This window comes from Microtus pennsylvanicus, chromosome 1 (genome assembly GCF_037038515.1).
Source record: "Microtus pennsylvanicus isolate mMicPen1 chromosome 1, mMicPen1.hap1, whole genome shotgun sequence".
Lineage (NCBI taxonomy): Eukaryota > Metazoa > Chordata > Mammalia > Rodentia > Cricetidae > Microtus > Microtus pennsylvanicus.
Window position 1 is genome coordinate 152,772,558 of NC_134579.1, and position 70,960 is coordinate 152,843,517.

General features: G+C 42.5%; 4 protein-coding genes across 5 annotated transcripts; 1 reads left to right on the forward strand and 3 right to left on the reverse strand.

Moving 5' to 3' along the window:
- Nucleotides 1-7,983: 7,983 nt before the first annotated feature.
- LOC142832342 (paired immunoglobulin-like receptor B) lies at nt 7,984-15,256 on the forward strand. The gene is made up of 9 exons (XM_075942781.1): nt 7,984-8,017; nt 8,178-8,213; nt 8,393-8,677; nt 8,817-9,122; nt 10,084-10,368; nt 10,495-10,800; nt 11,010-11,306; nt 11,544-11,846; nt 15,120-15,256. Exons 1-9 carry the CDS (start codon nt 7,984-7,986, stop codon nt 15,254-15,256), a joined length of 1,989 nt encoding a protein of 662 aa, XP_075798896.1.
- A 15,668-nt stretch (nt 15,257-30,924) lies between these two features.
- On the reverse strand, nt 30,925-57,830 carry LOC142832318 (leukocyte immunoglobulin-like receptor subfamily B member 3-like). Of its 2 annotated transcripts, none has more exons than XM_075942730.1 (15): nt 57,704-57,830; nt 57,505-57,540; nt 57,043-57,327; nt 56,626-56,931; nt 55,396-55,680; nt 54,965-55,270; nt 54,088-54,138; nt 35,878-35,928; nt 34,319-34,369; nt 33,342-33,443; nt 32,953-33,028; nt 32,837-32,874; nt 32,565-32,617; nt 31,652-31,810; nt 30,925-31,218 (listed from the first exon to the last, which is right to left on the reverse strand). In XM_075942730.1, the coding sequence occupies exons 1-15, from the start codon at nt 57,735-57,737 to the stop codon at nt 31,039-31,041; spliced, it is 2,013 nt and encodes a 670-aa protein (XP_075798845.1). In that variant the 5' UTR covers nt 57,738-57,830; the 3' UTR covers nt 30,925-31,038. The 2 variants fall into 2 exon arrangements, with proteins under 2 accessions (XP_075798845.1, XP_075798837.1); XM_075942722.1 differs by having other exon boundaries at nt 57,043-57,302; nt 57,704-57,810.
- On the reverse strand, nt 34,376-49,590 carry LOC142832335 (paired immunoglobulin-like receptor B). Its single transcript, XM_075942768.1, has 9 exons — nt 49,557-49,590; nt 49,358-49,393; nt 48,896-49,180; nt 48,455-48,760; nt 47,223-47,507; nt 46,792-47,097; nt 46,273-46,566; nt 45,734-46,036; nt 34,376-35,173 (listed from the first exon to the last, which is right to left on the reverse strand). The coding sequence occupies exons 1-9, from the start codon at nt 49,588-49,590 to the stop codon at nt 35,043-35,045; spliced, it is 1,980 nt and encodes a 659-aa protein (XP_075798883.1). The 3' UTR covers nt 34,376-35,042.
- LOC142832362 (paired immunoglobulin-like receptor B) lies at nt 37,432-39,919 on the reverse strand. Its single transcript, XM_075942799.1, has 5 exons — nt 39,830-39,919; nt 39,630-39,665; nt 39,168-39,427; nt 38,751-39,056; nt 37,432-37,810 (listed from the first exon to the last, which is right to left on the reverse strand). The coding sequence occupies exons 1-5, from the start codon at nt 39,895-39,897 to the stop codon at nt 37,509-37,511; spliced, it is 972 nt and encodes a 323-aa protein (XP_075798914.1). The 5' UTR covers nt 39,898-39,919; the 3' UTR covers nt 37,432-37,508.
- Nucleotides 57,831-70,960: the final 13,130 nt, after the last annotated feature.

A 70,960-nucleotide genomic window follows, 5' to 3' on the forward strand; every position in this document is an offset into this window, starting at 1 on the left:
AGGAGACCAAGCATTTGGATGCAGTTTGTGAATAAAGAGTGATAGCTTGCTTGATGGCAACATGGACTCGCTGTGTGCCTGGAAGTGTGGCGGTATGCATGGCTCAGCATAGCTCCGCCATGCTGGACTGGGTAGGGCAAGCAGGCACAGACCTATTACCCAAGCAATGGCGCAGCTTAAGTTTTTAAGAAGCATTTAGCATTTTAAGAAGTGTTCTTGGACAGTAAAGAATTACAGATCCACAGTAGGAAAGATTCAGACATAAAAGACCCATAAATGGGTCATACTGTTGGATAAATGTATGTAGGCTTGGAAGAGAGAAGAAAAGAGTATAGAATCATAAAATACCATTAATGCTTTTTAAAAAGGGGATGAAGTCTTTAAGGAGACAGAGTAAAGTCAGTCATAGATTAAAGGAGTAAAAAAATAAAATATTAAAAAAATAATAGAGAAAAATAAGCCACATAAAAATGGAAAATTCACAGAGAGTCTGGATTCTGTATATTATTGTGTTTTCTTTGAATTTTTGACTGTGAAAGAGCTAACTACAGAGAGAGATTTCATTGTATGGGCTGCTAAGCTAAACAAGCATATATATCATAAAGGTATTTTGATTCCAAAATTTGAGACTAATGATATGTTGCTTTGGAAAAGAGGTTCTTCTTTCATTTTCACAGAAGATGAGAACCTGTGAATTCCTTCCAGACCAACATGATTTCATGGATCAAGGCCTCCTGAAATGTTGCCATGAAGAGCCTCAAAAAATTACTTTGGGCCCGGTGGTGGTGGCACACGCCTTTAATCCCAGCACTCAGGAGGCAGGGGCAGGCAGATCTCTGTGAGTTCAAGGCCAGCCTGGTCTACAAGAGCTAGTTCCAGGGCAGGAACTGAAAGCTATGGAGAAACCCTGTCTCAAAAATTCAAAAACAAAAACAAAAAAAATTACTTTGCCCAACTGCTGACTGAGATGAACCTGGCATAAAGAATACACAATTAAAGACCTGATTAACAGCGCCCCCAGTCAGCAGGAAGCCATATAGACAGAACTGTGCCCATATTCCCAAATATTGTCTATGAATGTTCTTTTATATTTAAAGGGGATATGATATAGATATGAATAATTTACATTGGTATGGATATTGGTTTATTGATACAAATTTAAGGTCAATTTGTTATATGTATGTTTCTGCTCTTGATTGATGTGTTGTGATTGTGTAGTTCATTTTAAAAATGTAATGTATAATTAAGAAATATACATTAATGGATAATCATCTATAATAGTCAAGATTATAGTCATGTTAGTTAAATTTTATAGATAAATAGAGATATATTTCAGTTAGGTATTCTTCAAATCTTTCAGAGACCTTCAGAATATGGCATTTAAAATTTTTAAGAACTTAAGACTTTTCATGACAGTGAGACACATCTGCTCCTGGCAGCACCAAGCTACTTCAAGAGGATGATGGTCATTGAAGAGACTCCTTATGGAGTTGGTTATCCATTTGTGCAAGAAACTGCTCTTGCCTGGACTGCTTCGTGGTATGCTGTAAAAATGGACATGCAGTATCCACAGAGAAATGTCTGTTGAACTTGCCCAAAGGTAAGATGATCCTTCAGGGTTTCTGCTTCATGAAAGAGTCTGTGAGACATTCTGCAGAATACAGAAGAAAATGACTGAACTGTCTTTGAAATTTCCTGCTTCAAGGAGAACTCTGCTGGATACTATGGACATGAGGGCTGAAGACCGGATGCCCCAGTAGTACAGAAGAACTTTGTGTTATTGTCCAGGCAGCAAGATATTTCTGTCAATTCTAGAGATTTAGAAGTTGTTTATAATGTACTTCTTGTTTACTTAGGTAATATTATATCCTTCTGGAGTCTTTGATTAAATTGAAGAATTTATGGTTATAGTTTTCCTTAGTTATGATAAAAGATAATGTAGATATAAATATTGTAACTGTAATTACAATAATAACTGTTTTGTTATATGTAATTTTATTATATTAAAACCTTCCTTTTGCTGGGTGGTGGTGGGGCATGCCTTTAATCCTAGCACTGAGTTCGAGACCAGCCTGGTCTACAAGAGCTAGTTCCAGGACAGACTCCAAAACCACATAGAAACCCTGCCTCAAAAAACCAAAAAAAAAAATCCTTTTTGTTTAAAAAGAAAAGGGGAAATGGTATAGAAAGTTCTTCTGTTCATGTGTTGCTTTTATTGGTTAATGAAAACCGTGGACTGATTCTCTTGGAGATCGAAGAGAAAAGTAGAACAGAAGAAAAGGATAGCAGAGCCAACACAAGAAACCATCGCCAGGAACAAAGTGAACGAGGTCATAGGATCTCCCAACTCAGCCTGCTGCAGGGCTGAGGGTCTGGGGACAAAGTGGTGAGGGCAACTGCTGCAGGAATTGGTGGGAATGCAAACTTGTGCAACCACTTTGGAAATCAGTGTGGCAGTTTCTCAGGAAACTGGGAGTCAACCTACCTCAGGATTCAGCAATTCCACTCTTGGAAATATACCCAAGAGAAGCCCAATCATACTACAAAAGCATTTGTTCAACTATGTTCATAGCAGCACTATTTGTAATAGCCAGAACCTGGAAACAACCTAGGTGTCCCTCAATAGAAGAATGGATAAAGGTATGGCACATATACACTTTAAGGTTCTACTCAGTGGTAAAAAACAATGACATCTTGAATTTTGCATGCAAATGGATGGAAATGGAAAACACTTTACTGAGTGAGATAACCCAGACCCAAAAAGAGGAATATGGTATGTACTCACTCATAAGTGGATTCTAGTCATAAACAAAGGACATTGAGCCTATAGTTCATGATCCTAGAGAAACTAAATAAGAAGGTGAACCCAAAGAAAAACATATATTTATTCTCCTGAATATTAGAGGTAGACAAGATCGCCAGACAAAAGTGGGGAGCATGGGGGTAAGGAGAAGGGGAAAGGAGGAGAAAGAAGGGAGAAGGGGAGGATTGAGGAGAGCTTGGGAGAATAGGAAGGTTGAGATGGAGGAATAGTGGATATGGGAGCAGGGAAGAAGATATCGTAATTAAGGGAGCCATTTTAGGGTTGGCAAGAGACTTGGCTCTAGAGCAGTTCCTAGGCATCCAAGGAGATGTTCCCAGCTAGGTCCTTGGGAAACATAGGAGAGGGTGCCTGAACTGGCCTTATCCCATAGCCACACTGATGAATATCTTGAATATCACCATAGAACCTTAATCTGGCGATGGATGGAGATAGAGACATTGGAGCACTGGACTGAGCTCCCAAGGCCCAGATGAAGAGCAGAAGGAGGGAGAACACGAGAAAGGAAGTCAGAGCAGTGAGGGGTGTGTCCACCCACTGAGACAGTGCGACTGATCTAATGGGAGCTCACCAAGGCCAGCTGGACTGGGAATGAATGAGCATGTGATCAGACCGGACTCTCTGAATGTGGCTGACAATGGGGGCTGACTGAGAAGACAATGATAATGGCACTGGGTTTTGATCTACTGCATGTACTGGCTTTTGGGAGCCTGGTCTATTTGGATGCACACCTTCCTAGACCTGGATGGAGGGGGGATGGCCTTGGACTTCCCACAGGGCAGGGCACCCTGACTTCTCTCAGGACTAGAGAGGGAGGGGGCGGGGGGAGAGTGAAAGGGAAATGGGAGGAGGGGAGAAGGTGGAAATTTTTAATAAATAAATAAATTTTTTTAAAAAGTCATGTAAAGATGAAAAATACATAGAGAATCTGGATATTATATGCTGTTGTGTTGTTTTTGAATTTTTTTGACTGTTGAGGAAGGAACAACAGCTGCTAAAAGACATTTGATTAAAAATGCTGCTGGATTAATCCAAAAAGAAATAAAAAAGAAATTCTAAAGACAGGTTCTCCTTTATTGGCAGTTTGTCTGTCACTTTCTTCTGCATCCTAAAGAATGTCTAGCAGACTCTTTCATGAAGCAGGAACCCCAAAGGATCATCTCACCTTTAGTCAATTTCAGCAGTCATTTCTCTGTAGATCCTGCATGTTCAGTTCACACAGCATAACGTCAAGCAGTTCAGGCAAGAGCAGTTTCTTGCCCAAAGGAGTTTCTAACAAACTCCATAAGAAGCCTCTTTGGTCCCCATCATCCTCTTGAAGTAGATTGGTGCTGCCAGGAGGAAATGTCATTCATGTCATAAAAAGTCCTAAGTTATTAAAATATTTTAAATACAATATTCTGAAGTTCTCTAAAAGATTTGAAGAATATCTAATTGAAATATATCTCTATATTCCTAAAAAACCTAACTAACTGTACTACAAGCCTGACTGTTACAGATGACTATCTATTAACCTATGTTTCTTAATTATACATCACATTTTTAAATGAGCTACACAAACACAATACCTTAATCAAGACCAGAAATATACATATAACAAAATTGTCCTAAAATTTGTATCCACAAACCTAGAGTCATACCTCTGCAAATCTCTATAGCATATGTCCCTTTAAATGTAAACAAACAATTATAAACAATATTTGGGGAATTTGGGCATAGTTCTCTCCAAACTGCTTCCTGCTTTTTGTTGGGCAAAATATTTTAGGGGGTGTTCATGGTGACCTTTTAGGGAATCTTAGTCCATCAAACCATATTAGTCTGGAAGAAATCCACAGGTTCTTATCCTCTGTGGAAAATAAACAGAACCTCTTTTCCAAAGCAATATGTCTTCAAACCCAAATTCTGAAGTCAAGATACCTTTATGTTGGTTTATCTTAGCAGCCTGTTCAATGAAATATCTCTCTGTACTTACATCATTTACAGTTAAAAATTCAAAGAAAAAATAATATACATAATCCAAACTCTCTATAGATTTTCTATCGTTGAACGGCTTATTTTTCTTTATTCCCTTAGCCTATGACTGTCTGTACTCTGTCTATTTAAAGACTTTGTTTTATTGTTTTATAAAAATGATTTGCTTCTTTTTATACCTCTCTATAATTTTTTTCTTTCTCCCAAGCCTGCAGACATTTATCCAACACTGTGACTCATTTAGAGGTCTTTTTTATCTGAATTCTTTTTATTGTGTATCTGTTATTATTCTCTGAATAGAAGCACCATATTTTTAGTGCTAAGTGGACATGGCTAGGGCCAATATGGCCCTGCCTTCTTGTTCCACCCAGTCCAGCATGGTGGAGGCATGCTCGCTGTCTCTGAGAGCCATGTACATTGGCCCATTTTTAGACACAAAGCAGGTCTATGTTGGCATTAAGCACCTTGTAACAGTCTGCTCACAGACCATGTTTAAATGCTCCATATCCAGAACTCCCAAAAGAGTCAGAGCCATTTGTGCGGGCAAACCAGGAAACCTTATTAAAGGAACTAAACAGTTTTTGCTGCTGCCACTGAGTCAGTAAGTTTTCTCTTAAAAGAATTGTGCATCTGTTTGCTTCTAGCAAACAGAGCCCACCTGAGAAAATGCTGCTAAACTTTGTGTCTTAGTGTCTAGTATTTCTCTCCAAGCCCTCTCAGGTTTCATGTGGATTTAGATAGCACAGTTAGAGTGCCAATTTGTATTTGGAGGTTGCTTGTTCATTTTCCGGCCACCCAGACTTCCAAAATAATCACACAGAAACTATACTATTTGCAATACTCTTTGGCCAATAGCTTAAGTGTATTGCTAGCTAGCTCTTACATCTAGAATTATCCAATTTCCATTATTTTATATTTTACCATGAGGCTCATGGCCTACCAGCAAGGTTCCAGCTGGCAAATCACGTCTTTCCTTCTGGTGGCTACATAGCATCTCCCTGATTCTGCCTTCTTTCTCCCAGATTTCACTTTCGTTTTCCATGCCTACCTCTGTTCTGCCCTTTTATAGGCCTAAAGCAGGTTCTTTATTGATCAATTGTAATCACAGCATACAGATGGGAACCCCACATGTCTCATTTAAGAGATATTTCCTGACTCAGCTTTAGCTGCAAAAACATTGCAACCCTTTTAAGAGGCCCCACTACAAAACACTTAAATGGTGTTTATGAATATACACCATTTGACAATAAACATGGTTCCAACCAATACTTCCACCATGAAGCTAGACTCTCAAAAAGCTAAGGAATGGGGTGGATCCGGCCTTCAAAATTACAACTTTAATCATAGCCATATTGCTTAGCAAATTAAAGACTCAGGTTGTCAGAAAAAAAAGATATATAGTAAAAATAGATTCAGATGAAAAAAAAACCTCTAAATGGATTACAGTGTGTTAAAAAAAATATATGTAGGTTTGAGAGAGGAAAAAAAAGGATAAAGTTCGAGAGAGAGAGAGAGAGAGAGAGAGAGAGAGAGAGAGAGAGAGAGAGAGAGAAGTTGGGTGTGGTAGTGTTTTGCCAAAATCTGTGGGTCCCCACAAAAGCCAACAAAGGAGACCGAATTCCTGATTGTTTTATCATAATAGCTGTTTCCAGATTTCCCTCAGATTGTGGTTTGTTTTTTTTTTTACTGCCTCTATTTCAATTTTCAAGTCTTAAATTATTTTTTAATCTATTTGATTGCTTTTTCTTTTTTTAAAGGGTTTGTTGATTTCTTCCAATTTTTGTCTTTTCCTTCCTTTCTTTGAGGGAATTTTTCATTCCCTCTTTAAGGCCCTCAAACATTCTCCTAAAGAGTTAGTTTTTAGGTCATTCAAGTCTTGCTATTGCAGAGTCACTAGTTTTTGCTGGTATCGTGTTGCCTTTTGTAGTGTTGAAGCTGTTCTTACCTGTCTATCCATCTTTTCCTCTGATTGATGTAGTTGGGGCTATGCCTCTGGTGATCAATCTTTCAGGGGCCAGTAGATCAAAGGCTCAGATTGGCTCCTCATGGTACAGTCAGGGTCATGGTTTGTCACGCCAGAGGTCATTGAGCATTCCCAGAGTTCACTTGGTGCTCCCGGGAGTAGCTCTGCAATACTGGGGGTCGATCAGGCCTGCTCCCAAAGATGTCACTTGTTTGGGGCTTCTCTCACTGAGGTTACTGGCTCGGGGCTGTTCCAGCAGAGGTTATTGGACCAAGCCTACTCCAGTGGAGGTTGCTGACTCAGGCCTGCTTATAGGGATGTCCCTGGCTCAGGCCTGCTCTGATGGAAGTCACTGGCTCAGGTCTGTTTTGGGGGAGATCCCTGGCTTGATCCTGGTTCTGCAGAGGTCTCTGACTCGGGCCTACTCCATTGGCAATTGTTCCCTTGTACCAGATCCTATGGGAGTCACTGCCTCAGGCCTGCTCCAGCAGAGGTTACTGGATCAGGCCTTTTCCAGCAGAGGTTACTGGATCAGGCCTTTTCCCACAGATGACTGTGGGTCGGGCCTGCTTTGGCAGAGGTCTCAGGTCTCTGGCTTGGACCCATTCCCACAGAAGTCTCTGGCTCGGGCCTGCTTCCCTGGGGGGGGGGGTCTCTCCCTCATACCTACTCCTATAGAGGTCACGTTCAAGGGCCTGTTTTGGCAGAGGTCCCTGGCTCAGGCCTGTTCCCTTTGCCATCACTCCTTTTTACGTGCTCCTGTGGAGGTCGCTGCCGCAGGGATTATAAATATTATGTCATGCAAATGTTCAGAGTGAGACCCTTCATACAAGCCTTCAAATATTTTTAATATGAAGAAGTAATTCACATAAAATGTGAAAAAGGAATAAAGAAAACTCACATGAAAATTTCTGTTTCTTATGTGTAATAATCATGCATGGCTGCTATCACCTGGCCCTGAAAAAGATGAGGACAAATGAGACAGACTCTGATGAGGTTATGGAAATGTTACCCATCTAATATTGACTGAAGAGTCTATAGCCTGACCCAGTCACAGCCTTGGGGAAGTCAGAGCCTGCTGCCTAAGGAGGACAGTTCCCCTTCTTGTGTGACTGCTGAAACACAACCATATCAGGAGGAGTGCTTGCCTTCAGAATCCACACCCTCTGTCTCCTGTTCCTCCAAGCTCTGCCCATGAACAAACTTGTAGCTTCCAGGAGGAGATGCCATGACCTTCACCTTCAAAGCCCTGTTCTGTATAGGTGAGATGTGGAGACGGGGAGGGGATATTATGGTCTGGGATTGATGCCCCACAGCCCAGCACTGGCCCATCAGGACACCCCAGGGTCTCAGGAGGTTCTTCAGTGGGAAGGAGCTGCCCAAGTTTCAGGGACAAACCTCTCACAGGGAACTCTTTTCCAGGGCTTACTCTGGGTCTCCGGGTCCCAGTGCTGGCAGGTGAGTGAGTGTCTGCAGATGTTGTGGTATTCACTTTTCATCATTCCTGGAACCATGCCTTGACAGTGAGGATGAAAAACAACACACATGTCCTGGTCCTGGTGATGGCTGAGGGTTAGGGATGGAGGCTGAAATCTGAGGGTGGATGTTCTGGATGTTACTTGTTCATTTCCTTGCAGGGGCCTTCCCTAAGCCTATTCTCAGAATACAGCCAGACTCCGTGGTCTACAAGCAGACTAAAGTAACCTTCTTGTGTGAGGGCACAACAGAAGTCAAAGAGTACTACCTATATAAAGATGGATATGAATATTTAAGGACCACAGGGATTCCACAGAATCCTAGGGGCAAGACAGAATTCTCAATCTCAAAAATAGGCCCTGAAGAGGCAGGGAGATACAGCTGTCGATACTGGACCCGTCATGGATGGTCAGAGTACAGTGATTCCTTGGAGCTGGTGGTGACAGGTGAGAGGAAACTCGGTACCTCCAGACTCAGGATTGACTGTCAAGAAGTGGTTGTGTGCACAGGGATGAACCCCCACTCACAGTCCTACGGGATAATGAAGTCCGAAAGACATTTAACTGATTCCTCCTTCTCTCGTAGGAATCTACGGGAAACCCAGTCTGTCAGTCCAGCCCAGCCCTGTGGTGAGTGAAGGAAGCCTACTCACCTTCCAGTGTATCTCAGGGAAGCAATATGACAGGTTTGTTCTGACTAAGGAAGGACCACAGAAGTTCTCCTGGATGCTGGATTCAAAGTATAACTACTCTACTCAGCAGTACCAGGCAATGTTCTCTGTGGGTCCTGTGACCTCCAGCCAAAGGTGGACATTCAGATGCTACAACTTTAACAAGAACAGCCCATTGCTGTGGTCAGAACCTAGTGAGCCCCTGGAGCTCCTGTTTTCAGGTGAGGAATCCCAGGTTCTCCCCTAGGATGATGTTGAAATTACATAGGTTCTCAGGGATGTGTTGGTGTGTGGTGAATTGAGGGGTCAGGGATCCTGAGCCCATTGGCACAGAGCATGGAAGGCAGCAGGACACAAGATACAGAATCCATGACAGACAAAACAGACAGTGGCAGCAAAGTCCAGGAGGTCCAGGACAGAGAAGAATCTTCATGGTGCCTGCTGTTACTCTGGATCAGTCCCTGTACTGTTTACAACAGGTCAGAGAAGCCCACAGAAGAGAGGAAGGAAGGGTTGTGGGAGCCAGAGCACTCATGACACTAAAAGAACGTGGCCCACACAATCAACTAAGCAGGGGTTATGAGGGCTCACAGACATTGAAACAGCCACCAAACATGACTCTGCTCTAGACCCTCTGCACACATGCTATAGCTGTTTGCCTTGGGTTCTCTTTTGCTTTGTTTTGTTTTCTAGAGAGTCACTGTGTAACCCTGTCTGTCTTGGACATCATTCTGTAGACTAGGCTGGCCTTAAACTCTCAGAGATCTACCTGTAACTGCCTCCTGAGTCCAGGGATTAAAGGTGTGCACCACCACTGCCTGACTAGTTTAGGGTATTTGCTAAACTCAAAACAATTGGTCTGGGGAAGTCTCTGACTCTTTTGCTTACACATGGGATCCTTTTCCTCCTACTGGGCTGCATTGTCCACCTTAATATGCAGTGTGTGACTAGTCTTATTGCTGTTATTCCTTGTTTTGTTAATATCACTGGGAAGTCTGCTCTTTTCTGAAGCAAAACAGAAGAGCAGTGGCTCTAGGAGAGAGGAGAGGTGGGGATGCTGCTGTCAGTGTGTACTGTATGACAGAAGAATAAATTTAAAAGGAAAAAGAGTCATTGGCAAGTGTGCCTTTCTCTGGGTCACTCTCAGACAGAACCACCTCCTTCTCTCCTACTTCCTTGCAGGAACCCTCCACAAACCCACCATCAAGGCTGAGCCAGGATCTGTGATCACATCAGGAAATTCCATGGACATCTGGTGTCAGGGGACCCTGGAGGCAGAAATCTATGTTCTGCATAAAGATGGAAGCCAAAAACCCTGGGGCACACAAATACCTCAGAAACCTGAGAATAAGGCCAAGTTTTCCATTTCTAATATCACATATCAATTTGCAGGACAGTATCACTGTTATTCTTACAATTTGGAAGGCTGGTCAGAGCGCAGTGACGCCCTGGAATTGGTGGTGACAGGTAAGGGGACAGGCAGGGTCTCAGCCCCAGGCTCTACTCTTAGCAGTATTCCCCTCCCACAGCCTAGCCTTGCAGAACATTGTGACTGTGTGAGTCCGTGTAACAGTCTGCCTCCTTCTGTCCTAGGAATCCACAACAGTAAATCCCGCCTGACAGCCCTGCCAGGCCCTGTGGTGACCTCAGGAGGGAACGTGACTCTCCAGTGTGTCTCAAGGGAGAGATATGACAAGTTCATTCTCACAAAGGAAGATCAGAAGTTCCTCAGTTCCTTGGACTCACAATATATACACAGTGTTAGGCAATACCAAGCTTTGTTCTCTATAGATCATGTAACACCAGACCACAGAGGGACATTCAGATGTTATGGTTTCTACAAGGATACTCTACAGTTATGGTCAGTTCCCAGTGACCCCCTGGAAATACACATCTCTGGTGAGTCGTCCCCATCTTGACCAATCATTTTTTTTGATACCCTAAGACCTTAGCCCTGGAAGTGTCCAAAGTGAAATAGGAAGAACCTGGTTGCTGAGCCAGAGCCCCACTCCTGGGTAGAAGTAGTGACATGTGCAGGGCAGGAGGGGAGAGGAAAGTGCTTGGTAAAAACCAGCTCCCCAATTACTAGCCTGTCACCTTCCCTCTAGGCCTGTCTAAGAAGCCCTCCCTACTGACTCACCAAGGCCACATCCTGGATCCTGGAAAGAGCCTCATCCTGCAGTGTTGCTCTGACATCAAATATGACAGATTTGCCCTGTACAAATTGGGGGGAGCTGACTTCGTCCAACGTGATGGCCAGTGGACCCAGGCTGGTTTCTCCTTGGCCAACTTCACATTGGGCCTTGTGAGTAACTCTACCAGAGGCCAATACAGATGCTATGGTAAACACAACCTCTCCTCTGAGTGGTCAGCCTCCAGTGACCCTCTGGACATCCTGATCACAGGTAAGGAACTAAACAGATTCCCTCGGGTACCTAACTCTACATAAATTCTCATGGGGGAGTTAAGGATGTGAGGGCTGGGGTGAAGGACAGGAATCTTATTCAGGAACAGATGCAGAGACAAGGGAGTAGGAGAGGGGTTCAGACAAAGAAGAGAGTCCAAGATGTTCATGGCAGACCCAGGTGAGGTATCAGCTCAGAACACTGAAGGCAGTCCCTCATCAACTCCCTTCTCTTTAGGACAGTTTCCTGTCAAGCCTTCCCTCTCGGCGAAGCCTAACTCCACAGTACACTCAGGAGACAATGTGACCCTGCTGTGCCAATCATCATACAAAGTAGACACTTTCATTCTGTCCAAGGAGGGAGCAGCCCACCAATACCAGCAACTAAAAGCAAAGTTCCAAATTTGGGATTTCCAGGCAGAATTCTCCATGAGCGCTGTGACCTCTGACCTGTCGGGCACCTACAGGTGCTATGCTTCTGAAGACTCTTCTCTCTACCTGTTGTCATATGCCAGTGCCCCTGTGGAGCTCACTGTCTCAGGTGAAGCGACCCTGAACTCTCAGGGTGATTTTCAAACCAAACTCTAGGAAGTCCCTTGTCCTGGGTGGGAGTAAGGGGACACCAGAAAGGGTCAGTCAGAAGGTGGATGCCAGCAGCAGTCCTTCAAATAATGTCCATTCCATTTTCTGTCGCAATCTGGGTTTGGAATAGACACCATAAAGATCTTGGGGAGGTTACAAGGGAGAAGTAGAAGAATGAGCATAGGCAGATCTCTGGGTTGGCATCTAAACCTCACCGTCCTCCTGTTCTTTTTCCTAGATCCCATTAGAGCCTTCAGTCTGCCACCTCTAAGGCCCACACAAACAGCTGGTGAGTATAAGGCACCTCAGCCCAGGGAGTATGCTCCATCCCCAGGTAATCTGTCAGCTCTTAGCTCAGAAAAGTCACTTCTCTGTCACTTCAGCTTGTGAGTTTGAGAGGCAAACAGAGACCCCAACAGAGCCACCAGAAGCCCAGGGTTTAGTTTGTGCTGCAGAAGGTGGCATTCAGAGAGATGGGTTAGGCTCATTGTAGCTCACAAAGATAAGTAGAACAGGAGACCCAGACACTCACCTCCTCTTCCAGCCACTAAGTCATGAGATCACCTTTTTCAGCTATGTGGAGTCAGGCCCCAGACAGGTATGTAAATACCCCATTGTAATGTGGGGTTTTAATACAAAATAGCTGGTTATGTGTTTGAAACAGCTGCTTTTAGAGATGTTGACTTAGACAAATTTTCCTGTTTCTGCTGCTGCTAACCACAATGCATGAGCTGGCTCTTTGGAAACTATTCCCAGTGGCGGGATGCCCTGTTCAGCCTTGAGGCTGGGGTAGGAGGAGTTTGGTCCTGCCTCAATGTGATATGTCAAGCTTTGTCAGTTTCCATGGGAGTCCTTACCCCATGTGAATGGAAATGAAGGAACAGGGGATGGGGGTGTGGGAGCAGAACAGAAGAGAGGTTGGGGAGGGAATAGGAAAAGAAGTAGGAGGAGAAACTGATTGATATGTAAAATAAAGTTCCAAAAGTGATGAGAATGAGGAGTGTGGCCCAGACCTTGACGTTTCTTTCAGTGCTGGCCATGGCTGTGACTTCTCCTGACAAAATACTCCTCCCTAACTTGGTTCTCTGTAGATCTGTCCCACAGTGCAAGTGGCATGTGCAAGCATGAGGCACAGGGCCATGGCAGAGCACTCAGCCTCATTCTTCCTAGCTCGTAGGGCATAGTTCTGGTATTCTCCGATGCATTCTGTGACCTCCAATCTCAGGGATTCCTATCAATGAATGGATACCTCAACTCATCTATGTACCTGCTGTTATGTGACAGTACCATTGTGAAACTCATGGTACCAGGTGAGATGATCCAGATCCTTAAGAGCTGAAGGGTGTCTAAGCATCCTCCATTTATAGCAATTATTGACTAGGATTGGGTAACAAAAGATGCAGAGAGGCAACCAGATGGTTAACTCTCAGGAAGGTAGAATCCAACATGGATATTTCCAGGAATGCTCACTACAGACCCTGCTAAAGGAACTGAGAAGGATTCAGGAAGTCTGAAAGAGCATCTCGGAGAAGTCACAGACAGATATAGGCTACTAAGCAGAAACCAGGCCTCAGTGACAACCTCTGCTCATCACCCGACACTTACCAGTATTTATAGACTCATACTTGATGAGCATCCATGGCCCACAGTGTCTCCAGGGGAGGAGGAAGCCTTGCTGTAATAAGTAAAAATCCTGCTATATTTTCCTTCTCCTCAAAACAGATCCAAATCCATAGTTCAATCCTACAAGACAGAATGCTTCAGGAGAGTCTGAAGATAACTATGATCACATTAAGCAAAAACAAAATCCAGCAGTCTCAGTCAAATTCTATTGTTTGTGAAGTCTGTGACATTTCACTTCAGAATGAAATAGAGAAAATGAGACTGGATGGGTTCACCTTATTTTGTGAGCTGGCAGCTAGGAATGTTTTCTGCCTGCCCTCAGTGTGCTATCTGAACAAGAGAAGCTTTGGGGATAGGACCTGCAGGAACTCTCCACCATGGACCTTTGGGTCTCCTAAAGTGGTGGGAGACCTGCACCACTCTCTCTTCACACTGTAGCCTGTCTCGTTTGTCTTGATAATGGCTATTTGAAACATGACAAAAGTAAGGATTGGATATGTCAGTCTTGGGACCTATGCTTAGCATCAGACAGCCATGCCATGGGAACACTGTTACGTTAAGACCTAGTGACTACAATGTACTCTTTCATGGTTCACACACACACTCACACACACAAACACACCACCACCACCACCACCACACCTTTTGAGAGCCAGGACTGCAAAACCCTCTTCATGACTCTTCTCTACATCTTGGTCCTCCATTACTCATATAATATGTGAAAAAACAGATGATGATGCATATGCATCAGAAAGATGTACTTCTAGATGAGCTGGGAATCGAGAAATTTCTTGGTCTGATGTGGGAAGGAACATGTGGGTAGGTTTAGTAACAAACGACAGGTTCTCAACCTTAGCAGAAACTGTATCTCATCTCTGAAATTATAAGGAAGTTTCACCTCACCCACCCCCTACTGGTTCCTGGGTACTCAGAAGAGATCAGGGTAATATTCAGATCAAAGGAGAAATGGGAGTATCTAAGTATGGCAATCAAACAAACATTAAGCAAAAACACACATTTGGGAAATTATCTCAGACTGATGATGTATGCGCAGACAGTCATTGCTGAATTCACCAGAGACACCATATTCAGAATGGTCCTGTGGCTGTTCAGAGCAGTGACTCAGAATCAATGTCAGTAATATCTTGACAATGTATTCTACTCTGAATTTCCTGTTTTCACTGGTGTTTCACAGTGACATTGAAGAAACTAATAAGAAAGAGAGTCCAGCTATACCAAATGAAATATTCATTCCAGAACTTCATCAGTTTATAGGATGAAAATGATGGGTATTTATATTAAATGAGAAAGTGGCACACAAAAGAAACCCTCAGGTCTCTTAAGCACACCCACATTATATGCTCCTATTCTCAGGATTAGCTGAAACTACCAATCCATCCTAACATGCCCAAACTCAAGACAATTGAATAAAGAGATTTCAAACTCAAAGCACTAAAAATATAGGGCCCAAGTTTTGTTCGGGGAATGTAGGGGCCCTGGGTGTACATTCAGTTATCTGGAAACATTTAGTTATCTTGGGGACCTTTAGTTATCTTGAAGGAATTTTGACCATCACTAACCTCTGTAACTTCTTTATCCACAACCACAGCCTCAGAGAAACAGTACCACACAGTGCAAAATCTCATCAGGATGGGGTTTGCTGTCATGATCTTCATAGTTCTTGGGATTCTGGTCTTTGAGGCTTGGTGCATCCAGAGACAGAGCCAGTGTGCAACTGGGAAGTAACCAGAAGAAAAAGAAGTATATATTTCAAGGTTCCAGAGTCTGGGAAATAAATCTAATAATCCAAGTTTTCTGGAGGAAAAAATCCATGTCTTACTTTGAGGAACTGTTGTGAGAGATTATCCAGGGAGCAAATGTGTTTTGAGTGCAGAAGAAGCTGAGTGTTTTGATGAGACCCTTCCTCATCAAATAAATGTATATTCCTCCATATACTGGAGGCATTTGCTGACTGAAATGACTTTTTTCTGAATAAATATAATGAGGGAATATGCTGTTCCATGTGTTTGGCTTGAATCTCATTTCTGTACATTTCTGTTCCCCTCCCTCTCATGTGTTATTTCCCATTTTTATACACTGCTAATTCTCCATGGCAGGAGGCTCTGTCTGTTGGACTAGAAACAAAAAAGGTACTTCAATAACAAAAATGATGAGTAAAGTCAGAGACCAGAATTCAAAGTTACTCTTCCTATGTTGCCCAAAACTCTTTCCATGACCCTCTAACCTTTCAGTCTTCAACACATGTTCTTCATGGAGTTCCTCTTGAAATATGAAGTCAAATTTAACAAACTGGTGGGAAAGGATAACATGGCAAATTAATGTGGGCAGGACTTTGAAGGCGTTTTCTAATACAAAGTCCTGATTTGTGATATTTCCTGACCACTGTAAATATTCCCATCAAAGACGCCTTTACAACAGCAATGTAACATCACAGGAATGAGGGTGTAGAATGATGCATTAAATAGATGTGCTTTTCATTTCATTTCCCACTGTTTCTTTCTCATATCTGCAAAAGGAATTAGCTAGCATATCCAATCATTCCAGATTATTCTCTTTGCTAGGATGGTTTATCATACAATGATAAAGAATTTCTACATAGACAACCATTTTATCTTCAAACAATGACAGTAGTCTCTCTCTCTCTCTCTCTCTCTCTCTCTCTCTCTCTCATTTTAGCTTTAATGAAACGCTCTTTTACTTTACTTTTGCTTATGTATTATCTAGGGCTTCAAGTACAAAGCTGAGAATATGTGAAGAGAGGAGATTCTGTTACCTTCTTCAGAATTTAATGTATGTCTCTGCTTTCTCATCATCCAATATGCTAACTTTAGTGTTTTGATACATGAAATAAGTCTTACTCTAGAGGTCTCTGCTGATAAGTCCCTATGAATGTCTATGACAAATGGTGGTGGTACACTGACAAATGCTAACTCTGCATCAAAAACCATCTCCATTTTGTATGTCTTTCATTTTCTCCTTGTTGCTATCATCAACACCATTTAGCTTTTAATGGGATTTACAAGACTGGAAAGTTATACCCTTTCATGAAGTGTTATTTACATTTGATAATACATTCTCTTGGGTAACATGGTATAGTCTGAAGTATTCACATTCAGTAAATTTTTTCACAGAAATATCATAGAATACTTAACAAAGTCTCATGAATATGATATCATAGAGTACTTGCTCTTAACAAAACAAAAGAATATTTGCTCTTCAGGACAGTCTTTAGATGGCCCATGAATTACATTTTTGTACATTTTGTATCTCTTTTCATGGGATATTTTAGCCTATAATTTGTTTCATCTAGTTCATTTGTCTTGGTTTACACTTAGGTAATGTTTCCCTTACAACATGACTTAGGTTATATGATCCATTCTCTAGACCTGAGTGTCCATTATTTGGATAGGCTGAACTTGATTTCTTCTTCTACTTGATTCTTTTCTTTTGTTTTCCTTTGCTTTAGGTTTTTGTTGTTGTTGCTGTTATTGTGGGGGGTTTTTTGATAAAAGGTCTCTATAGGGAGCCATGACTGTTCTAGAATTCACTATGCAGGCATGGTTGGTCTGGAACTCACAAATGTCCAGCTTCCCCAGGCACTGAAGGACTGGACTAAAAATGATGTGACACCACAGCTGGCAGATGAGCAGATCTTGGGGGACTACACTTCTCCACACCACCTTACTCTGTCCTCATGGAAAATATTTCCTGGACCTGTCATACTTTCATCTGACCCTGGAAGGCTCATGAAGGGAGGTATGTCCTGGTCCTAATTCATTATGTCTAGAGTGAACTATAGAAATTGTCACATCTCTATTTTTTTCCTCCCTGTGGTTAGAAAAACTTACATTGTAAGAAGACATGTGGAACATTGTCAAAATTATTGTGATGTGAGGGAACCGTCCACCAAAGAAAAAAGACGGGAAGGAAAGCACAGAGTCAAACAGCTCCACAGTTAACCATGCGATTGCAGTTTTTGATGACAGAAGACATCACTCACTGTCTCTTAATCTTCATCAAAAGTCACGAGGAATGTAGTTTCTGCTCTAATATTAAGATTGGAAAACTCTTTCCCTGCATTGATAGTATTTGCTTTCTGTACATTTGCACTCTGATTTCCCAGATGCTTGTCTACTTTCATTAGTCTGGTTTATCTAAATCGACAAGCCTTTTGCTTCCATTTTCCTTTGTTTCTTCTTACATAGATATTTTGAGCCTCTCTCAACAGTATTTTCAGATTCCTGTCCCTTTGTCACTCAAGGCTTTGAAATGTTTTTTGTATGTCTGGTCATTGTTAATTTGCAAAGAGTGATTTAAGCATCCCTTTACTAATGTCTAATCCCAAGTACTTTTTATACGATCCCTTAGCCTTTGTAGGAACATTGTAAACCCTTTTTTCTTCTTCTTCATTAGGTCTTCCCAGATTCAGATTCTTGTCTGCATTTTGATGAAGCCACATCTCTGACCATCATGCTGTCGTATCCCTCCAGGTAGAATTTTAACTATTGTGGGAGGAATCTGGTCAGTGTTACCTGGATCTTCCATAAAAATGAAATAAGCACTTTATTCATTACTTCCTGCATTGTTAGTGTTATGTCAACCTGACACAAGCTAGAGTCATTTGGGAAGAGGGAATATTAATTAAGGAAATGTCCACACCATGTTGGCATGTAGGAATGCCAGTCAGGTAATTGTTTGAATGATGATTGATGTGGGAGGACACAGCTCCCAGCTTTGGGTGGTGCCAACATTGGGCTGATGGTTCTGAGTTGTATAAGAAAGAAGACTGAACAAGTGAGGAAGAGAGAGTCAGTATGTAGCATTCCTTCATGGTCCCTGCTTCACTCTCTGCCTCCAGGTTACTGGCTTGAGTTCCTCTCCTGATATCTCTGACTGAGGCATGACAAGTTGTAAAATGCATGCCTACACGAAGAATTTGGGGAACTCTCACAATAATGACTTAACAGCACACCTGAAACCTCTGGAATAAAAGACATAAACTCACCCAGGAAGAGTCGATGGCAGCAAATAATCCAACTTGGATCTGGAATCAATAAAATATAAACAAAGAGTTGGTTATTTGGATGGATCAACAATATACACAAATCCTTATTCAAAATACCCAAAAGGCAGAGAGAGAATATCTAAATTGACAAAATCAGAAATGAAAAGGAAGACATAACAGCAGACACTGAGAAAATCCAGAAAATCATCAGGTCATACTTCAAAAACCTGTACTCTACAAAACTGGAAAATGTAAAAGGAATGAACAATTTTCTAGATAGACACCACACACCAAAATCAAGACCAGATAAACAACTTGAATAGCCCTATAACCACTAAGAAAATAGAAACAGCCAATAAAAGTCTTCCAACAAAAAAAGGCTACAACCAGATGTTTTCAGTACAAAATAATTCTACTAGAATTTCAAAGAATAACTAATATCAACAATCCTCAAATTGTTCCAAACAATAGAAACAGAAGAAGCAATGCCGAATTCCTTTTATGGGGCTACAGTTACCCTGATACACAAATCACACAAACACAAAACTAAGAAAGAGAATTACAGGGCCAATCCCCCTCATGAACATCGATGCAAAAATACTCAATTACATACTGGCAAACTAAACCCAAGAACATATCAAAAAAAAATCATACACCATGATCAAGTAGGTTTCATCCCAGAGATGCAGGGATAGTTCAAGATAAAAATCTGTCAAGGTAATATACCATATAAGCAAACTGAAAGAAAAATACCACATGATCATCTCATTAGATATTGAAAAACCCTTTGACAAAATCCAACACAACTTCATGATAAAGGTCTTGGAGAGATCAGAGATACAAGGAACATATATAAACATAATAAAAGCAATATAGTGCAAGCTGACAGCCAACATCAAATTAAATGGAGAGAATCTCAAAGTGATTCCACTAAAATCAGAAGCACAACAAGGCTGTCCACTATCCCCATATATAGTCCACATAGTTCTTGAAGTTCTTGCTAGAACAATAAGACAACAAAAGGAGACCAATCAGATTCAAATTGGAAAGGAAGAAGTCAAACTTTCGCTATTTGCAGATTATATAATAGTATACATAAATGAACCCAAAAACTCTACCAAGGAACTCCTACAGCTGATAAATATCTTCAGTAATATGGCAGGTTACAAGATAAACTAAAAAAAATCATATACAAATGATGAACAGGCTGAGAAAGAAAACATCACTCTTTACAATAGACACAGATAATATAAAATATTCTGGTGTAACTCTAACCAAACAAGTGAAAGACCTGAATGACAAGAAATTTAAGTGTTTCAAGGGAAAAATTGAAAAATATATCAGAAAAGGAAAATATCTCCCATTGTAGTAGAATTTCTATTGTATTTTAATAAATAAAGACAGCCTGAAGATCTGAGAGTTAAACAGTCCTACTGGTCAGCCTTACAGATCAGGTTGATAACACATACCTTTCATCCCAGTAACCACAATAGTACACACCATTAATCCAGTAACCACAATGATACACACCTTTAAATCTAGTGGTGTGTACCTTAAATCCCAGCCCCAGAGAGGAATATAAAATGGTGGAAGATAGCTCTTAGACACATAGTCTCATTCTGAGATTACTGGAGGCAGGATCACCATTTCGTACTGATGTCAAGATTAGAGCCAGTGGCTGGCTATTTTGCTTTTTGGATTCTGACCCTGAGTTTTTATTAATAGTGCTATACTTGGTGCCCAACTTTTGGGAGCACATATATATGAAAAAACCATTTGCCTGAGTCTTTCTAGCCACAGTCCCAAGACAGAGCTGGAGTTAGAATTCCAGCTTGAGGAACTGGAATCCAAACCTATCGACTTTGGTTCAGGAGAAAAACTAGCACTCCCCGCTTCCATCTGCCACAGGTTAGCTTCCATGTAAAGATGGAAAGTACACATCTGCTTTTATATGATACTGAATATTATTGTGTTGTCTTTGAATTATTTGACTGCAGAGAAAGAAGCAACAGCTGCTAAAAGACTTTTGATTATAACTGTTGCTGGATTAATCCAATTTATATATGTCTTGACTTCAAAATTAAGTCAGAAGAAGAGGTTTTGCTTTTCTTTCTGTGGGAAATAAGAGGCTGTGGATTCATTCCGGGTTAAGAAAAATAAGGTTTTTAATTGAGGGAGCCATTATGGAGTTAGCAAGAAACCTGGCTCTAGAAAAATGCCCAAGAACCCACAGAGATGAACCCAGCTGAGACACTAAGCAATAGAGGAGAGGGTGTCTGAACTGACCTTACCCTGTATTCAGACTGAAACAGTTTGCTTGAGCTAATGGGAACTCACCAACTCCAACTGGACTGGGAATGAACAAGCATGGGAACAACCAAGCCCCTCTGAAGGGGGTTGACAGCTGGGGCAGACAGAGGCACCACTTATAGTGACACTGGGATGTGTCTCTACTACATATACCAGCTTCATGGGGTCCTAGTCTCTTTGGATGTAAACCTTGCTCAACCTAGATGTAGTAGGGAGGGCCTTGGACTTTCCACAGGGTGGGGTGCATGGCATTCCCTTAGGGTTGGAGGGGTGGGGGAGGGTCTGTGGAAGGAGAGGGAGGGGACTAGAAGGAGGGGAGAGAGTGGGAATTTGGATTGGTATTTATTAAGTAATAATAAAACAGAAAGAAAAAAGAAAAATACGGTTTGATCAAGGAAGACCTCCTGGAAAATATCCAATGGGAACAGATGACCCCAGATGTTCCAATGTTTCAGAGCACATCTGTTGCAGTTTCTACATCCAGAACAGCTTCAAGACTGCCAGATAATGGTATGTACTCATTCATAATTGGTTTCTAGCCATAAATAAAGTACATTGAGCCTATAATTCGTGATCCTAGAGAAGCTAAATAAGAAGGTGAACCCAAAGAAAAACATATAGTCATCCTGGATATTAACCTTCATCAGGCGATGAAAGGAAACAGAGACAGAGACCCACATTGGAGCACCGGACTGAAATCCCAAGGTCCAAATCAGGAGCAGAAGGAGAGAGAGCACGAGCAAGGAACTCAGGACTACGAGGGGTGTACCCACACACTGAGACAATGGGGATATTCTATCGGGAACTCACCAAGGCCAGCTGGACTGGGTCTGAAAAAGCAGGGGATAAAACCGGACTCGCTGAACATAGTGGACAATGAGGACTGCTGAGAAGTCACGAAAAATGGCACTGGGTTTTGATCCTACTGCACGCACTGGCTTTGTGGGAGCCTAGGCTGTTTGGATGCTCACCTTACTAGACCTGGATGGAGGTGGGAGGTCCTTGGACTCCCCACAGGGCAGGGAACCCTGACTGCTCTTCGGGCTGATGAGAGAGGGGGAGTTGATTCGGGGAGGGGGAGGGAAATGGGAGGTGGTGGCAGGGAGGAGACAGAAATCTTTAATGAATAAATTAATTAATTAATTAAAAAAAGACTGCCAGATAAGATGACCCAGCCTCATAGACTTGACTATAACCCTAAATTTTCTTTGGGTCCTCAATCAGCAGAAAGTAGCCTAAAAAAACTATGCCTACATTCCCCCCCCCAAAAAAATGGATTATGGATGTTTATTTTTGTTTAATGTGTCAGTTACAAGTTATTATGGATAATGATCAGGAACAAAAGCTAAACAAGGGAAATTAGATTCAAGGTTATTATTTTAAAAAGTGGGGGATGCAGCACTTGGGAGGCAGAGGCAGGCGAATCTCTTTGAGTTCACGGTCAGCCTGGTCTACAGAGGGAGTTCCAGAACAGGTTCCATACCTACTGAGAAACCCTGTCTTGAAAAAATAAGAAAGGAAAGAAGAAAGGAAGGAAGGAAGGAAGGAAGGAAGGAAGGAAGGAAGGAAGGAAGGAAGGAAGGAAGGAAAAAGAAAGGGAAAAAAGAAAGAAAAAGGAAAAGGGAGATATAGATATAATAAGATAAAAAGGTAGATTATTGAATCTTTTTTTTTTTTTTTTGATTTTCGAGACAGGGTTTCTCTGAAGTTTTTGGTGCCTGTCCTGGAACTAGCTCTTGTAGATCAGGCTGGCCTTGAACTCACAGAGATCCGCCTGCCTCTGCCTCCCAAGTGCTGGGATTAAAGGCGTGCACCACCACCTTTTTAATCTACTTTTTAATGTAACTTGAATCTACTTTTTAAATGTAACTATTAGTTTTAAATATTTTAAATTGATTTTACTTTTGTATATTGCATGCAAATTTTGTATATTGATGCAAATTTGAGGTTTATTTTGTTAAAAAATATTATACATACATTTCTAATCTTTTCAAGGTATTGTATTTTTACAGCTCATTTAACAATGTAATATAAATCTCTAGCCTTTGAAAATTGTTATTATCAATTGTTTAGGATAATAAAGAAATATAGGTTAGTAGTTAATTACCTAGTATAATCAAACTTGTAGTCACATTAGGTATGCTTTCAAGGTCAAACAAAGATATAATTTAGATAGATAGGTCATTTTTTAACTTTTTTAAATTTTTTACAGAATATGGCATTTAAGATTTTTTAATAACCTAGGTTCCTCTTCTTCTTTTTTTTATTTTTATTTATTTTTATTGAGAAAAGGAAGAAAAAAAACAAGTTTCCACCTCCTCCCAGCCTCCCATTTCCCTCCCCCTCCTCCCACCCTTCTCCCCCTCCTCTCACTCCTCTCCCCCTCCCTCTCCAGTTCTTTTTTTATGACAATGAGACACTTCTGCTCCTGGAAACACCAATCTACTTCAGAGAAGATGATGGGAATTGAAGAAACTCCACATGGAGTTAACTTTCTTTGTGGCAAAAGTAAGCCACTGGTCAAGAAAATGCCCCTGCCTCAACTGGCATTATGCTGTCTTAATTAGATAAGCAGGACACAAAATATCCTGCTTCACAGAAAAGTCTGTCAAATATGCTATGCCTGTAGGCCAAAGATAGATACCCTAATGTTGCAAAGGAACTTTGGGTGACTTTCCAGGTAGTCAGCTGTTTCTGTCATTATTCACAGTTTTTGAAAGTCACTTGCTTGCACTTCCCGCTTTCTCAGTTAATATTATTTCCTTCTCAGGTCTCTGAGGGAGTTGAAAATTTAATAAGTATAGTTATAGTTTACCAGAGAAGGTAAATTAGGTGTAAGACTTTGGACTCATCAAGATAGAATAGATATGAAATATTTTCTCTGAACTTGTCAAATGCAAATGGACTAGATATTGTTGATGTACATATTGTATATAGTCATTGTACTTATTGTATATAGTTTTCTTATATTATTTATAGCCTTTTGATTTTAGACGAAAGGGGGAAATGTACTTGCATTTCAATTGGTTTTAATAAATAAAGGCTGCCTGAAGATCTGAGAGTAAAAAAGTCCCACTAATCAGCCTTACAAACCAGGTTATGGTAACACATAGTTTTAATCCCAGTAGCCGTAATGACACAGATGGTATGCTCAAAGACTATTTGCACAAAACAAGAAGAGGGAATATGGTTCTACCCTCATAAACAATTTTTCTTTTATTTTATTCATTTAAAATTTTTTGACTGTTGATGCTCAATCTCATGCCGCTGACAACCAGCATTGACAGCCAGTTTCTTCTGGGATGCCTCACGTCAAATGGAAGAATCTAGAAGATGGCACTTGGTGTGGTCCAGATTCCCACACTGGTGTGGGGGAGAGGGGCTGTTTGTGTTTTCCCACAGGATGCTGACAGTCCAGTATGGGTACCTGAGCACCTGGTGCGTGCTGTGGATCTTCCTGTCTAGGAGCCTGAAAACAGGACAGAGCCAAGATATCAAATGGACACTGGTAAAGAATCCTCTGTTTCTGATGCCAGTGGGATTGGATAGCCCTGTGTGACCCTATTTCTTATCTAATAGTTTTAGCACAGGTACACCTGCTTGTGCCTTTGGATACCACCCAAAATATTATCACAAGAATTTGGAAAATTCCTCAGTTGTAGATACTTCTGTTAGCAGAATTCGCTCAGCTCCAGCAGTCGCTGCTGATCTGAGCCCTTGAGTTATGATTGGAGTCTTTCCATATTTTGGGATGAGTGCATTACCACCTCCCCCTGGACTCTTAATTCCCATTCAGCAAAAAAAAATTGTACCTTATCATCCTGCTAATATTTCTAGAGTTTTAAAATGTTCTAAGCATGTTTGTCAACTGAGGAGTTGCTGCTGGGGTTCCGAGGAGTTGGCTGTGGTGGTCCAAGTGCTGAGGATTGTTCCTCTACCTGTCAACACATCCCATGATGATCAACTCATCCTGCATCAAGCAAGAAGAGATTTTGGCTTTACAGCAGCCATAATGGCAGCCATCTCTGTGGCTGCCTCAGTGGCTACTGCTGCTGGAGTTGCCATTAGTCAGTCAGTTGCTTCTGCTAGCATAATGGATACCTTATCAGGGCAGGTTGCAAATGCCTTGGTCACTCAAAATAAATATTGCAGTTAAATTTGCAGTTGGTTTTGGTTCAAGACCACTGCTAGGTTACAACTTAACAGATACAGTGAAAACGCTTAATGCTGCAATTCACGGACCTAGAGTGCACAATTTACAAATTGGCTCTAGAGATTATAAGGTATTCCAGGGAGAAGTGGGTGGCACTATGTGTCCTGCCTCTAGCTGTTCCTGGTCGAGGGTATAAGCAGCCTATAATTTTTCCTTACTTATGGGCCATTGCTCTATCCATACAGGTTTTTCAATTTTCCATTTATTGGAATGCTTTCTGGCTGCTCTACAATGGCCCCTAAGAAAAATTTCCCAATCCTGCATCCTGTCCGGGTGACTGTTCTATTATTTTCATGTCTGCTAAAATTTGTGGATCTCCCTGCATATCTTGCCCAACCCCCACCAATGGACAAAGTCCTGGTCTGTTAACATACACTGCACAGGTTTAATGGTAAAAACTGCTCCCATAGCTTGCAAAATATCTCTTTCCCACAAACTGAGAAGAAGGTGTTCCAGGGAAAATGGTCTAAAAATGCCCTTATGACCTTCCTCATCCTTCCAATGTAAATATTGGGCACTGCACTCTGGAGAACTGGCCATTCTTACCCACCCCACCCCCCATAATACCATAGAGGCCAGTTGTAGGGGTCAGGCTGTAGGCCAATGTTTTTTAGCAAAAGAATCAGCCCCTGTATCTGGATGATCTTGGAACTTTTTCCCATTAACTGTTAATGTAAGTGTAGGGTGGTTCTCTAAACTAGAAACCCAAAAAGTTCCAGGGAGTCCAGTGGAGCCAAACTTCTTATTCCCCCGTTATTGCCATAGGACTAGATTAGTAGAGTGAAACATGGGTAAAAGCACTACTTGAGCTATTCTTGATCCTTGAGAGATGACAAGGACTCCCACCTCAGCATTAATCATAATTTTAATTTTATAATTACAGTCTATAATTCCTGGTAAAATTTTAATTCCTTTAAGTGCTGAACTACTCCTACCCAAGACTATACCTACTGAACCCTCTGGAATAGGTCCATATGCTCCAGTCCCCAAGGCCTGCACACCCATTTATGGGGTTAATAACTGCCCAGGCAAAGGGACCGAGGTCCAGTCCTGCACTTCCTGGGGTGCCCCGGACAAGGTCGTAAGCAGTGAGGTGTTTCTTTGAGGAACGAATCTGATGTGAACAGCCGGTCTGCTCATGGCCCCGTACACTTGCGTTTTGGGGGCCTGTGGCAGGCCCCTCCTCCCATTTCCTGACAAAGGAATGGGATTTCCTTGAATGTCAGTTTTAGAGTGGCACTCATTAGCCCAATAGGCCCCCTTTTGACATTTTGGGCAAACACCTAGATTTTGCCTGGACTGAATAACTGTCCCTTTACCCACAGGGCAATTCCTTTTGGTTTTCTTTTTCTTTTTCTTTTTTTTTTTTTTTTGGCAATTCCTTTTGAAATGTTCCCATTGCCCTCACTGAAAACAAGTCCTTGATCTAGCTCCACCTTGACTTCCCCTAAATGCGGAAACAGTTACCTCTCCCATCACATGAGTGCTGTCAATGTCCCTGCATAACCGGATATAGTCATGTAAACTCCTATTTCTATGAGGTGGGCTAGCCTCCCGACAGTATTTGTTAGCATGTTCATAGGCCAATTGTTTTATGACAGGCATAGCTGTGTCCACATCCCCAAAAATGTGACATCCCCGCTGTAACAGGCAGTCAACAAACTCAGGATAAGGTCCTGAGGGTCCTTGAAGGACCTTATACAGTTGTTCCCCTGCTCCTTATTAGGTAAATAAAGCTTTCCACGTTTAAACAGCCACGGCAGCTATCTGAGCATAAACAGCAAGGTCATAAGTAATCTGTGCCCGCACACTGTCCTGCACCAGTTAACATGTCAAGGTTACATTAGGGGAAACCCGCAATGGTATTTGTGCAATTTTCCTGCATTTCACCTCTCCATAACAAATAATCTCCTCCTGAAAGACAAGCCCTGCAAAGCTGCATCCAGTCACTAGATGTAAGGTTAAGTTCCACAATGGAGTCCATTAAAGCCACGGTGAAGGGGACATGAGTCCCATAGGCTGTAGCTGTTTCGCTTAGTTGCTTAATGTCCTTAAAGGCCAGAGAGTTATGCTGCCTGATCCTCTCTCCTTGTGGATCAAGAACTTCCACAACAGGACAAATTTGCCTTTCTCTACTTAGATTATTTAGCCTATCTTGACTCAGATTTCCACCTGTAAGTCAATAGGGACAGAAGCAGCAACAAAAGGATTTGAAGCGGCAAGGAATGAATTTTGCCGCAGAGGTCTCATGGAGACATCTCTGTTTGCTTCCTTCCTTTCTTCTGTTTCTAACTTCTTTTTTAGCAGTGCGATCCCCCTTTCTAAAATTTTGTCAATTTTGTCTTCCTCTTCTATATTCCTTTTAGTACTTTTAATTCCCCCCTCCTCAAAGCTCTTAATAGACTTCACAGATTCTACATCCTGAATCTCCCCAAAGGTTTTGGCCAAATTCTCTAATTGCTCTTTTACTTTTACATCATTACTGAGAAGAGCATCTCTGACTAAGCACCATAGTGAAAATGTTGCTATGAGAAATTCTTCTGGTCCTCATTCTTTTAATGCTTTTTGAAGGTCAGCTTTTACCTGCTCCCAATCAGGAATATTAAAGCCCCTTGCTTGTAGAAACCAAGGACTAGAGTCTAAAGCTGTCTTAATGAACTCTTGTGCTCATAGGCCACACATCTATGAATACCTGGTTTTTGACAAAGAAGCCAAAAGCATACAATGGAAAAAAGAAAGCATATTTAACAAATGGTGATGGCATGACTGAATGTCAACATGTGGAATATGGCAGATAGATCCATGCACAAAATTCAAACCCAAGTGAATCAAAGACCTCAACCTAAATCCAGTTACACTGAACTGGATAGAAGAGAAAGTGGGAGGTAGCCATGTATACACTGGCACAGGAGACAATTTCCTAAATATAACACCACAAACACTGACAGCAACAATCAATAAATAGGACATCCTGAAACCGAAAAGCTTTTGTAAGGCAAAGGACATGGTCAACAAGACAAAACAACAGCCTACAGGATAGGTAAAGATATTCATCAATCCCGCATCTGACAGAGGGCTGATCTCCAAAATATATAAAGAACTCAAGAAACTAAACATCAAAATATCAAATAATCCAGTTAAAAATGGAGTACATATTTAAATAGAGAATTTTCAACAGAAGAGTCTCAAATGGTTGAAAGATATAAGGTATTGTTCAACATCCTTAGTCATCAGGGAAATGCAAATAAAAGCAACTCTGAGATATCATCTTATATTTTTCAGAATTGCTAAGATCAAAAACACTGACAAAAGCCTATATTGGAAAGGATGTGGTGAAAGGGGAACACTCTTCCACTGTTGGTGAATGTGTAAATTTGTATGGCCACTTTGAAAATCAGTATGGCGGTTTCTCAGAAAACTGGTAATCAGTCCACCTCAAGACCGAACAGTGCCACTCCTTTTTTAAGAAAAAAAAAGAAAACAACTATGTTTTTTCATTATACATACTAATCCAAGTTTCCACTCCCTCCCAATCCTCAAGTTCAGCAGCAATTAAATAGCAAGTTTGAGGTCAGCTGGGTTATATTATGTCTGATGTACATTAAAAAAGGGAAAGAAAGACAATAACAGAGAACCAGGAAAGAAACCTTCCAGCGATAAGTCATTGAGTTCTGAATACCAGGCAAGTGCTATACCCTAGGCCTTTACCCTTTATTTTGAGACCGGATCTCCCTAATTTGCCCAGAATGGCTTGAACTCACTCTGCAGCTAAAGTGGATTTTATGTTTCATATCCTCCTGTGTCAGCCTCCAAAGTAGCTGTGATGTCAGGACTGTGTCATCATGCCCAGCAAGTTTTAAATTTTTAAACTACTTACTGTCTTGGAAGGCAGTATTTAAAACAAACAAAAATCCAATATTAAAGCAAAAAAGGAAGAAAGATAAGAAAAACAAAACCATCAGTGTGGTTGTAATGCCTTTTTTAAAAATTGCTGAACCGTATTTTTGTTTCTTTTTTGTTTTTACATCCCAATCTTCTTTGTCCTCTTCTCCCACTTCTTCATCCTCAACCCTGAACCCCACCCATTCACTAATCCTTTGTTTCTATTTAGAAAATGGAGGACCACTCTTTGATATCAGCCAGTCCTAGTCTATCAATGAGACTAGGCACCTCCTCTTCTATTAAGACTGGTTGAAGCAATCCAGTAGGAGGAATGGGGTCCAAAAGCAGGCAAGAGAGTCAGAGTCAGCCCCTGCTCCCACTGTAAGAAGATCAAGTTACACAACTGTAATATATATGCAGGGGATCTAGGTCAGTCCTGTGCAGGCTCCCTGGTGGCTGGTTCATTAATTTTTTTTAAAGGATCACCTGTAGGCTGATGTGAAAGAACTTTCTTCCTAGGTTTTCTTAATAAGGTTTCCTTTGTCAGGTTTTGTTAATAATTATTTTCTGAATTGATAAACTACGATAGTCTATATTTCATCTTTCTCTAGTTTTATAATGTCTTTATTTCAAATGCACAGACATTTGGAAAAAATCACCAACTTCCAAAAAGAATTTCCAAAGGGGAACTTTTCTAGTGACAGTGTGTTCAATGTGTGGGAAGTCGCTCAGATTTTGTATTTAGTTTTGTTAGTCATTATTTAAATGACATTTTTTTCATTTGTTCTACATACTGCACACAGTCTCCCTTCCCCCAGACTTTGTAAGCAATAAAATAACTTTCATTGACATCAAGGGATCTGTCCATTTCATGTACAGCTCCTAGTATGTTGGTATGAAACTGTTCATAGTGTTCTGCTGTTAATACATTTTAACAAAGGTAGGGAGGCTGGAAAGATGGCTCTGTGGTTAAGGGCACGCACTGCTCTTGCTGTGGACCTGAGTTCACTCCCAGTACCCACAGCATGCAACTCACAAACGCCTATAACACTGGCTTCATGAGCACCCATATACACATGGCATAAAAGCACACAGATGCATATATGTACGCATAAATAAAACAAATAAACCTTTAAAAAATAAAATGAATGTATGCTTGTACAGGCCAGGAACAGAGGCAGAAAAATAGCATGTTTGAGGCAACCCCGTTGGGATTACAGGCCTACCACACCATACCCAGCTTTCATTTGTGATTATTAGTTTATTTTTTTAATTGTTTTATTTACTTCTTGGGTGTGGGGAAGACATCAAAGACTTAGGTGGAGGTCAGAGAACAATTCGTGGGAGTCAGTTTTCTTCCTCCCCTATTCCTGCTGTTTGAATTTAGGATATCAGGCTTGGGAAAGTACCTTTACTGCTCAGCCATCCCACTGGCCCTATTTTATTGTTTATTCTTTGAGACAAGGTTTCTGTATGTTGCCCTGGCTACATAGAACTCACTATAGACCAGTTGGCCTTGTACTCAAAGAGACCTGCCTGTTTCTACCTCCTCAGTGCTGAGATTGAAGGCGTGCACCACCACGCCTGGCCTATTTATATTTATTTTAAAACAGTGTCACCTGTGTTCCAGGCTGGCCGCTAACTCCTATACTATGTAGGTGAAGATGGCCTTGACTTCTTAACCTCCTGTTCACACCTCCAAAGTGCTAGGATTTCAGGTGTGTACCTCCACCCTGGCCTTTGGTGGTTAATGTTGTTTGAACGTCTCAATGTAGCCCAGGCTGGCATGAAATTCACTAGGTATCCCAAGATGGCCACGAATCAAAGGCAATCTCCTGCCTCAGCCTCCCAGGGGTTGGGATTATGGATCTGTGCAACCATGCCTGTACATTTTCTTGTAGCACAGCTTTGGTGAGAAATGTCATTAAAATTAGTACTCCGTGTAAAACCCTTCTGTTTTATTTCATTTCTCATTCCACTTGATTATTAAGAAATCTATTTTATTTCCAGAATTATGATGTTACTTATAGTACAACCAGGTTTGCAAGGGTTCCCAGAATTTCTGGAGGTCTCTGTTAGGACTCTTGGCAGGCGAGGTCATTGCTCCTTGTTGTCGGGAACAGAACCTGGTCGAGTGACTGCCAGGGCAGCATATACACTGGGTTCCTCCGTGGCTTCCCCTGCCTGGGAGCGGGGAGGTACAGCTGTCCCCTGTCTGAGCGACCTGCTACACAGCTGGGCATAGACTACATCTTGGGGCTCCTCTGAATCAGCAATCTGGAGCAGGAGAGAGTGAGAGGAGGGTATATTGATTGGGGGATGCTGAAGGCCTGGGGGATGCTGAAGGCCTGGGGGATGCTGAAGGCCTGGTGGATGCTGAAGGCCTGGGGGATGCTGAAGGCCTGGGGGATGCTGAAGGCCTGGAGGATGCTGAAGGCCTGGGGGATGCTGAAGGCCTGGGGGATGCTGAAGGCCTGGTGGATGCTGAAGGCCTGGGGGATGCTGAAGGCCTGGGGGATGCTGAAGGCCTGGGGGATGCTGAAGGCCTGGGGGATGCTGAAGGCCTGGGGGATGCTGAAGGCCTGGGGGATGCTGAAGGCCTGGGGGATGCTGAAGGCCTGGGGGATGCTGAAGGCCTGGGGGATGCTGAAGGCCTGGGGGATGCTGAAGGCTTAGGGGATGCTGAAGGCCTGGGGAGGACAGGACCAACCTGAGTGTCCATCTCTCTGCCCTCTTCTGTTTTGTTTCCATCTTTTCTTTCCAGGACTTCTCTTGACAGGACAGAAGGTAGGACAGCTTCTGCCCTCCTGTGCCTGGAGGGTTTCACCTGGGCATATGTCTCTCCCAGGGGGTCTTCCTCAGGTGGTCTCTGTAGCAGGGAAGTAGTGAGGTACAGATAGTGTCACATCGTTCCCCTAGGGCTCTCTTCTGGCCAGTTTTCCACAACATGGCCAGAGTGACCTGTTCAGATGATAGCATCCCTGATGGAATATTCTGGGGCTTCCTTCCTATAGTTCTGGCCTCTTATCCTGACACCCTAACCCTTGCTGTCTTGGCTGTACGCACACAGTCCATCTTCCTGAAATCATATTTTTGTGGGTAATAGATGTCTCTGTGATTATGAGCACTGACTGTGTTATAGAGAATCCAAGTTTGGTTCCCAGAACCCACATGGCGACCTACGTTCATCTGTAACTCTAGTTCCAGGGTATCTGACACTCTCTTCTGGCCTCTGGGAGCACCATGCAGGCATGTGATGCAGAGACATTCATGTTTGTAAAACACCCACAAGCAAAAAACAAAACCCCCACATGTTTCTGCCCCAGCTCCTTTGGTTCCTGCCTGCAGTTGTTAGATGTTTCTTTGGGCCTTTCTCTCTGGAATGTCCCCTCAGAAGACAACCAGACAGATGCCAAGGAGACAGAAGGCAGACAGGCGTGATGAGACACATGATTCTGGGAAAACCAGGAAAGAGTGAGGTCATAGCACACATGAGGCAGGTGCTTGCATTAGAGAGTAGTCAGCTGTGGATGTTGAGGGCCAAGAGATGGGGAACAAAGATGGCCCCCTGGACTAAACTGGGCCCTAAGTTCTTAGCACACAGATAGAGTCAGGGACCTCACCGAACTGTCCAGCTCAACACCATCCTTAGGTTTCATGTCCTCCACTGAAGCATCTGTCATGGCAGAAGAAACAGAATGTCTCCCAACCAGTCTAGGAACCCCTAGTTTCCTGCCTTGCCCAGGTAGGGACAGAGAACCAGGGCATGTTTAGATACACCTGGGTCTATAATGTGAAGTTCAGACACAAACAGAAAAGACCCCAGAGCCTGTCCACCACCCCTGCAGTGCTGAGACATCAGACATCTCCCTCCCCGGGACCCTCTTTCTCTCACAAAGGCTTTTTTCCTGGGTGGCAGCAGCTGGGTTGGATCTGGAAAGACAAGGGGATGTCAGTTGACAGTGAGGTCTGTCTAAGAGGTGGGGCTCTAGGTCTCTGGCCATGTGTTACCTCTTCTGGGGGCCCCCATCTCTGGTTGTTAGCACTGAAGTTCCTGCAGGAAGCTGCAATTCTGTCTCTTCCTGGGCTGCAAGAGAGAGCAGAGTGTCATCTAGGAGAGGAGGAAGCCTCTTCCCCAGGCATGTACAGAGAAGGAAGGAAGGGACCTTTACAACATGGGTGAGTGAGCCAATGTAACAGGACAAGGTAAAGCTCACAGAATGCCTGACATTGCACAGGTTCTGAGATCATGTTCTTTCCGATCTGAGATCTGCAAGTGTTTCTAAACGACCCAGCCCCAGTTTGAGGTTTCCCTGGGGTTGGTGTATTGATCCCCTGCTTGGATGTTCACAGGGGAACGTATCAACACATGAGACCCAGGTCACCCAAACCGTACTCACCTTTCTTCCTGAATCTTCTCTGATACCTTCGTCTGAGAAGGAGGCAGATGAGGATGATGAGGACCAGGAGGGGGGCCACAGACACAACAATCAGAGCCAGTCCTGAGGCACAAGTGACATCATTAGTGGGGAATGTGTACTGTGTGCCAGGCCCGTGCTGGGTCTGTGCACTCATCATCTCCCATCCTCACAATCACTCAACAAGGAATTGTCTGTTTTTCCCTCCACACAGTTCACCTGCCTCAGAGCACCTGACTGGGAGTGACAGAGCTCGGAGATGAACCCAGGGACTGACTTTCAGCTCTTCTCTCCATCTAACCTGAGCCTCGTGAGCTGGAGGGAAGGAGCCTGAGTGCCCTGCCATGGCTCTGGGCCCCACCCTTGCACGTATCACCACCACTGTGGGACAGACCCACTACAGAATCAGGTTCTGGAAGCCTCCTTTATTAGTATGGGTGCCATTCAAGGCCAGAACTGAAAAAAACTTACACACGTGGGGCAGGCCTCTCCCTTTTATATTCAAAGAAACAGCAGCCAGCACAGAATGGAAAGGACTTGTCCAAGTTAACATCTCAACAAATACATGTATCAAGCCCATAGAAAGCTATTTCCCATCAGGACCCCGCCTTCCAACAGAGTGCTTATTCGCCCTCTGGGGCCAGATTCATGCAGGTGGGAGGTTTGTTGTCAAGATCTTAGAGGCAGGATGCGGAGGTGAGTGTTTGGGATCCCTTCTCTCCACCTCACGCACATGTCCCATCCACCAGACTGAGTCAGAACATCTATCTCTCAACCTGCATTCTACACATTCTGTACCTCAACCTCTAAGTCTCGGGTTTCTGCGGTGTCTATTGGGATCCCTTTGCTTCCTTCCCTAACTAGCTGAAGTGACAGAAATGAGGACTTCACTGGAGTACGAGCAGTGAGGCAGCCTGGGGATGGAGTGTACTCCCTGAAGTGACATGCCTGATACTCACCACCTGTTGTCATGGGCCTTGAGGGTAGTGGGGTCAAGGCTCCAATGGGTTCTAGGAAACAGAACAGAGGAGTGATGTGGAAAGTCCTTCTCTCTGTATGTTTTTCTTTTATTGGATAATAAAAAAGCTGCTTTCAGCCAATGGATTAACAGAATACAGGCAGACTGGAAGAGATGTATTTAGAGAGAGTAGGCAGAGCAAGAGAGAAGCCATGTAGCCTCCGCCAGAAACAGACGCCTCTACTGGAGCCTGACGAAAATTTGCCAATAGGCCATGAACTCATGGTGATGCACGGATTAATGGGGTGGATTAGTTTAGGATATAAGAGCTAGATAAAAATATGTTTAAGTTATTGGCCAGAGAGTAATGCAAATAACAAAATTGCTGCGTAATTATTTTGGGTCTAAGTAGCCAGGAACAAACAAGTAGTCTCTCTAAACAGAGGAGGGTGAGGGTTAAATATTAACCCAGAGATCCTGACTCTGCTTACATACACACACACACACACACACACACACACACACACACAAATGAAGTTGTACGTTTATATGTTTAATTGAAGCTTAAATTCTGGAGTATGCTCATGCTGATCATAACTAAATTCCATCCATAAGCCAAGATGTGTTCCCTGCTAATCCTTTGTTCAGGATTTTTAGTCTTTCCCGAGACAGGAAGATATTTCCCACATATCTTCATGATGGAATAAGTAGGGTCCTGTCCTCTGCTAAGGACACCGTGAGGCCAGGTTCTGGCTGCCCCAAGCCTCAAACACCAGAATCCCAAGGACTATGAGGACCATGACAGCAAATCCCATCCTGATGAGATTCTCCACTGTGTGATCTTGTTTCTTTGAGGCTGTGTGTGGACAAAGAAATTACAGGGTTTAGTGATGGTTAAAATATCCTCAAGAAAACAAGATGATCCCAAGATACCTAAATGTCTCCAAGATAAATGAATGTCCACCATGGACCCCTACATTTCCTTGACAAAACTTGGCCCCTATATTCTCAGTAATTTGAGTTTGAATTCTCTTTATTCAACTGCCTTGGGTTTGGGCATGTTCTTGGATGGGCTAATAATTTTCAATGATCTTGTCAACAGAAGAGTATGTTATGGGCATATGACCTGAGGGTTTTTCCTGTGTCCTTCTTTCTCATTTAACGTAAATGCCCATATAATTCTCATTCTATAAACTAATGAAGTTCTGGAATGTATCTTTTTCCCTTGTCGGAGCTGAGTTCCCTGTCTTTTTCTTATTGTTTCCTTCAGCACCTATGTGGAACGCCAGTGAAAACAAAAAATTCAGAATAGAATAAATTGTCCTTACATTAGAGACATCAATCCTGAGTCACTAAACTGAGTCAGAACATCTATCTCTCAACACCACATTCTGTACCTTAACTTCTAAATCTTGCGTGTCTGTGGTCTCTACTAGAATTTGCTTGTCTCCTTCCCTCACAAGCTGAAGTGACAGAGAAAAGAGGACATCAGTGGAGTAAGAGCAGTGAGACAGCCAGGGGATGGAGCATACACCCTGAAGTGACATGCCTGATACTCACCATCTGTTGTCATTGGCCTTGAGGGTGGAGGGGTCGAGGTTCCAATGGATCCTAGGAAACAGAACAGAGGAGTCGTGTAGAAAGTCCTTCTGTGTATGTGTGCTTTTATTGGTTAATAAAAAAGCTGCTTTCCTCCAATGGCTTAACAGAATACAGGCAGACTGGAAGAGATATATTTAGAGAGAGTAGGCAGAGCAAGAGAGAAGCCACGTAGCCTCCACCAGAAACAGATGCCTCAAATGGAGCCTGCCAAAACTTTGACAATATTCCACAACCTCATTGTGATGCATGGATTAAAGGGGGTGGATTAGTTTGGGATATAAGAGCAAGCTAAAATATGTTTAAGTTATTGACCAAAGAGTATTGCAAATAACAAAATTGCTGTGTGATTATTTTGGGTCTAAGTAGCCGGAAACAAGAAAGTGGTCTCTCCCAACATTGTTGTGTGCACCATAGCATCTGTGCTGGCCTCCAGAAGGCTTGCTCACAGAGCCCAGTGTGAAGTGGGCCCTATGGCATAGTGTTGGGTGAAATCAGTTACCCCATCTTGTTCATAATAAATCTGTCATAGCTGATGTCAGAGCAACACTGCAGGGTGAAGCTCTTTCCAGGATCCAGAATATGGCCTTGGTGAGTCAGCAAGGATGGCTTCTTGGATAGGCCTAGAGGGAAGGTGATGAGCTAGTGATTGAGGAGATGGTTGTTACCAAACACTTGTCTCCTCCCATCCTGCCCTGCACACGTCACAGCTTCTCCCGTGGGTTCTGGTTCATCAACAAGGTTCTTCCTTTTTCTCTCTTTTTTTTTAATTAGGTTTTTTTTTAATTTATTTATTTATTAAGGATTTCTGCCTCCTCCCCGCAACCGCCTCCAATTTCCCTCCCCCTCCCCCGATCAAGTTCCCCTCCTTCATCTGCTGGAAGAGCAATCAGGGTTCCCTAACCTGTGGGAAGCCCAAGGACCGCCCACCTCTATCCAGGTCTAGTAAGGTGAGCAACCAAACTGCCTAGGATCCCTCAAAGGCAGTAAGTGCAGTAGGATCAAATACCCACTGCGATTGTTCTTGAGTTCTCAGTAGTCCTCATTGTCCACTATGTTCAGCTAGTCCGGATTTATCCCATGCTTTTTCACTCTTTATCTGCAGCTACACAGTGGGACACTTAAACAAAAGGCATTGGGTGTCAGAAATGATTGGTCAATGATGGGAGTAACTCACCAGAGATGTGTATTTCCAGGGGGTCACTGGGTACTGACCACAGCTGTGGGGACTGCTTGTAGTAACCATAACATCTGAATGTCCCTGTGAGGTTTGGTGTTACATGATCTATAGAGAACAAGGCTTGGTACTGCATAGTACTGTGTATATACTGTGAGTCCATGTAGCTGAGGAACTTCTGATCTTCCTTGGTGAGAATGAACTTGTCATATCTCTTCTCTGAGACACACTGGAGAGTCATGTTCCCTCCTGAGAGCACCACAGGGCTGGGCAGGGCTGACAGCCTGGGTTTACTGTTGTGGATTCCTACGACAGAAAACTCAGACTGATACATGTGCTCCCAGATACACAATGCTTTCCAGGTTTAGGCTGAGGGAGGGGAATACTCCTGAGAGCAGAGCCTGGGGATGAGACCCTAAACTGTCCCCTCACCTGTCACCACCAGTTCCAGGGTGTCACTGCGCTCTGTCCAGCCAGCTGAGCTGTAACAGTAACAGTGATATTGCCCTGCATGTAGATGTGTCACAGAAGGGATGGGGAACTTGGTTTTGTTCTCAGCCTTATCTGGGGTTTGCATGTCCAAGGGTTTTTGACTTCCCTCTTTTTGTAGAACATAGATTTCTGCATCCAGGGTCCCCTGACACCAGATGGTCATGAGTATTCCTGAGGCTACAATGGATCCTGGTTCAGCCTTGATGGTGGGTTTGTGGAGGGTCCCTGCAAGGAAGTAGGAGAGAAGGAGTTGGTCCTGTCTGGAAGTGGCACAGAGAAAGACCTACTTGCAGATGGCACTTGTTTTCTTTTAAATTTATTCTTATGTCATACAATACATCTTGACAGCAGCCTCCCCATATCCCATACCCCATCCCACCCCCAGATCCACTGCTCTTCTTTTTCTCTTAGAGAAGAGCAGGCTTGCCAATGATATTAACCAAATATGGACAATAGCTAGGCACACACCCTCATATTAAGCCTAACCAAGGCAACCCAGTAAAAGAAAAAAAATCCCACATGCATGAAAGAATTAGAGACTTTTCCACTCCAATTATTATAGTTTCAACAAACACCCTAAGCTAGACAGAGACTATTGTGCAGGCCTTTATTCCCAGCACTAGGAGGTAGACGCAGGCCCATCTCCGTGAGGTCAAGGCAAACCTGGCCTACAGAGTGAGGTTCAGGACAGCCAGAACTACACAGCGAAATTCTAAAAGACAAAACAAATCAAAAAACCCAAGGTAAACAACCACAGCATGTGTGCAGAGGGCCTAGAGCAGACCAATGCAGCCTCTGAGTTTGTTTATTCGGTCTCTGTGAGCCCATGATTTCTGCTTAGTTGATTCTGTGGTTCATGTTCTTCTGGTGTCCTGAGTACTTCAGCTCCAACAATCCATCCTCACAGTCTTCTGTAGATTTTCCTGAACTCTTATGGATGCTACTTGAACTGATTCAGAATAACAGAAGGCTCCATGAAGATTCATTTCTGGCCAGTACCTCCTGCTACTCTCCGCCTTGGACTCTTATCTTTTCTCCACTATCTCATGTGCTTTGTGTCAATGGGCTCAGGAGCCCTGGCTCCTCAAACAAACCCTGCACCAAATCCTCCCTGAACACCTGTATAATTTCAATATCATTAAATGGAAAATCTGGGGTTCCTCACCTGAGACCAGGAGCTCCAGGGGTTCACTAGGTTCTGACCACACCTGTGGGCTGTACCAGGGATAGCTGTAGCACATGAATGTCCATCTTTGACTGGAGGTCACAGGACCCACAGAGAATTGAGCCCGGAACTGTCTAGTAGAGTAGTTATACTGTGAGTCGTTAGTAAAGGACTGTTTCTGTGATCCTTTGTTAGTCAGAAGTAACCTGTGATATTGCTGACTTGAGGCACACTGGAGGATGACATTCCCTCCTTCAGTCACCACAGGGCTGGGCAGGGCTGACAGGCTGGGTTTACTGTAGACTCCTAGGAGGGATGGAAGAATCAGTTAAATTTCCTCAAGGGCTCAATATCTTCTATTGCGTGAAGGGAGAAATACTGTGAACAGACCCACTTCTTGACAGCCAAGCCTCTCACCTGTCACCACAAGCTCCAGAGAGTTACTGTACTCTGACCATCGATCATAGGTCCGGTAGCGACAGCAATATTGCCCTGCATGCATACGGTGTACTTCTGAGATTGAGAATTCTGCCTGGTTCTTAGGGTTCTGTGGAATCATTGCATGTGTTCTACGTTGGTATACCTCTTTATGGAGCCTGTACTCTTTGGCTTCCACAGTCCCAATACACAAGAAGGTCACTGTAGTCTGCTCAGAGACGACAGAGTCTGGCTGTATTCTGAGGATAGGTTTAGAGGAGGTTCCTGCATGGAAAAGAACAGCTAAAACCAAGGACAGCCATCTTCAGATTGCAGACTCCAACCCCAACTGCCCAGCCGCCCCCAGGGTTAGCACACATCTATTGTTTTCCAGCCTCCCTGCCCAGGCATGGCTTCTGGGAATGATGGGAAGTGCAGGTCAGGACATCTGCAGCCACTCACCTTCGAGCACTGGGGTCCTGAGGCCCAGAGTAAGTCCTGGAAGAGAGTTCCCTGTGAGAGGTTTGTCCCTGAAGCTTGAGCAGGTCCTCCCCTCTGCAGGACCCTCCTGAAACTGTGTTGTTTCCTGATGGGCCAGTGCTGGGCTGTGGGACAACATCAATCCTAGACCACACTATCCCCTCCCCATCTCCACATCTCACCCACACAGAGCAGGGCTGTGAACGTGAAGGTCATGGCATCTTTTTCTGGAAGCTGCAACTGTGTTCATGGGCAGAGGTATAGAGACTGCCTGGAGAGACAGGAAATATGGGGTGTGGCCTCTGGGGGCAGACATTCTGAATGACACGGTTTACTGGTGCAGCCCCACAGGAAGTTGAACTGCCCTCTTCATGCACCAGGCTCTGTCTTCCTCCAGGCTGTGACTAGGTCAGGGAGTAGACTCTGCAATGAATTCTTTTATGGATGACGTTTCAACAATCCTGTCAGTGTCTGTTTCATCTGTCCTCATCTTTGCCAATTCCACATGAACTGACAAATTATGAGGCCGATATGAATATTACATACAAGAAATACAAATTCACATTTAGGTTTGCATTATTCCTTTTCACATTTTTTTGTGAAATACTTTTTCATGTTTGAAGGTTTCTGTGAAGAATCTTGCTGTGTATAATAAAATTTATAATCTCCTTCCTCATTTTCTAAAGTGTTGAATTGCACATATGCATCCATATTTGGATGTTTTTCATGATATGTGTACTTTTCGGTACAATTTTAAATTATACTTGTTTATTTACACTTATTTCTTTAAATTACACATAGTTAATAATAATATATTACACTTACTTTTTCTTCATTGGTGTATATTTAAATGTGCCACAGTACTGCTTGGAGGTCAGACGACAGCTACAGAGGCAGTTATCTCCTTGTGTAATGTTGATCCTTGTCAGTAGCTCAGTCTTAGCATCATCACTTTCCTGTGTCCTTCTGCTCAGGCAAAAAATAAAGAAAGGTGCTGGTTCTGGGTGTCCTGGGTCAACCAGGTCCAAGCATTCTTTGATTTTCTTGGTGTGCAGGTTGTTGGTCTGGAGGCATTCAGCTGCATATGGGTGCAAGTGTGGCAGACCTTGTGGGCAGCAGTGATCTGGGAGTCTCCCCTATGTGATGTGATTATCATTAATGAACAAAGAAACTGCCTTGACCTTTTGTTAGGGCAGAACTTAGGTAGGTGGAGGGACTGCAGTGAATACCGTGAGAGAAAGACGAGGTCAGGAGAGGTCATGGATCTGCTACCGGAGAGGACATGCTGGAACTTTGCTAGTAGGCCAACTTCGTGGTGATATATAGATTAATAGAAATGGGTGAAATTAAGTTGTAAGAGTTAGCCAATAAGAAGCCAGAGCTAATGGGACAAGTAGTGATTTAATTAATACAATTTCTGTGTGATTATTTCATTTCTGGGTGGCCTGGATGAACAAGAAGCTCATCCTTCTACTGAGCAGTGCACAGCCTTGTCATAGTTTTACTTCTAAAGAAACTGGCAAAGGGGTGGCTCTATTATCACACACATACAGCACCAGGTGAAGGGTGGGAATCTTTTTGGACTTTGCTCTTGGTCAGGGTGCAGTCATTCTCTATCTGCTGGCAGCAAATCCCAACCACCGATCATCAGGAGTGATCTTGGTCTTAGTCTTGACACTTTTCATGGAGTCACTGAGTCGGGGCTCAAGAGTCAGTCTTGCCCTTCAAGGGCTTGCCAGCTTGCCAAAGATTTCAATCTTTGTGTCTGTTCTACCACCTAGTTGGAAAAAAAGAGTTCCATAAACATAGTTTATTTCCCTTTACTTTTTGGTGCTAGAGACAGATGCCAGAATCTCCAATATTCTACTTCTGAGCCATACTCCACCCTTGAGCCACAGCAGCCTTTTCCTGCAATTTTCAATTTCAGATATTACTTTAAATTTATTTCACATGTTAAATTTTTCTTATGCTCATATGTTTGATTATTATTGATGTTGATTAGAAACAGGCTCTCTCAGTGGAGCCCTGGCTGTCCTGAGCTGGTTATGTAGGATGGGCTGGTCTGGAACTCACAGAAATTCTCCTACCCCTGCTTTCCGTTTAGATTAAGGATGTGGGCCACCATGAAAGGCCATGGGTTTGATTTTTCACTTCTTTGAAAATGTCATATCAGTAGGCATTGTGTTTTGAATGAGTCCACCCTCCACCCCTTCCCTTCCTCCTCACCCTCTCTGATTGGATCCCTCCTCACCGACTTGTTTTGCTTTTATTGCTTCTGGGTTTTGCTGATTGTTGAAAATCCACTTTCCTGTCTTACACACCCAACTTTCTGTTCTCCTCCTCCCATGCAGTTCAATTTGTGTTTCTCTTAATCTCATGTATAGTTCCAGGGGCCACACCTTTAAAGATAACTGGCTTTCCCTCTCCCAGTAGGCATCAATGCCAATAGCTCTTCATCTGTGGATGGGACTTTGTGCCCATCTCCCATCCCCATATTGGATTTGTTGTTCATTGAACTTACATTGGGTTGTAGATATCCTTACAATCACTCTGAACTCAGATGATCCACTATTCTTCAGTGACCAGAAAAGTATTTATTGACATCATCTACCACCTGTGGATCCTACCGTTTTTTTTTTCGAATTCTCTTCAGTAATAATTCCATGTCAGGAATGTGCCACATGGGGACAATTCTCTTACTTATCATCAACTCAAAGATTGTGTCAGGCACACACAAGTCCTGTTTGTCACATGGAGAATGAGATAAAGGTCACTGAGTATTTCCCCCTTTAGTTACAGAGCCTAAAAGATAGCCTTAATTTCCTCTTTGCATAAATGTTAATATGAATAATTGCTATCTTGTAAGTCTGTCTATGTATGTCCTTTGTTAAATCAGAAAAATGTTCAGTTCATAGAGTCCTTGTGTGACAATCTTAGATGTCTGGGTTTATTTCACAGTACTGCACACATTTGATGTTGTGACTCAAGTCTTGGACTTCAGCATTCAGGAGGTAGAGGTAAGAGTATCGGGATTTTAAGGATATTCTTATTATGTAATGAGTTTTGGGTCAGCCTAAACTATATCAGGCAATATCTCATAAAAGGAAAGAAAAATTCCCCTGGAGTATGTGGTGAACATGATCAATCATATTTTATGCATGTAATAACCTTCAATAATGAAAATGGATTTGCTGTAAAACTCCCACATTGGGTGTATGTACCAAGTATTTCATCTCATCCATTTCTAAGGAGATATTTCCATCCCAGACTCTGCTTTGTTTTTTCTACCCTTGTAAGTTCTCATGCCAAGCATGTCACATGGCTATACTGTCTCCTTCCTATTGATTTCTTTGGCAGCTGTTTTTCCTGACCTGATTTAAGTGGTGGATCATGCCATTTGAACCAATAGGGGTTTTACTGTGTGCTGTGAACTCATTCACACCTCCCTCCTACAGGCGTCATTGTCAGCTAGAAGTGCGGCCCTCTGCTGGTTGTGTGCAGAGTTCCTGCAGAGCATTGCAGCTGGCTTGTATGCCCCAGTGTTAACCCCTTGGCTATGATCTACCTTTTGAGATTGTTACCTTTTGTGTTCACATCCCTCTATTTGAAGTGTGTAAATCTTATCTGAGTTTTTCCTGAAATGTTCAACCCAATACAAAACTATGCATAAATCAAAAAATAGAGGTATCCTAGTATGAGAATTTCTTTGGCATTTGTCTCTTTTGGGGAGATTCAGATAAAAGATTTTGGTATGTGGAAGTTAACTTGCTGAGGTTTAAACAGAATAAAAATTAAAATAAATTAAACATTAAAAAATATTTTTTTTCTTTTTGATTTCTTGAGATAGGGTTTCTCTGTAGCTTTGGAGCCTTATAGACCAGGCGGGGCTCAAACTCACAGAGATCTGTCTGCCTCTGCCTCCCAAGTGCTAGGATAAAAGGTGTGCCACCACCGCCCGGCCAAAATAAAAAACTTTTATGAAACAAAAGCTAGTCAGTTCACCAGAAGCAGACTCCCCTTCCATAGCAAAAGTTGAAATTCATCCTAGTGTGACCCTGTTTCTTCCAAGGAACAGGGCAAAACTGAACAACAGGGCTGACATGGTTGAATGAGCTACATATGATGGCCTTGCCTCAGATGACTGACAGCCACACATGCCATCTCTTCAGTCCTTTCTGACACTGATGGGTTAGATGTAGAGGTCCAGCAGAGACATCACATCTATTGGTGGATATGAACTCCCAAGGATGTAGGGTCATGGTTCTTCTCCAACCATGCCCCATGGCTTCTATCCCTAGCACCCCACATGCACTACAATTACTGATCACATACTCAGATGGCCTCTTCTGGGTTAGTTCTTTAAACCTCTGTGTTCTTCAGAGTTTGCCCGGCAGAGAATGTCTCCCGTTGCTTTTCACAAACAACTCATGGCAGCATGTAGAAGAATTCTCTGCCTTGAATCTTCTTTGGTACTGGGCAGAAACTCAGAGGCAGGATCTTGAGTAGAGGTTCTGTGTTTGTATGACTCCTGCTTCACACATACCATATCTAGTGTTTTATTGTTTATGGCAGTGAGTAATTTTCTATCTTTACAAGTAAGGGCAGATTTTGGTTACTGACTTTTGATAAACTTTGTTTCTTCTTTAATAACATTTCGCATATTTATTCCCTGTGAATAAAGCACAAATACACATACCCCACAACATATGTACACACAAACACACACACACACGAGTTTGTAGATTTATATGTTTAATTGAACCTTGAATTCTGGAGTATGCTCGTGCGGATCATGTCTATAATTCCATCCATATGCCAAGATGTGTTCCCTTCTAACAATTAGTTCAGAATTTTTAGTCTTTCCTTAGTCAGGAAGAGATTATCCACCCATCTTCCTGATGGAATGAGTAGGGGCCTGTCCTCTCCTAAGGACACCATGAGGCCAGGTTCTGGCTGCCCCAAACCTCAAAGACCAGAATCCCAAAAACTATGAGGAGCGTGACAGCAAACCCCATCCTGATGAGATTCTCCACTGTATGATCTTGTTTCTTTGAGGCTGTATTGTGAACAAAGAAGTTGCAGAGTTTAGTGATGGTGGAAATTCCCTCAAGGAGATGATCCCAAGATAATTAAATATCTCCAATGTAATTGAATCTCCACAATGGACCCCTACATATCCTGGACAGAACTTGGCCCCTATGCTTTCAGTGCTTTGAGTTTGAATTCTCTTTATTCAACTGTCCTGGTTTTGGGCATATTCTAGGATGGACTGATAGTCTCCAGTGATCTTGTGAACAGAGTAAGAGTATGATGTGGGCATGTGACCTGAGGGTTTATCTGAGTTCTTCTTCCTCATTTAATGTAAATACCTATCATTCTCATTCTATAAACTAATGATGTTCTGGAATGAATCTTTTTTTGCCTTGCCGTAACTGGGTTCCCTCTCTTATTCCTATTTCCATCAACACCACTGTGAAACAACAGTGAAAATAGAAAATTCAGAGTAGAATGAATTGTCCTGAAATTACAGGCAACGATCATGAGTAACTGCATTGCATGAGTCAGAAAATTCATCACTCAACACTGCATTCTGTATCTCAACCTCTAAGTCTTGGGTGTTTATTGGGATCTGTTTGCCTCCTTCCCTAACCAGCTGTAGTGACAGAGAATGAGGACTTCAGAGGAATAAGACAGTGAGACTACCAGGGGATGGAGCATACTCCCTGCACTGGCGTGCCTGATACTCACCATCTGTTGTCATGGGATTTGAGGGTGGTGGCATCAAGGCTCCAATGGGTCCTAGGAAACAGAACACAGGAGGGTGAGGGTTAGCTGTTAACACAGGGATCCTGACTTTGCTCACTGTCCTACATCTTTCCAGAACCTCCCAATATCCTCATGCTGTTTACTGCAAGCCTAGATTGCAATAAAGGATGGAGTAGATATTACATGAAGGACTGCTGCTGGCATCACTTCTCTGACAGGGAAAGGGCCTTCTTTCCCACTGTCCTCTTAATCTCACTCAAGACAAGGGCTCTCCTAGCATTTCGATCTTAAGTCTCCATGACAGTTCAGGGTCACCTCACCTGAGACAGTGAGCTCCACAGGGGCACTGGCATACGACAACAGGTAGACATATGAGCCTGCAGAAACATAGCACCTGTAGGTGCCTGAGAGGTCAGAGGTCACAGCACTCATGGAGAATTCTGCCTGGAAATCCCAAGCTTGGAACTTTGGTTTTAGTTGCTGCGGTGGGTGTGCTGCTTCCTCCTTAGACAGAATGAAGGTGTCCACTATGTCAGCTGTCTTACACAACAGGGTCACATTGTCTCCAGAGTGTACCGTGGAGTTAGGCTTCACTGAGAGGGAAGGACTGACCTCAAACTGTCCTATATAAGAGAGAGATGATGAGAGGCCGCCTTCATTGTTCTGAATTGACAGATAACCTGGATCTTTCATGAACACCTAAGAACACTCTTTACCTGAGCCCCTCTCCTGCTCCCCTGTCTCTGAATCTATTGCTAAATAAGATCCCTGTCCTTCATCCCAGGCATCACCTCCTTAATTCCCCAAAGAGAGTCCTAGTAGGGGTTAGTTATCCAAGCAAAGCTATGTAGTTTCTCACCTGTGATCAGGATATCCAGGGGGTCACTGGAGGCTGACCACTCAGAGGAGAGGTTGTGAACACCATAGCATCTGTACTGGCCTCCAGTAGAGCTGCTCACAGAGCCAAGTGTAAAGTTAGCCAAAGAGAGACCAGCCTGGGTCTTATGGCCATAGTGTTGGGTGAAGTATACTCCTACCTTGTATAGAACAAATATGTCATAGTTGATGTCAGAGCAACACTGCAGGGTGAGGTTATTTCCAGCGTCCAGGATATGGCCTTGGTGAGTCAGCAAGGAAGGCTTCTTGGATAGGCCTAGAGAGAAGATGATAGGCTAGTGATTGAGGAGATTGTTTTTATCAAACACTTATGTCCTCCTATCCTGCCCTGCACATGTCGTGGCTTCTGAGGAGTGGGGATCTAGTTCATCAACCAGGTTCTTGCTTTTTCACTCTTTGTCTGCAGCTACACAATGGGACACTTCCATGGCAAAGGGCTTAGGGTGTCAAATATGATTGGTCAATGATGGAAGTGACTCACCAGAGATGTGTGTTTCCAGGGGGTCACTGGATACTGACCACAGCTGTGGGGTCTGCTTGTAGTAACCATAGCATCTAAATGTTCCTGTGAGGTTTGCTGTTACATGATCTATAAAGAACAAGGCTTGGTACTGCATAATATGGGGTATATACTGTGAGTCCACGAAGCTGAGGAACTTCTGATCTTCCTCGGTGAGAATGAACTTGTCATATCTCTCCCCTGAGACACACTGGAGAGTCATGTTCCCTCCTGAGATCACCACAGGGCTGGGCAGGGCTGACAGCCTGGGTTTACTGTTGTGGATTCCTAGGACAGAAGGAGGCAGACTGATACATGGGCTCATACAGCTTCAATTCTTTCCAGGGTGAGACTTGGGAGGGGAATACTCCTGAGAACAGAGCCTGGGGATGAGACCCTGACTGTCCCCTCACCAGTCACCACCAGTTCCAGGGTGTCACTGCGCTCTGTCCAGCCAGCTGAGCTGTAACAGTAACATTGATATTGCCCTGCATGTAGACGTGTCACAGAAGGGATGGAGAACTTGGTTTTGTTCTCAGGCTTCTCTGGGGTATGCATGTCCAAGGGTTTTTGACTTCCCTCTTTATGCAGAATATAGATTTCTGCATCCATGTTCCCCTGACACCAAATGGCCATGAGTATTCCTGAGGCTACAACGGATCCTGGTTGAGCCTTGATGGTGGGTTTGTGGAGGGTCCCTGCAAGGAAGTAGGAGAGAAGGAGAAGGTCCTGTCTGAAAGTTGGCACTGAGAAAGACATGCTTACAGATGGGACTTTGTTTTCCTTTAAATTTATTCTTCTGCCATACAATACACCCCGATAACAGCCTCCCCATATTTCCTTCCCCCCGTCCAGATCCACTCTCTTTTGTTTCTTTTCAGGTAAGAGCAGGCTTTCCAGTGATATTAACCAATTATGGCATGACAACATACAATAACTAGGCACACACCCTCATATTAAGGCTGACCAAGGCAACCCAGTAAAAGAAAAAAAAATCCCACATGCATGAAAGAATTAGAGACTTTTCCACTCCAATTATTATAGTTCCAACAAACACCCTAAGCTAGACAGAGACTATTGTGCAGGCCTTTATTCCCAGCACTATGATGTAGAGGCAGGCCCATCTATGAGTTAAGGCCAACCTGGTCTACAGAGTGAGGTCCAGGACAGCCAGAACTACAACAGCGAACCTCTAAAACACAAAACAAAACAAAAAACCCAAGGTAAACAACCACAGCATGTGTGCAGAGGGCCTAGAGCAGACCAATGCAGCCTCTGAGTTTGTTGATTAGGTCTCTGTGAGCCCATGACTCCTGCTTAGTTGATTCTGTGGTTCATGTTCTTCTGGTGTCCTGAGTACTTCAGCTCCAACAATCCTTCCTCTCAGTCTTCTGTAGATTTTCCTGAACTCTTGTGGATGCTACTTGAACTGATCCAGAATAACAGAAGGCTCCACGAAGATTCATTTCTAACCTGTTCCTCCTGCTACTCTCTGCCTTGGAATCTGTATATTTTCTTCACTGTCTCATGTGCTTTGTGTCAATGGGCTCAGGAGCCCTGGCTCCTCACACACACCCTGCACCAAGTCTTCCCTGAACACCTGTATAATTTCAATATTATTAAATGGAAAGCTGATGTTCCTTACCTGAGACCAAGAGCTCCAGGGCTTCACTAGGTTCTGACCACACCTGTGGGCTATAACTGTGATAGCTGTAGCACATGAATGTCCATCTTAGATTGGAGGTCACAGGACCCACAGAGCATTGAGCCCGGAAATGTCCAGTAGATTTATTATACTGTGGGTCTTTAGTAAAGGACTGTTTTTGTGATTCTTTGTTAGTCAGAAGTAACCTGTGATATTGCTGACTTGAGGCACACTGGAGGGTGACATTCCCTCCTTCAGTAACCACAGGGTTGGGCAGGGCTGACAGGCTGGGTTTACTGTAGACTCCTAGGAGGGAAGGAAGGATCAGTTAAATTTCTTCAAGGGCTCATTATCTTCTATGGAGTGAAGGGGGCATTCCTGTGAACAGACCCACTTCTTGACAGTCAAGCGTGATGCTAGGAACCCCATGTGTCCTCTCACCCGTCACCACAAGCTCCAGAGAGTCACTGTACTCTGACCATCCATCATGAGTCTTATAGTGACAGCAATATCTTCCTGCATGCATACGGTGTACTTCTGAGATTGAGAATTCAACCTGGTTCTTAGGGTTCTGTGGAATCTCTGTGAGCTGTAGGCCTTGGTATACCTCTTTATAGAGCCAGTACATTTTGGCTCCTGCAGTCTCATTACACAAGAGGGTCACTGTAGTATTCTCAGAGACCACAGTGTCTGGCTCTACTCTGAGGACAGGTTTAGGGAGGGATCCTGCACAGAAATGAGCAGCTAGGACCAAGGACTGCCATCCTCAGATTACAGGCCCCAACCCCAACCACCCAGCCGCCCCCAGGTTTAGCACACATCTGTTGTTTTCCAGCCTCCCTGCCCAGGCATGGCTTCTGGGAATGATGGGAAGTGAAGGTCATGATATCTGCAGCCACTCACCTGCCAGCACTGGAACGCCGATGCCCAGAGTCAGTCCTGGAAGAGAGTTCCCTGTGAGAGGTTTGTCCCTGAAGCTTGAGCAGGTCTTCCCCTCTGCAGGACCTCCTGAGACCGTGTTGTTTCCTGATGGGCCAGTGCTGGGCTGTGGGACAGCATCAATCCTAGACCACAGTATCCTCTCCCCATCTCCACATCTCACCCACACAGAGCAGGGCTGTGAACGAGAAAGCCATGGCATTCTCTTCTGGAAGCTGCAACTGTGTTCATGCGCAGAGCTAGAGAGACTACCTGAAGAGACAGGAAACACATGGTGTGGCCTCTGGAGGCAGGCACTCTATATGGCATGGTTGTATTCCCCACAGGAAAGGGAACTCCCCTCTTCAGGTACCAGGCTCTGTCTTCCTCCAGGCTGTGACTAGGTCAGGGAGTAGACTCTACAATTAGTTCTGTTATGGATGACATTTCAACAATCCTGTCAGTGTCTGTTTCATCTGTACTCATCTTTGCCAGTTCTACATGGAGCTGACAAATTATCAGACTTATATAAATATTGCATACAAGAAATATAAATTTATATGTGGGTTTGAATTATTCATGTTCACATTTTTCAATGTTTGAAGGTTTCTGTGAAGGATCTTGCTATGTATATCTGCATGGAATAAAATTTATAATCCCCTTCCTCATAATCTCAAGTGTTGGGTTCCAAATGTGCATCTCTATTTGGATGTTCTTTTATGATGTCTGTAGTTTTCATTACAATTTTAAATTATACTTATTTATTTACACTTATTTTTAACTACATATGTTAAATAATAATATATTATACTTACTTGAAGAAGGGGTAATGGTCTTGCCCTTCAGGGTTTGCAAACTTGCCAAAGATCTTCATCTTGGTGTCTGTTCCACCACCTAGTTGAAAAAGAGAGTTCAATAGAAGTAGTTTATTTCCCTTTACTTTTGGTACTAGCGACTGATGGCGGGCCTCCAGTATTCTACTTCTCCTGAGTCATACTCCACCCTTGAGCCACAATTTTCAATTTCTGATTTTCCTTTAAATTTTTTTCACATGCTAAAGTTTTCTTATGCTTATATGTTTAATTGTTACTGATATTGATTAGAAACAGGATCTCTCAGTGGAGCCCTGGCTGTCCTGAGCTGGTTATGTATGATAGGCTCGTCTGGAACTCACAGAAATTCTCCTGCCCCTGCTTCCTGTTTAGATTAAAGATGTGGGCCACCATGCATGGCCATGTGTTTGATTTTTCACTTGTTTGAAAATGTCATATCAGTAGGCATTGTGTCTTGGATGCGTCCACCCTCCACCCCTCCCCTTCCTCCTCACCCTCTCTGATTGGATCCCTCCTCACTGACTTGTTTTGCTTTTATTGCTTCTGGGTCTTGCTAATAGTTGAAAATCCACTTTCCTGTCTTACACACCCAACTTTCTGTTCCCATCCTCCCATGCAGTTCAATTTGTGTTTCTCTTAATCTTGGACATAGTTCCAGGGGCCACACCATTAAAGATAACTGGCTTTCCCTCTCCCAGTAGGCATCAATGCCAATAGCTCTTCATCTGTGGATGGGACTTTGTACCCATCTCCCATCCACATACTGGATTTGTTGTTCATTGAACTTACATTAGGCTTGTAGATATCCTTACAATCACTCTGAACTCAGATGATCCACTATTCTTCAGTGACAAGAAAATTGTTTATTGACATCATCCACCACATCTGAATCTTACAGTTTTTCCACATTCTCTTCAGTAATGATTCCATGTAAGGAATGTGCCACATGGGGACGATTCTCTTTCTTATCACCACCTCAAAGATTGTGTCAGGCACACACAAGTCCTGTTTGTCACATGGAGAATAAGATAAAGGTCACTGAGTATTTCCCCCTTTAGTTACAGAGCCTAAAAGACACCCTTAATTTCCTCTTTGCATAAATGTTAATATGAATAATTGCTATCTTGTAAGTCTGTCTATGTATGTCCTTTGTTAAATCAGAAAAATGTTCAGTTCATAGAGTCCTTGTGTGACAATCTTAGATGTCTGGGTTTAATCCCCAGTACTGCACACATTTGATGTTGTGACTCAAGTCTTGGGCTTCAGCATTCAGGAGGTAGAGGTAAGATTATAATTTACTGTAAATTTCCCACATTAGGTGTATGTACCAAGTATTTCATCTCATTCATTTCTGAGGAGATATTTTCATTCAAGCCCCTGCCTTCTTATCACCCATGTGAGTTCTCATGCCAAGCATGTCACATGACCATAGTGTCTCCTTCCTATTGATTTCTTTGGCAGCTGTTGTTCCTGAATGATTAAGTGATGGATCATGCCAGTTGAACCAGTTGGGGTTTTGCTGAGTGCTGTGAGCTCATTCACACCTCCCTCCTACAGGCCTCATTGACAGTGAGAAGAGGTGCTGCCCTCTGCTGGTTGTGTGCAGTGTTCCTGCAGAGCATTGCAGCTGGCTTGTCTACCCAAGTGTTAACCCCTTGGCTTTGATCTACCTTTTGTGATTGTTACCTTTTGTGTTCACTAAGCTCTGCTTGAAGTGCGTAAATCTTATCTGAGTTCTTCCTGAAAGGTTCAAACCAATGCAAAACAATGCAGAAATCAGAAAATAGAAGCATCTTGGTACAAGAATGCTTTGACAATTTTCTCTTTGTGGGAGATTCGGATAAGATGTTTTGGTAGGTGGAAATTAACTTGTTAAAGTGTACATAGTTTAAAAATAAAAAAATTAAAAATTTTTTTAAATAAAAATAATTTTTTTCTTTTTGATATTTTTGAGACAAGGTTTCATTGTAGCTTTGGAGACTGTCCTAGGACTAGCTCTTATAGACCAGGCTGGCCTCTAACACACAGATCTGCTGGCCTCTGCCTCCTAAGTGCTGGGAGTAAAGACGTGCCACCACCGCCCAACCAAAATAAAAAACTTTTATGAAACAAAAGCTAGTCAGTTCACCAGAAGCAGATTCCTCTTCCACAGCAAAAGTCAAAATTCATCCTAGTGTGACCCGGGTTCTTCCAAGGAATAGGGAAAAACTGAACAGCAGGACTGACATGGTTGGATGAGCTATATATGATGGCCTTGCCTCAGATGACTGACAGCCACACATGCCACCTCTTCAGTCCTCTCTGACACTGATGGGTTAGATGTAGAGGTCCAGCAGATACAGCACATCTATTGGTGGATATGAACTCCCAAGGATGTAGGGTCATGGTTCTTCTCCAACCGTGCCCCTTGGCTTCTATCCCTAGCACCCCACATGCACTAAAATTACTGACCACATTACAATTACTGGAATCTTCTGGGTTAGCTCTTTAAACCTATGTTTCCTTCGGAGTTTGCCCAGCGGAGGATGGCTCCTGTTGCTTTTCACAAACAACTCATGGCAGCATGTAGAAGAATCTCTGCCTTGAATCTTCTTCAGTGCTGGGCAGACACTAAGAGGCAGGATCTTGAGTACAGGTTCTGTGTTTGTATGACTCCTGCTTCAACCATACCATATCTAGTGTTTTGTTGTTTGTGGCAGTGAGTAATTTTCTATCTTTACAAGTAGGTGCAGATCTTGGTTATTGACTTTTGATCAAATTCTGTTTCTTCTTCAATTACATTTCCAATCATTTATTCCCTGTGAATGAAGCATATATACCCAAACACCACCACATATGTACACACACATACACGAGTTTGTAGATTTATATGTTTAATTGAACCTTGAATTCTAGAGTAAGCTCATGCTGATCATGTCTATCATTCCATCCATATGCAAAGATGTGTTTCCTGCTAATACTTTGTTCAGGATTTTTTGTCTTTGCCTAGACAGGAAGTGATTTTCCATGCATCTTCATGATGGAATGAGTAGGGTCCTGTCCTCTCCTAAGGACACCATGAGGCCAGGTTCTGGCTGCCCCAAGCCTCAAAGACTAGAATCCCAAGGACTATGAGGACCATGACAGCAAATCCCATCCTGATGAGATTCTCCACTGTGTGATCTTGTTTTTTTGAGGCTGTGTTGTGGACAAAGAAGTTACAGAGTTTAGTGATGGTCAAAATTTCTTCAAGAAAACTAGATGATCCCAAGATACCTAAATGTGCCCAAGATAACTGAATGTCCACCATGGACCCCTACATTTCCTTGACAAAACTTGGCCCCTATACTCTCAGTAATTTGAGTTTGAATTCTCTTTATTCAACTGCCTTGGTTTTGGGCATGTTCTTGAACGGGCTAATAATTTTCAATGATCTTGTCAACAGAAGAAGAGTATGATATAGGCATATGACCTGAGGGTTTTTCTTTGTCGTTCTTCCTCATTTAATGTAAATACCCATATCATTCTCATTCTATAAACTAATGAAGTTCTGGAATGTATCTTTTTCCCTTGTCACAGCTGAGTTCCCTCTCTTTTTCTTATTATTTCCTTCAGCAACACTGTGGAACACCAGTGAAAACAAAAAAATTCAGAATAGAATAAATTATCCTTACATTATAGAATCGATCCTGAGTCACTAAACTGAGTCAGAGCATCTATCTCTCAACACCACATTCTGTACCTCAACCTCTAAGTCTTGCGTGTCTGTGGTCTCTATTGGAATCTATTTGCCTCCTTCCCTCACAAGCTGAAGTGACAGAAAAGAGGACATCAGTGGAGTAAGAGCAGTGAAACAGCCTGGGGATGGAGCATACTCCCTGAAGTGACATGCCTGATACTCACCATCTGTTGTCAGGGGCCTTGAGGGTGGTGGGGTCGAGGTTCCAATGGTTCCTAGGAAACAGAACAGAGGAGTCGTGTAGAAAGTCCTTCTGTGTATGTGTTGATTTTATTGGTTAAAAAATAAGCTGCTTTCCTCCAATGGCTTAACAGAATACAGGCAGACTGGAAGAGATATATTTAGAGAGAGAGTAGGCAGAGCAAGAGAGAAGCCACGTAGCCTCCACCAGAGACAGATGCCTCAAATGGAGCCTGCCAAAACTTTGACAATATTCCACAACCTCATTGTGATGCATGGATTAAAGGGGGTGGATTAGTTTAAGATATAAGAGCTAGTTAAAATATGTTTAAGTTATTGACCAAAGAGTATTGCAAATAACAAAATTGCTGTGTTATTATTTTGGGTCTAAGTAGCCGGAAACAAGCAAGTGGTCTTCCCCAACATTTTTGTGTGCACCATAGCATCTGTGCTGGCCTCCAGAAGGCTTGCTCACAGAGCCCAGTGTGAAGTGGGCCCTATGGCATAGTGTTGGGTGAAATCAGTTACCCCATCTTGTTCATAATAAATCTGTCATAGCTGATATCAGAGCAACACTGCAGGGTGAAGCTCTTTCCAGGGTGCAGAATATGGCCTTGGTGAGTCAGCAAGGATGGCTTCTTGGATAGGCCTAGAGGGAAGGTGATTGAGGAGATGGTTGTTACCAAGCACTTGTCTCCTCCCATCCGGCCCTGCACATGTGGCTGCTTGGCCAAGGACTGGGAATCTAGTTCATCAACAAGGTTCTTCCTTTTCACTCTTTATCTGCAGCTACACAGTGGGACACTTAAACAAAAGGCATTGGGTGTCAGAAATAATTGGTCAATGATGGGAGTGACTCACCAGAGATGCATATTTCCAGGGGGTCACTGGATACTGACCACAGCTGTGGGGACTGCTTGTAGTAACCATAACATCTGAATGTCCCTGTGAGGTTTGGTGTTACATGATCTATAGAGAACAAGGCTTGGTACTGCATAATATGGGGTATATACTGTGAGTCCACGAAGCTGAGGAACTTCTGATCTTCCTTGGTGAGAATAAACTTGTCATATCTCTTCCCTGAGACACACTGGAGAGTCATGTTCCCTCCTGAGATCACCACAGGGCTGGGCAGGGCTGACAGCCTGGGTTTACTGTTGAAGATTCCTAGGACAGAAAACTCAGACTGATACATGTGCTCCCAGATACACAATGCTTTCCAGGTTTAGGCTGAGGGAGGGGAATACTACTGAGAGCAGAGTCTGGGGCTGAGACCCTGACTGTCCCCTCACCTGTCACCACCAGTTCCAGGGTGTCACTGCGCTCTGTCCAGCCAGCTGAGCTGTAACAGTAACAGTGATATTTCCCTGCATGTAGATGTGTCACAGAAGGGATGGGGAACTTGGTTTTGTTCTCAGGCTTCTCTGGGGTTTGCATGTCCAAGGGTTTTTGACTTCCCTCTTTTTGTAGAACATAGATTTCTGCATCCAGGGTCCCCTGACACCAGATGGTCATGAGTATTCCTGAGGCTACAACGGATCCTGGTTCAGCCTTGATGGTGGGTTTGTGGAGGGTCCCTGCAAGGAAGTAGGAGAGAAAAAGTTGTTCCTGTTTGGAAGTGGCACAGAGAAAGACCTACTTGCAGATGACACTTGTTTTCTTTTAAATTTATTCTTATGTCATACAATACATCTTGACAGCAGCCTCCCCATATCTCATACCCCATCCCACCCCCAGATCCACTGCTCTTCTTTTTCTCTTTAGAGAAAAGCAGGCTTGCCAATGATATTAACCAAATATGGACAATAGCTAGGCGCAAACCCTCATGTTAAGCCTAACCAAGGCAACCCAGTAGAAGAAAAAAAAATCCCAATGCATTAAAAAAAGTCAGAGACTTCCCAGCTCCAACTATTATGGTTCTAACAAAAACCCTAAGCTAGCCAGGCAGTAGTGGTGTAGGCCTTTATTCCCAGCACTAGGAGGTAGACGCAGGCCCATCTCCGTGAGGTCAAGGCAAACCTGGCCTACAGAGTGAGGTTCAGGACAGCCAGAACTAGACAGCGAAATTCTAAAAGACAAAACAAATCAAAACACCCAAGGTAAACAACCACAGCATGTGTGCAGAGGGCCTAGAGCAGACCAGTGCAGCCTCTGAGTTTGGTGCCTCAGTCTCTGTGAGCCCATGACTCCTGCTTAGTTGATTCTGTGGTTCATGTTCTTCTGGTGTCCTGAGTACTTTAGCTCCAACATTCCTTCCTCACAGTCTTCTGTAGATTTTCCTGAACTCTTGTGGATGCTACTTGAACTGATCCAGAATAACAGAAGGCACCATAAAGATTCATTTCTGGCCTGTACCCCCTGCTACTCTCTGCCTTGGACTCTGTATATTTTCTTCACTGTCTCATGTGCTTTGTGTCAATGGGCTCAGGAGCCCTGGCTCCTCACACACACCACGCACCATGTCCTCCCTGAACACCTGTATAATTTCAATAGCATTAAATGGAAAATCTGGGGTTCCTCACCTGAGACCAGGAGCTCCAGGGGGTCACTAGGTTCTGACCACACCTGTGGGCTATAACTGTGATAGCTGTAGCACATGAATGTCCATCTTTGACTGGAGGTCACAGGACCCACAGAGAATTGAGCCCGGAACTGTCCAGTAAAGTAGTTATACTGTGGGTCTTTAGTAAAGGACTGTTTCTGTGATCCTTTGTTAGTCAGAAGTAACCTGTGATATTGCTGACTTGAGGCACACTGGAGGGTGACATTCCCTCCTTCAGTCACCACAGGGCTGGGCAGGGCTGACAGGCTGGGTTTACTGTAGACTCCTAGGAGGGAAGGAAGGATCAGTTAAATTTCCTCAAGGGCTCAATATCTTCTATTGCGTGAAGGGAGAAATACTGTGAACAGACCCACTTCTTGACAGCCAAGCCTCTCACCTGTCACCACAAACTCCAGAGAGTTACTGTACTCTGACCATCGATCATAGGTCCAGTAGCGACAGCAATATCGCCCTGTATGTCGACGGTGTACTTCTGAGATTGAGAATTCAGCTTGGTTCTTAGGGTTCTGTGGAATCTCTGTGAGCTGTAGACGCTGGTCTACCTCTTTATAGAGTCTGTATTCTTCAGCTCCCATGGTCCCCTTACACAAGATGGTCACTGTTGTATTCTCAGAGACTGCAGAGTCTGGCTGTACTCTGAGGATAGGTTTAGGGAGGGATCCTGCATGGAAACAGGCAGCTAGGACCAAGGACTGCCATCCTCAGATTGCAGGCCCCAACCCCAACCATCCAGCTGCCCAGAGGTTTAGCACACATCTGTTGTTTTCCAGCCTCCCTGCCCAGGCATGGCCTCTGGGAATGATGGGAAGTGAAGGTCATGATATCTGCAGCCACTCACCTGCCAGCACTGGAACCCCGATGCCCAGAGTAAGTCCTGGAAGAGAGTTCCCTGTGAGAAGTTGGTTTCTGAAGCTTGAGCATGTCCTCCCATCTGCTGGACTTCCTGAGACTGTGTTGTTTTCTGATATGTCAGTGCTGGGCTGTGAGGCAGCATCAATCCCAGACCACAATATCCCCTCCCCATCTCCACATCTCACCCACACAGAGCAGGACTGTGAAGGTGAAGGTCATGGTATCTCTTCATGAAAGCTGCAACTCTGTCCATGGGCAGAGGTACAGAGACTGCCTGGAGAGACAGGAAACACAGGGTGTGGCCTCCAATGCAGGGACTCTGCATGACATTGTCGTACTGGTGCAGCCCCACAGGAAGGGGAACTCCCCTCTTTATGCACCAGGCTCTGTCTTCCTCCAGGCTGTGACTAGGTCAGGTAGTACACTCTGCAATCAGTTCTCTTATTGATGACGTTTCAACAATCCTGTCAGTGTCTGTTTCATCTGTCCTTATCTTTGCCAATTCCACATGGAGCTGACAAATTATTAGATATATGTGAATATTACATACAAGAAATACAAATTTACATGTGGGTTTGCGTTTTTCCTTTTCACATTTTTATGTGAAATACTTTTTCATGTTTGAAGATTTCTAGGAAGGATCTTTCTGTGTGTATCTGAGTGGAATAAAATTTATAATCCCCTTCTTCATAGTCTCAAGTGTTTGGTTCCAAATGTGCAAATCTATCCAAATCTCTTTGGGTGTTCTTTTATCATGTGTGCACTTTTCATTACAATTTTAAATTATAGTTCTTTATTTACACTTATTCCTTTTCAATTATGCATAGTTAATAATAATATATTATACTTACTTTTTCTTCATGCATTTATATTTAAATGTGCCACAGTACTGCTTGGAGGTCAGAGGACAGCTACAGAGGCAGTTATCTCCTTGTGCAATGTGGATCCTTGTCAGTAGCTCACTCTTAGCATCATGACTTTCCTGTGTTCTTCTGCTCAGGCAAAAAAAAAAGAAAGGTGCTGGGTCTGGGTGTCTTGGGTCAACCAAGGTCCAAGCATTCTTTAATTTTCTTGGTGTGCAGGTTGTTGGTCTGGAGGCATTCAGCTGCATATGGGTGCAAGTGTGAGCAGACCTTGTGAGCAGCAGTGATCTGGGAATCTCCTCTGTGTGATGTGATTATCATTAATGAACAAAGAAACTCCCTTGCCCTTTTGTTAGGGCAGAACTTAGGTAGGTGGAGGGACTGCAGTGAATGCCATGAGAGAAAGACAAGGTCAGGGGAGGTCATGGATCTGCCACCGGAGAGGACATGCCGGAACTTTGCTAGTAGGCCAACTTCGTGGTGATATATAGATTAATAGAAATGGGTGAAATTAAGTTGTAAGAGTTAGCCAATAAGAAGCCAGAGCTAATGGGACAAGCAGTGATTTAATTAATACAATTTCTGTGTGATTATTTCATTTCTGGGCAGCCTGGATGAACAAGAAGCTCCTCCTTCTACTGAGCAGTGCACAGCCTTGTCATAGTTTTACTTCTAAAGAAACTGGCAAAGGGGTGGCTCTATTATCACACATGTACAGCACCAGGTGAAGGGTGGGAATCTTTTTGGACTTTGCTCTTGGTCAGGGTGCAGTCATTCTCTATCTGCTGGCAGCAAATACCAACCACCGATCGTCAGGAGTGATCTTGGTCTTAGTCTTGACACTTTTCATGGAGTCACTGAGTTGGAGCTCAAGAGTCATAGTCTTGCCCTTCAAGGGCTTGCCAGCTTGCCAAAGATTTCAATCTTTGTGTCTGTTCTACCACCTAGCTGAAAAAAAAAGAGTTCGATAAACATAGTTTATTTCCCTTTACTTTTTGGTACTAGAGACAGATGCCAGAATCTCCAATATTCTACTTCTGAGCCATACTCCACCCTTGAGCCACAGCAGCCTTTTTCTGCAATTTTCAATTTCAGATATTACTTTAAATTTATTTCACATGTTAAATTTTTCTTATGCTCATATGTTTGATCATTATTGATGTTGATTAGAAACAGGCTCTCTCAGTGGAGCCCTGGTTGTTCTGGAGCTGGTTATGTAGGATGGGCTGGTCTGGAACTCACAGAAATTCTCCTGCCCCTGCTTTCCGTTTGGCCATGTGTTTGATTTTTCACTTATTTGAAAATGTCATATCAGTATGCATTGTGTCTTGAATGAGTCCACCCTCCACCCCTCCCCTTCCTCTTCACCCTCTCTGATAGGATCCCTCCTCACTGACTTGTTTGCTTTTATTCCTTCTGGGTCTTGCTAATGGTTGAAAATCCACTTTCCTGTCTTACACACCCAACTTTCTGTTCTCCTCCTCCCATGCAGTTCAATTTGTGTTTCTCTTAATCTCATGCATAGTTCCAGGGGCCACACCTTTAAAGATAACTGGCTTTCCCTCTCCCAGTAGGCATCAATGCCAATAGCTCTTCATCTGTTTATGGGACTTTGTGCCCATCTCCCATCCATATACTGGATTTGTTGTTCATTGAACTTACATTGGGCTTGTAGATATCCTTACAATCACTCTGAACTCAGATGATCCACTATTCTTCAGTGACAAGAAAATTGTTGACATCATCTACCACCTGTGGATCTTACAGTTTTTCAAATTCTCTTCAGTAATGATTCCATGTCAGGAATGTGCCACATGGGGACAATTCTCTTACTTATCATCAACTCAAAGATTGTGTCAGGCACACACAAGTCCTGTTTGTCACATGGAGAATGAGATAAAGGTCACTATTTCCCCCTTTAGTTACAGAGCCTAAAAGACACCCTTAATTTCCTCTTTGCATAAATGCTAATATGAATAATTACTATCTATAAATCTATCTGTGTATGTCCTTTGCTAAATCAGAAAAATGCTCAGTTCAGAGTCCTTGTGTGACAATCTTAGATGTCTGGGTTTAATCCCCAGTCCTGCATACATTTGATGTTGTGACTCAAATCTTGGACTTCAGCATTCAGGGGTAAGAGTATCAGGATTGTAAGAAATTCTGATAATGCAATGAGCTTTGGGTCAGCCTGAACTATATTAGGCAATATCTCATAAAAGGAAGGAAAAATTCTTCTGGAGTATGTGGTGAACATGATCAAGTATTTTATGCATGTAATAATCTTCAACAAATAATGAAAATATATTTGCTATAAAGCTCCCACATCAGGTGCATGTACTAAATATTTCGTTTTAGCCCGTTCTATGGAGATATTTCTATCCCAGCCCCTGCTTCCTTTTCACCCTTGTGAGTTCTCATGCCAAGCATGTCACATGGCTATACTGTCTCCTTCATATTGATTTCTCGGACAGCTGTTGTTCCTGACCTGATTTAAATGATGGATCATGCCATTTGAACCAGAGTTTTGCTGAGTGCTGTGAGCTCACAGCTCCCTCCCACAGGCATCATTGTCAGCTAAAAGAGGTGCTGCCCTCTGCTGGCTGTGTGCAGTGTTCTGCAGAGCATTGCAGCTTGCTTGTTGTATACCCAAGTGTTAACCCCTTGGTTTTCATCTACCTTTTGGGATTGTTACCTTTTGTGTTAACTACACTCTGTTTGAAGTGTATAAATCTTATCTGGGTTCTTTCTGAAAGGTTCAAACCAATGCGAAAATATGAAAAATCAGAAAATAGAGGTATCCTGGTATGAGAATTGCTTTGGCATTTGTCTCTTTTGGGGAGATTCAGATAAAAGGTTTTGGTATGTGGAAATTAACTTGCTAAGGTTTAAACAGTATAAAATTTTTTTAAAAAATTTTAAAAGAAATTTAAAAAATAAAAATAATTTTTTTCTTTTGGCTTTACGAGACGGGGTTTTTCTGTACTTTTGGAGTCTGTCCTCGGACAAGCTCTTGAATAGGAGGCTGGCCTCGAACTCACAGAGCCTGCCTCTGCTTCCCACGTGCTAGGTTTAAAAGTGTGCCACCCAATTCTACCAAAAGCAATCTATAGATTCAATGCCATCCCCATCAAATTCCCAGCAAAATTCTTCACAGACTGTTGCGGGAGGTCCTCCCACTTCTCCAACCTATAGCTGCTGAGATACCAGCCCATTGGGGCGTGGTCTCTCTCCCTTTAAAAAAGCGGCCACTTCCCTCTCCTCTCTCTCTTCACTTCCTGCTCCGCCGGCGACTAGACTCCTGGTTGCGTTGCATAGAGGGCTGTTGCCTGGGACAGTGATCTGTAAGTTTTTTCCCCTTTAAATAAATATCACCCTATTAATCATAATCCCAAATTGGTGTGGCATTGTTTGTGACTTACGCCTTCATTTTGGCACCCAACGTTTGGTTTTAGAACCTCTCCCGGCTCGCAGCCGCGAGTTCGGCTTGGCGGCCGCAAGTTCGGCTTGGCGGGCGCTAGTTCGGTTTGGCGGGAGACCTTGCTTCCTCAGCCGCTGCCTGTGCTCTTCTCTACCCCTGGATTCTGGGTTTCTGGTTCCGTCTCTGGAATTGATTTAATTACATTTACTTTGTTGAGAAACTTGCGTTTTCCAGTTTTTAACATCTACTAAGGCACTGAAACAGGACCATGTTTTCATCGCGATTCTGCAACAGCACCACCTGCTGGATAATAGGTAATATGGCAATTTTCATTTCTAACGCAAATTTTACTGCTTTGTTTTCACTAATACAATGGATTAGTAATTTTATATTTACTAATACAATGAATTACATCATACAAGGTATATATGATTATGGGGATACCTTAATTTGCTTGTTACTAGGCTTCGGTTTTCTTTTCCATATTCTATCATTAAGGAAGAATATGGCACTTCTAAGAATGATAGAATCTTTACGAACTAATAATGAACAACTAATTGACAGGATTAAAATTATTGAAAATCAGAGGTTATCTGAACAAGTGGATACTATGACAGACAAAATTGATTCCATATCCAAGGGTATTAGAAAGTTACCTGAAAGGGTTCAGGCTGTTGAATTTGACCTTCAGACTTTATCACAAAATTTTGATAAGGTAACAGACAGAATGTACCTCCAAGATGGGAATCTACATGATATACAAGAAAAGTTTAAGGAGGACATGTTATGTTTGAAGGAAAAAATTAAAGCTTTGGAATCACAGGTGCAGAATGGGGACCAAAAAATCGATACCTCAGTGAAATCACTGGAAATATATACAGGTCAGGAGATTCAGGATTTAAGAGAGACAATGATAAAAAGGTTTGAAAAGATTGGAGAAATTATTGCAGCTGGTGAACAGAGTAAGGAGGCACAAGGACAGGATACAATGCCAACACCAGCTATTAGAACTGGCTTACCCAGGGTTCTAGCGACATACCCTATACTTAATTCTGACAAAGCGTCAACTTCTAAAGGCTCAAAGGGAGTCAGAGAAGCTAGATGGACACCAATAGCAATGAATGATCTGAAAGAAATTAAGCAAGCTGTTGTTAATTTTGGCTTGCACAATGCATATGTAAAGGAAATGATAAAGACTTGGGCTTCTAATGCTAGAGCTACCCCCCATGATTTCCATCAGTTAGTGTCTGCAGTTTTAGATAATGGACCTTCCTTGATGTTTGGAATTTATTTCAGAGAAGAATCCAAACATATGGAACAGCAAGGAAGAGCAAAAGGTATTGAGGTTTCCCAAGATCAAATTCTTGGTGCAGGAGAATATGCTGATCCACAGGTCCAAGCTCTTTATGACGATGAAGTACTGTGTCTATGTCACCAAGCAGCTTTAAATGCTTGGAATAGGATACAAGATCCAGCAAAAAGGGTTGAATCATATACCAGAATTAGGCAGGGACAGAGAGAACCCTTTATTGACTTTTTGCAAAGATTGATTAAGGCTCTGGACATAGGGGTAACAGACCCAGAATCTAGACGAATACTTCTTGAATCTCTAGCTTTTGAGAATGCAAACATAGAATGCAAAAAGATAATTGGGCCTTTAAAGTCTAGATCAGCACCTATGGAGGAATGGATTCAGCATACGATGAATGTTGAGACGTTTAGCTATAATGATGAATCTTGGGTAGGAGAAGTGATTTCCAAAGCAATGAGGAGACATCAAACTGCCAGGTGTTTTAATTGTGGTAAATTAGGACATTTGCAAAGGGATTGCAGGCAAAGAATTTCTAGGAATAATATCTCTCCTGGGAATGACAAAAATAGGAGACCTCGGCCTTCAGGTATATGTAGGAGATGCAGTAAAGGCAGGCATTGGTCCAACGAATGTAGGTCAACAAGAGATAGACGGGGCAATCCGATATCATGGGAAATTCCTTGGGGAGCCTCTCGCAGGCTCCCAAGCCAACAGTGGCCCAGTCATTCCCAGTCACAGTGGAGAACGTGCCTCACCAAGAAAATTAAAAGCTCCAATTTCTGCTGTAAAAAGTAATACTGGTCTAAATGATGAATTACATGTGGAGGATGAGTCAAAAAACCCAGTAGGACAGAGTAAACGTATATTTTGGCAGACTTCTATTAATGATCAAAGACCAAAGCTAAGAGTCTGTATAAATGGCACTTTTATTGAAGGATTATTAGACACAGGTGCAGATGTAAGTATCATTACCCCAGAATCTTGGCATCCGAATTGGCCTCTTCAAGAGGTAGATGTTCAGTTCCTAGGAATTGGAACCCTATCTCGTGTAAAACAAAGCACAAGATGGGTTGAATGCATAGGGCCCGAAGGGCAAATAGGAAGACTAAGGCCATATATAGCCAATATTGCCATAAATTTATGGGGCCGTGACCTGCTACAGCAATGGAATACCCAGATTAACATTCCTGTATTTCCAGGAATTCATAATTCTGGGAAGGATATGATGAGGTATTATGGAAAATGGTCACCAGCCATTCAGGCTGTACAAGAACATACAGCAAATACCAAACCTTTAGAGGTACCAACAGCCCTACCTTTAAAATGGCTAACTGAGAAGCCAATATGGATCAAACAGTGGCCTCTAGCTGAAGATAAACTACAGGCATTGGAACAGCTGGTGCAAGAGCAACTAGATGCTCACCATATTGAAGAATCAACCAGCCCTTGGAATTCTCCTGTGTTTGTTGTAAAAAAGAAATCTGGTAAATGGAGAATGGTGACAGATCTAAGAGCTGTCAACAAAGTAATTCAACCTATGGGCCCACTACAGTCTGGAATTCCTTTGCCTTCTCTGTTACCAAAAGGATGGCCTCTTATAGTTATTGATTTGAAAGATTGTTTTTTCACTATACCGTTACAAGAAAAGGATAGAGAAAAATTTGCCTTCACAGTGCCTACTTATAATAATTCTCAGCCTAATAAGAGATATCAGTGGACTGTCCTCCCACAGGGTATGCTCAATAGTCCTACACTGTGCCAATATTTTGTAAGTAAGCCATTGGAAATAATTCGTAAACAATTCCCCATGTCCATCATTTATCATTACATGGATGACATCTTGTTATCTGATTCAAATAAAGATACTTTAGAAAGGATGTTTGAAGAAGTAAAGAAAGTCTTGCCTAGGTGGGGATTACAAATTGCCCCTGAAAAGATTCAAAGAGGAAACTCTATTAATTAATTACCTAGGTTACAGAATAGGGTTAGAGAAAATTAAAACGCAAAAGGCACAAATCAGGAGAGACCGCTTAAAGACTCTTAATGACTTCCAAAGATTGCTAGGAGACATTTCCAGTCTACGACCAGCTGTTGGGATAACACCTGATCTAATAGTTCATTTAAACAAAACCTTAGATGGTGATAAAGATTTGAATAGTACAAGAGAACTGACAGCTGAAGCAGAAAAGGAACTGACAATGATTGAGGAAAATTTACAGGAGGCACATGTGGATAGGGTGAACCCAAATCTTAGCTGCATCCTAGTCATATTGCCTTCCAGAATTTCTCCTACAGGGATTCTAATGCAGAGGGAAGATATTATTTTAGAGTGGATATTTATACCTAATAAACCAAGTAAAAAATTAAAAACTTATGTGGAAAAAGTCTCTGAATTAATTATAAAAGGTAAGCTGAGACTTTGTCAACTAGCAGGTATAGACCCAGCAGAAATTATAGTGCCTTTTACTACTGAAGAAATAAAAAAGTTATGGGAAGACAATGAACCGTGGCAAAGAGCTTGTGCTAATTTTTTGAGAGAAATTAATAGCAACTATCCCAAAAGTGGTAGACTTAACCTCATAAAAAGAACTTCTTGGATTCTTCCTAGAATTGTACGTGATGCTCCAATAACTGGAGCCCGTACTTTCTATACTGATGCAAATAAATCAGGGAAAGCAGGTTACAAGTCAGATGAATTGAGTAAGGTGGAACAAAGCCCTTATAATTCTGTCCAGAAGGCAGAATTATATGCCATTCTTATGGTGCTAAGGGATTTTAAAGAACCTCTTAATATAGTTACAGATTCACAATATGCAGAAAGAGTTATCTTGCATATTGAGACAGCTGAATTTATACCAGATGACACAGAGTTGACTTCATTGTTTATCCAGGTACAAGACATAATCAGGAACAGGCTATGTCCGATGTACATAACACACATCTGGTCCCATACAGGTCTGCCTGGTCCTCTAGCCCAAGGCAATGCTGAGATTGATCAATTATTGATTGGAAGTGTGTTGCAGGCCTCAGAATTTCATAAGAAGCATCATGTCAATAGTAAAGGCCTAAAGAAAGAATTTTCCATTACTTGGCAACAAGTTAAGGACATTATAAAGAGATGTCCTACTTGTTCTTTCTATAATCAAACACCGTTGCCTGCAGGGAGTAACCCAAAGGGTACTAAGAGAAATGAAATCTGGCAGATGGATGTGTTCCACTTTATGGAATTTGGTAAATTAAAATATGTACACCACACCATAGACACGTATTCAGGTTTTCAATGGGCTACTGCCCTGAGCTCAGAATAGGCTGATTCAGTAATCACACATTTATTGGAAGTTATGGCCATCATGGGTATACCTGCACAAATAAAGACAGATAATGGTCCAGCATATGTATCTAAGAAAATGAAATGCTTTTTTGATTATTACAATATAAAGCACATTACAGGTATACCAAATAATCCTACAGGTCAGGCAGTTATAGAAAGATCAAATCGTACTTTAAAGGATATGCTGAACAAACAGAAAGGGACTGAAAATACCCCCAGAAATAGATTACATAATGCTTTATTAACCTTGAATTTTCCTAACGCTAATGAGAAAGGAACGACAGCAGCAGAGAGGCATTGGATAATGGAAAAGTCTGCTGAACTAAATCAACCGATTTATTTCAAAGATGTGCTGACCTCTCAATGGAAGCCAGGAGATGTGCTACGTTGGGGAAGGGGTTTTGCTCTTGTTTCCACAGGAGAAGAAAAATTGTGGATACCATCAAAATTAATAAAGTTTCGATTTGAAGAGGAGAAACCTCTTGGAAAGGAGAAATGACAACTTATCTACAATGATGATATTCATACAGGTGGTAAGAAAAACATATAGAATGGGGGCAGGGTTCTGTTCTTATCTCCACAGGAAAACACTCATCTTTGAAAAATTCAAGGGACCCTGGATATTTGGATACTGACAGATGGAAAAATACCTGCCCAATAGGAAATATCAAGAAAACTGAAAGGGTTGTGTAAGTAATATTAAACTATATTTCTAAATTTATAAAGCTGGTTTTGAAGTTGGACTCTGGCTCAGTCCCTCTCCAATTCCAAGCCTGTTAGTAAGAGAAAAACCCAGAGTTTCTGGAGTTTCTGTCTCATGTCAAGAGCCATGATATGGGACAGAAAGAAATATGAGTTTAAAAAACATCTTTGCTTTTCTTCATATCCATCATACTTTTTATTGAACATATCTATCATGCCTTTCAGTGAATATGTATATATATATATGTCTATATATGTCTATATGATTAATGTTTAAGTTTTTCACAATGAACAATGAGTTTTTCCTGAAGTGACATTTGAAGTTTCCAGGAAGAAGATGGGGCCCCATAACAACAACTCCACCTGGTTGATATGACGTCATGATACTGATAGTGCTACTACAAGACCTGCTTTGGGTACCAGCTGCACAAGACAGTTCCAACTTGGTTAGCTGAAATGGTGCACATCTTATACAACATTTTGGCCAGACCTGCACAAAATATTGCACAGAGACTATTGGCAATTTTAAAAGACACTGATCTTGAAATTTAACCATCATTTTACGTTCACAGGATCCCCCAGAAAGAACGTCGCCCCTATGACAGCTGGAAGTAATTCTAGAGGACGACGTCCCCTCTCCCAGTAAAGTTTGCCCTTGGGTTTAGGGACATCATTTAGGGGTTGATTATAATTAGTATACGATTGAGGGTTGGGGGAGGAATTTTATAAGCTCAGGGATCTTTTTGAAAAAAAAAAAGAGGGATGATGGGATAATAGATTTGTAATTGTGAGTTACTGTTTTTAGACAAATATATTGATATAGATTCTTGTATATTGATACAAAGTTAAATTATATTGACTATTGTATGCATTCATGTTTCTACCTCTGTTTAAAACATTTTTTATGTATTGACATATATTGTATTGATATATATATATATATTGTATATATTTACCATATTGCAGTGTACATTTCTACCTCTGATTAAGATACTTATACAATGTTTGTGTATTGATATATATTTACCCACTGCAATGTATATTTGTACATTGTTTATATTTGGAGGTCACTGTCCTCATTTGTTTCACAGTAGTTTATTTTCTTAGTCTTTAAGTTAGATAGATATTGAGAATTATATAGATTAATAGTCATCTAAGTTTGTCATTTATAATTAGACTAATCAGGTTCTCTAGATATATAGAGATTATACTCAGTATAGATAGATAATCTTCAACTTCTTCAAAGAGCTGTAGAAAATGGCCTTTAATCTAACTCAGAGTTTTGTGGTAGTGAGACACAATTGCTCCTGGCAACACCGCTCTATTCCCAAGAGAATGTTGAGCACCAAAGACACTCCACCTGGAGCCTTTCTTTTTAGCAGAACTGGCTTTTGGGCAAAGAAATGCCCATACCTCAACCACTGACAGAGATACAGAGCATGCATCAATGGATAAAACAGGACTGTCATATCCTGCCAAGACAGGGTAATATAGTTTTGAAAAGTTGCTTGCCTTTGAACATGGTATGTCAGTTATGTTAGGCCTTAGCCAAAGTTGGTTGCTTCAACGCTGCTAACATGATTTTGGGTGATTGCCCAGGTAGCTAGTTGTCTCTGTGATTTGTTGCATGCTTTGGAATTTGTTTTACTGAACTTCCTAATTACCCAGGTAACATTATTTCCCTTCTCAGATCTTTGATGGGGTTGAAGACTATATAAATATAGTTACTTTCTCTCATGACTTGGCCAAGTTATTTATTATACAAGACCTAAGCTAGTTAGAATAGGATATTTGTACTTATTATATATGATTTCATGATAGGTTTAGAACTCTCTTATTTAAACAAAAGGGGGAGGTGTTGCGGGAGGTCCTCCCGCTTCTCCAACCTATAGCTGCTGAGATACCAGCCCATTGGGGCGTGGTCTCTCTCCCTTTAAAAAAGCGGCCACTTCCCTCTCCTCTCTCTCTTCACTTCCTGCTCCGCCGGCGACTAGACTCCTGGTTGCGTTGCATAGAGGGCTGTTGCCTGGGACAGTGATCTGTAAGTTTTTTCCCCCTTTAAATAAATATCACCCTATTAATCATAATCCCAAATTGGTGTGGCATTGTTTGTGACTTACGCCTTCAACAGACCTTGAGAGAACAATAATCAACTTTATATGGAAAAACAAAAAACCCAGGATAACCAAAACAATCCTATACAATAAAAGTACTTGCGGAGGCAATTCCATCCTGGACTTCAAACTCTATTACAGAGTTACAGTAATGAAAACAGCCTGGTATTGACATAAAAACAGAAATATTGACCAATGGAATTAAATTGAAGACCCGGATATTAATCCACAAACCTATGAACACTTGATTTTTAACAAAGGAGATAAAATTATACAGTGGAAGAAAGAAAGCATCTTTAACAAATGGTGCTGACATAACTGGATGTCAACCTGTAGAAGAATGAAAATTGATCCATATCTATCACCATGCACAAAACTCAAGATCAAGTGGGTTAAAGACCTCAATATTAATCTGAACACACTGAACCTGATAGAAGAGAAAGTGGAAAGTACTCTACAACACATGGGCACAGGAGACTACCTCCTACATAGAACCCCAGTAGCACAGACAATAAGAGCAACAGTGAATAAATGGGACCTCCTGAAACTGAGAAGCTTCTGTAAAGCAAAGGACACTGTCATTAAGACAAAAAGGCAGCCTACTGAATGGGAGAAGATCTTCACCAACCCCACATCAGACAAAGGTCTGATCTTCAAAATAAATAAAGAACTCAAGAAACTAGACATTAAAACTCTAATTAACCCAATTTAAAAAAAATGATCTGAATAGAGAATTCTCAACAGAAGAAGTTCAAATAGCCAAAAGACACATAAGGTCATGTTCAGCCTCCTTGGCAATCAGGGAAATGCAAATCAAAATACCTTTGAGATACCATCTTACACATGTCAGAATGGCTAAAGTCAAAAGCACCAATGATAGCCTATGCTGGAGAGGATGTAGAGTAAGGGGAACACTTATCCATTGTTGGTGGGAATGCAATCTTGTGAAACCACTTTGGAAATCAGTGTAGCAGTTTCTCAGGAAACTGGAAATCAACCTATCTTAGGATTCAGCAATTCCACTCTTGGGGATATACCCAAGAGATGCCCAATCATACTACAAAAGCATTTGTTCAACTATGTTTATAGCAGCACTATTTGTAATAGCCAGAACCTGGAAACAACCTAGGTGCCCCTCAATAGAAGAATGGATAAAGAAAGTGTGGCACATTAGAGTTCTACTCAGTGGTAAAAAAAAAGTGACATTTTGAATTTTGCATGCAAATGGATGGAAATAGAAAACACTTTATTGAGTGAGATAACCCAGACCCAAAAAGATGAATATGGTATGTACTCACTCATAAGTGGATTCTAGCCATAAACAAAGGACATTGAGCCTATAATTCTAAATCGTAGAGAAGCTAAATAAGAAGGTGAACCCAAAGAAAAACATATATTTATTCTCCTGGATATTGGAAGTAGACAAGATCACCAGACAAAAGTGGAGAGCATGGGAATGGGGGTGGTATGGGGGAAGGGGAGATGGGGAGAGAGAAGGGAGGAGGGGAGGATTGGGGAGAGCTTGGGAGAATGGGATGGGTTGAGATGGAGGAAGAGTGGGTATGAGAGCAGGGAAGAAGATATCTTAATTAAAAAAGCCATTTTGGGGTTGACAAAAGACTTGGCTCTAGAGAGTTTCCCAGGTGTGCAAGGAGATGTCCCCAGCTAGGTCCTTGGGAAACAGAGGAGAGGGTACCTG

Bases quoted from the DNA above. Each gene is read 5' to 3' on its own strand.
- LOC142832342 (XM_075942781.1), top strand. From the start codon at position 7,984: ATGACCTTCACCTTCAAAGCCCTGTTCTGTATAG. The intron at 9,123-10,083 runs GTGAGGAATCCC...ACTTCCTTGCAG, and splicing joins CCTGGAGCTCCTGTTTTCAG to GAACCCTCCACAAACCCACC. The intron at 10,801-11,009 runs GTGAGTCGTCCC...CCTTCCCTCTAG, and splicing joins CCTGGAAATACACATCTCTG to GCCTGTCTAAGAAGCCCTCC.
- LOC142832362 (XM_075942799.1), bottom strand. From the start codon at position 39,897: ATGAACACAGTTGCAGCTTCCAGAAAAAGATGCCATGACCTTCACGTT. The intron at 39,666-39,829 runs GTGAGATGTGGA...ACTCTCTTCCAG, and splicing joins CACAGCCCTGCTCTGTGTGG to GACTTACTCTGGGCCTCAGG. The intron at 39,428-39,629 runs GTGAGTGGCTGC...ACCTATCCTCAG, and splicing joins CAGGACCCCAGTGCTCGAAG to AATACAGCCAGACTCTGTCG.
- LOC142832335 (XM_075942768.1), bottom strand. From the start codon at position 49,590: ATGGCTTTCTCGTTCACAGCCCTGCTCTGTGTGG. The intron at 49,394-49,556 runs GTGAGATGTGGA...ACTCTCTTCCAG, and splicing joins CACAGCCCTGCTCTGTGTGG to GACTGACTCTGGGCATCGGC. The intron at 47,098-47,222 runs GTGAGGGGACAG...CTTCTGTCCTAG, and splicing joins CCTGGAACTGGTGGTGACTG to GAATCCACAACAGTAAACCC.
- LOC142832318 (XM_075942722.1), bottom strand. From the start codon at position 57,771: ATGGACAGAGTTGCAGCTTTCATGAAGAGATACCATGACCTTCACCTT. The intron at 57,541-57,703 runs GTGAGATGTGGA...ACTCTCTTCCAG, and splicing joins CACAGTCCTGCTCTGTGTGG to GACTTACTCTGGGCATCGGG. The intron at 34,370-35,877 runs GTGAGTATCAGG...TCTGTTTCCTAG, and splicing joins AAGGCCAATGACAACAGATG to AACCCATTGGAGCCTTGACC.